This window comes from Chlorocebus sabaeus, chromosome 22 (assembly GCF_047675955.1).
Source record: "Chlorocebus sabaeus isolate Y175 chromosome 22, mChlSab1.0.hap1, whole genome shotgun sequence".
NCBI lineage: Eukaryota > Metazoa > Chordata > Mammalia > Primates > Cercopithecidae > Chlorocebus > Chlorocebus sabaeus.
The window spans coordinates 26,604,461-26,676,549 of NC_132925.1; positions in this window are offsets into that span (position 1 = coordinate 26,604,461).

Genomic DNA, 72,089 nt, shown 5'->3' on the forward strand with positions numbered 1-72,089 from the left:
TCAAAAATATCTAGAATAACATCTGGCCCAGAAAACTCTCAGTATGTATTCATTTACTTCTTTCCTCAATATTCAAAGAAAAACTGGAAGCATAAATTGGAATGTCCAGTCCTAATGGTCTTCCTTACAATTTCACACATCAACAACTGATCTAGCCATTATTTTATTTTCACCCACAGCCACCAGCTTCCTTCATGCGTAGACAATTCTCTTACTGTTTTAGCATATTGCACAGCTCTTTGCTATTTTACAAATCACTTAGGTTCACCTAGAACCAAATTTTTATCCACCTAAAGAATAAAAATCACTTTAAGCAAAAAAACATAAAACCGTATCTCCAGGGACAGAGAGCCCAGACTAGTTGTCCACATTAATGCAAAGAGAAATCATTAAAGCTCACTATAGGATAACATTGTAAGGAAGCACTGCATATGTTCTTTTGCTTTATTCTGTTCTTGAAAATGGAATAAAATGAGACTTGCATTTAAAAAATCTCTCCCAATTTTAAAGTACCTTTCTACATTGCTATGTAGGTTTTTATAATATTAAATATCCTACGTTTTTCCTTCCTTTTTTCTTATCTTTTCACCATGCATGCTGGCGCATGGGTTCCAGTGTTTAGTAGACCTGATTCAAATCCTGTCTACCCTGAGAGAGTTACCTCAGTTCTGTGAAGCTCAGTGTATTTATATGAAAATGGACAAAAATACGCTATGGCATAGTTGTGAAGATTAAGTGAGATAAAATATTAAAACATTTGCATATTTGTCTGACGTAGGTAAAAATGCTCAATAAATATTAGCAGTGATTCATAACTATTATTACCAGGCATAGGGAATGGATGTAGTAACACCTATGTAAATTCACACAAAGTTTGAACTCCCTGCAGTTCTTTAAGGCATTATATTGATAGAACTCTGAGAATCTCAAGGTTCAAGTCCACTCAGAGTCCCTGAATTTGTACCTAAAACTGAATATTTTACCTAAAATTGAATGAATATTTAGACAAAAGCTGAAAACCCAGAGACATTAGGATATATACATGGGAAAATACTGGTCAAGATAGTGTAAAGAAAAGAGATATGAAGGCATAATCTTTAGTGGAAATAAACTGATGTGTTTCGCGCACTCTTTAAAATATGTTATTCTGTGCTGAATATAAGCCATGTGATATCTGCTGTAAAATGCTCACAGATATTTGCAATCACACTTTCTAACTTATTGCAGAGTCAGCCAGCCTCAGGAAGGTGATAGGCCTGACACATACTGAGGTATGTCCTAAAAACCCCTCACAAAGAAAGATTTTTAAAATTGATACAGTTAAGGCTTTTTTATTAATAACAATTAAAGATAACTTTCTGTGGAAGAGAGGGGCTTATCACCAAAATGAAAACTCCAGACTGAGGAGCTGGTGCAAAATCAGAAGACTTGGGTTTTCGATTTTGTGTTTTTTGTTTATCTGGGCAATCTTAGACAAGTCACTCAACCTCTCTGAGCTTCAGTTGCTTCCCTGTCTTGACAGGTTACTGTGAGAAGCAGAATGAGATGATGAGGGTGAAAGGACTCTGTTAGTGTTTCTAACATCACTACTCCTTTGCATGCAATAGATAAATCCACCCAGTTGCCATAGACATACATAAAGTGGCTTCTGCCCTATTCTAAGATTCCTTCTGATCCTCTTATTTTTAAATTTCTAGTATCTGCCTTTATATATGGTCTTGCTTGACTTTGTACCTCTAATCCCCTATTGTTTACCATGCCCCCCTCTCGTTCAATAGCAGACATCAAAGGGCACACTACCAGGATCAGACCCACAATCCCCGAAGAGATTGTGTTTAGAGACTGACCTTTGGCTCCCTCAACACTCTGCTAGCCAACACTTTGGCTGCATGTTCACTCTGCTAGCCCCAGCTCTGGGGCACTTCTCTGGCTGTCGGTTAGTAACCACTAACCTAACTCAACCTCACTGGCCAGGGAAAAGCTATGGAAAATAAACTGAAAATTGCTATCTCTATATGTCCATGAGGTTTAATGCAGGAAAGCTGGTAGTCAAAAGTCACGTTCAAATGCATTGGTCTCCACAGTGAAGAATATCTTTAGCTGAATACATGACTGGAGTCAACAGCAACTGTCTCAGAGTCTTATCTCCCTTCCCTGCCTCAGTCTAAATCATTCCAGTTCACAGAACTCTCCACAGCACAGGGAATAGCATTTGAAATATATTTCTCGTGGGACTTAAGTGCTGACCTAACGATATGTGCTCAAAAGGCACAGGTAGGAGGAACGAGCAGCTTCCAGGTGGATTACTGATTCTTGAGAAGGAGCTCACATACTAGAAATGGTACAGATCATTCTGGGACAGAACACTTGGCCGGATAACAGTGATACTGTCTATGCCACTGCCTGTGGCTCATAAATTCCAGTAACATCAGGTTGGAAGGTAATGAAGAAAGCTCAGTTTAGCAAGAATGTTCCTTCCAAAAGTATGTTAAAAGTCTCCATTAAAAAAGAGGAATTTAAAGATACAACTACAAAAGAGCACTCTGCGTGCCTCCGGGCTCTTTTTCAGGCTTGGATTGGGCATCTTCTTCAGGCAAAAGCAATCTTTCTCACCTCTCTAGGAAGTCCTGGGAACCACTAGAGTTACATCATGGACCCCAGCTAACCATTAACTTGTGAGGTATTGATCAAGTCATTTTATCCTCTTGACTTCAGTTTGCCCTTTTGTAAAATGAAGAGTTTTCTTCGATGTAAACATCTGTGATGATATTCAGCCTTAACATAGCAATAAGAATTAAATTATTCTTTTCTTTCAAATTAATGATTTAATGTTTGGAGTGAATGAATCTATTCTGCCAAAGAGAACTGAGCATCTCAGACTTTGAGTGCTCTGCAAAAGCATTTTATGGATCAGTGACTCCCAAACTTTTCCCAAATCAGCATACTAAGGAATGAAAACCATTCCCGTTAGTAGCAGTGGCTCACCACAGTGTGCATTCATATGGGTTAGGTTGGTTAGGTATCAAATGTGTGTGTGTGCTGAAATTCCCCTGGTAATTCCTGCATGTTCTTCTCATGCCATATTGAGAATCACTCTTACAGACTGGCTGAGGCGGGAGAAAGGCGTAAACCCGGGAGGTGGAGCTTGCAGTGAGCTGAGATCCGGCCACTGCACTCCAGCCTGGGCGACAGAGCGAGACTCTGTCTCAAAAAAAAAAAAAAAAAAAAAAGGTTTCAAAAGAAAAGAACTTCCAAGTGGCCAGTCTTTGACTGAAAGAATTACAGATGAATCTATTCCAGGATGCTGACTGACAAAGTCATTAGACAGCATCTATGCAGCAGACTAAGGTACAAATATAAATCCAAAGAAAGGAAAACGTGAATGTAGAAGGCTTTAATTGTTAACCTTTGTTAGTTTTTAAATTAATTAGTAAATTAATCATACTTGATTTAACAAATTCATTAATACAGAAATGTGGGAGCAAAAATGTAGCAGCCTCCACCTATACTTCTCGTCAGTCCGCTCTACCGAAGCTAATATTTACAGTGTGGGATGTAAATGTCTACGTCATTCTCTATGTTTGCACAAGCATATGGATTTGGTTTCAACAAAAATGGGGTAATACCATTATATATTTACTACTACTTGTGTCTGTGCTTTTAAATATCATGGCTTCCCTTTCTGGTTATTATACAGATAGTGACAGAGGTAAAGATGTAGGTTCAGATAGAGAGGTAGAAAGAGATGAGAGAAACAGAGAGAGTATAGAATGTATTCATTAGTGAACCATTTCCTACTGATGGATATTCAGGCATTTTCAGCTTTATTTGTTAACATCAAAAATGACTGGCCAGGCATGGTAGCTCAGCTCTGTAATCCCAGCACTTTGGGAGGGTGAGGAAGGATAATCGCTCAAGCCCTGGAAACAGAGGTTGCAGTGAGCCATGAATGCACCACTGTACTCCAGCCTGGGTGACAAAGACACACTCTGTCTCAAAAAGAAATTACTTAAGTATCTTTATACATCTCCCTCACATCCTTATATAAAGAAGTTACTTAAATAAATATCTTTACATATCTCTCATATCCTTATATATCTCTCTTTTATTTCTTTAGGTTAGAGTTCCAAAAGTGGTATTGTTGGGTGAGGGGATATGATAGTATAAATTTTAAATAACTTAAATTAATTTATGTAATATATTAAAGAAAGCCAAATTTTTTTCCCAAAAAACCTTATGCTTACTCATAGTCTCACAAATAACATATGAGAGGAAATATTCTCCTACATGCCCCAGCAATGGATACAATAATTTCTATAATTTTTGCTTAACAGTGAAAATGGCAACAGCATTGTTGCCTACTTTTGATTTTTGACTAGTTTATTTGCAATTATTTTTCTCTAAATTACCAGTTTGTGCTTATTTTTACATTTAGTAGCTTATTCTTTCCTTTACAATTTGTGGGAAATTTTTGTATACTGAACACATTTCCCTTTGGTCTAAATTAGTAACAAAAATTTATTTTGAGAACAGATTTTTTAAAACTTAAAGTAACAAACTAACTTTGTATGTCTAATTGTAATTCAAAATCTTCATATATTAATTATATTAAGGATCATATTCATATGTAAATGAGCATTCACATAATTTGACTATTCACCACCTATAAATAAAGACCTTGTTAATTATTATGTGCTTGTAGAAATTAACAACACCAGTTAGAAAGAATATAATTTTTTCTTCTCAATCTGCAAATGTAACATACTGAAAATAGTTTCAAAGAGCTAATATGACTCTCAATTAAAAAAGTTAATGAATGATTCATCCTTGGGTAATCTTCCGTACCTATTCAATCAGGATGTTTAAAAAATGGTACTTTCCTTTTCTTTCCCATTAATATTGTATTTGAATGCTCTATTTCAATAAAGTTTTATTTCTCCTTCTCCCATTCTTCCTTCTTTCTCTCACTACTTTCTTCTTTCCTTAATTTAACAATGTTACTCTTTCGATGGAATATCTCAATTTCAGTTACTTTCTTCCCTTTATTTTTTCTTTCTTTTATTTTTTAAATCAAATAATAAACAGTCCTTCTAAAGGATGAGCAGCTAAGAATATATATACTATTCTATTAGAAAAAAGTATTCATATTGTCCACATTCAAAAGACGGGTAAGTGATAAAGACTTTCAAGTATCTTAAACACATTTGAGACACATAGATCAACTTGAGAGGATATCACTTCACTGCTTTCTAAATGTATGAATTAAAGCAGTAAGTATATTTCAGAGAAAAGAAAAGAGATTAAGGAGGACAACAGCAATGATGAATTGCATGTGCCTGTGATAAAGTCTGTTTGCAAAGAAGTCTAGATCCTATCAATCTAATGAAGATGCATTAAAACAGAATTCAAGGACTTGCTTTAAAAACATAAATTTTTCAAAGTTTTATTCCATTAGATTTATTTTATTTTAGATTCCTATCATTTTTAATATACCATAAGTTGAATTATGAAATATTGGATAATCTTTCTCATCACATTTTGATGACCTTGATATAAAAATGATATTTATTATTATTATATTACCCAAAGAAGGAGAGATTTTTCACAGAGAGACATCCACAAGATTCTTAGGTATTTATTATCATAGCAGATTGACCCTAAAAATGACATTATTCTGGAACAAGGCACTTAAGATGGGAGACCAAAATAAATAAAATGATACCTCAATTAAAGGTCAGGACATGAATCTACAGAAAAGTTGGTGCTTCATAAAATTGGCCATCATAGAAAGTACAACTAAAATATCAAGATACATCTCTACTGAGAAAGTAAATTGTCAAGTTCTGCACAGCCATATTTGCCATTCAACACATTTAAAGGAATTTAGTATCACTCATAAAATTTTGCAGACATATAGACAAGGATTGTGATCCTCCATTAACTGTAATGATACCTATTGGTTATTGCTGACAGTGATTGAGCACTTCCTATGTGCCTAGCACCTAAGAAATATATGAGATTTTCCAACCAGTACCCTAACAAGGCCACTTAAATGAATCTGACTCAGTTCATTTTATAGGGAGGAGAGGCATAGAGGAACTGACAGACCTTCATACAGCAACACTACCTTGGGCTCATAGGAGAACAACATCTACATCTTTGGGCTAGTCTGATGACAGAAAGCTATAATGCCTGATTAATTGTGCTTCGAGAGTGTATGGTGACTGGTACCATATGAAGGTAACGGATCCTCTCCATTCTAATAAAGATAGTAGTGATCTTCACGCTTTCTCCTCAGTAGCATCAGTGTTACATAACTTGGGCATCATGAAATGAGAATGAATAAAAAGAGAGAAGAGAGAAAGATAGGGAAGAAAAAAAGAAACCTATTTGAATTTTTCTGAAATTTTACCTGCTGTTATACTCAGTGTAAGTACAAATGTATCCCAAGCAATAGACATAGTCAAGTCTGAAACAGTCAATGCTTGATGGCAAAACCTATTGAAAGACTGGGGCAGTAGTTTCAAGGGCTTCCTGATCAATGATCAATAGCTAACAGCATTGTTTGGAAGGCCAGGAAAGGTGATAATTAATTTCTTGAAAACCTGAAGGAAAAAGTAGAAGAATTAATTAGGGTCACAGACACATTTACTAATGAAGGATTAGAGGACTGTATTGTCTATAAACAATACAATACAATATATATACATTTACATATACAATACCACACACACACACACACACATACACATGTAAAAAGTACATGCAGCTCTCTACTCTGGCCTCATATAGAAAGTGACAACATTGTGTATTTCTTCAATCAAGTCCAAATTCACTATCTTCATGAGGCTGCTAAGTTGCAACTTCTGAATATCATGAAGACAGATGACAAAGCTCCACCATAGGCTGTTTTGGAAAAAAATATAACCCAAAAGGCAATGCTATAGACATAGAATTATTATACTGTTCTCTCCAAGAGAGTCAGATTTCTTTCTATAATTCTAAAGTATATTTGAATTTATCACAGCTCAAGGGGCCATTTTCAGAATTAAAGCTACTTCTTTCTTCTTCATTTCAGATTGGCTTTTATCCTAGCTTCAGGGAGAATTATCACATAATTTTGATGAAATATTATTCACACAGTTGTAACTTATATAAATAACGTGTACAACTGCCTGTGCAAAATCTTTCCTATACTTGTGACAAGCTTAATGGCAAGAGTTATTTAGCTAAAGCTAAGCCCAATTTTCTATATATGGAAATATTTATGGTATGATAAGATGCAAACACCATTACAGAGTTGAAAATAAAACTTTTTTTTTTTTACTTTTTATTTTGAAACACTTTGAGCTTACAAGAGTTTCAAAAGTAGTATAGAGTAAAGCTGTATAGGTTTAACTCCACGTCTCCTAATGCTAACATCTTATATAGCCATAGTATAATCATCAAAAGCTGGAAACTAACATTGATGAAATAATATTAACTAATTACAGACTTTATTCAAATATCATCAATTTTTTACTAATGTCCTTTTTGTCTGTTGCAGTATCCAACCTGGGAACTCCACATTGTATTTAGTTGTTGTGATACTTCAGTCTCCCCCAGTGCAACAGTCTTTCCTGTCATTCATGAAGAGTACCAGTCAGTTATTTTATTTAATTTGTATTTGTTTGTTTTTCCTGTGATTAGATTGAGGTCATGTATGTTGACAAAAAATAGTACAGAAGTGATATGATATGCCCTTCTTAATTTATAGCAAGAGGTACATTATGTTGATATATCTCATGATATAGTGATTTTAGTCTTTGTCATGGATTAAGGTCATATCTGCCATATATGTCTACTGTAAAAGTCACATCACATATTATAAGTATGTTATAAATACTATCATCCTGGTTTTTTGTTGCACAAATTGTCACAGCCTTGACATTTGGTATTTCTTTACCACTTGCCCCATCTTTTATCTTTTCAACACTTCTTTATTTTCTGGCACCAAAAGATATTCCAGGATCCTCTTATTTTTTGCCAATCATATCCTTGCATGGGAACCAGGGGTTTCTATGTAAGTTTGTTCATTTTACCTTTGAAAAATTTTTATGGATTGTTTTCAAAGTTTCTTATTTTTGTAAAGCAATTTTTTATGGCTTGTTTTTAAAGTTTCTTAATTTAGTGAAGTCCAGATATTTTAGTAAGTTTTTATGTTTGTTTGATTTGTTATGTAGAAAGGCTGCTAAGTCTTCTTTTTCTCATAGAACCCTATATTGTCTTTCCCCCCTTTACCACCCAATTGCTAAAAAGTACTTCTGTCTAGCTTTCCTATTCTCCCCTAGAAGCTATGTCTGTTGAAGATACCCCTTTATTCATGCATATGTTGCCCATATCCTTTAGCTCACACTCTTTTTTTTTAAAAAAAAGGATTCTCACTCTATCACCCAGGCTGGAGTGCAGTGGCCCGATCTCAGCTCACTGCAACCTCCACCTCATGGGCTCAAGTGATTCTCCTGCCTCAGCCTCCTGAGTAGCTGGCATTACAGGCACCTACCACCATGCCCAGCTAATTTTTGTATTTTTAGTAGAGCCAGGGTTTCATCATGTTGGCCAGACTGCTTTCCCACTCCCGACCTCAAGTGATCCTCCCACCTTGGCCTCCTAAAGTACTGGGATTACAGGCATGAGCCAACACGCCCAGCCTGTAGCTCTTGATCTTAACTACACGGAAGCTTTTGTGTTATTTTTCAGACCTATGGTGGGAGTAGTTTTCATAAAACAATTTTAGGTTAACATTAAGTCCTTCCATTCTCTAGTTTCCCATTTGTCTTCCCCACAGATTTTTACGGTTTATCTTGGTGCCCTAAGAACCCTGGAGATACAGCAGGAATGGGGGCAGAAGTATGAAAGCTTATGCATGAGAATGTGGGAATTTTTTCTCTTTTCATTCATAATTATTTGAACGTTCCAGCATTCTCTTTCTTCAAGTTATTGTGAGGTGAAGATATCTGTGCAGCTTCATTTTTCCCTGCTTGTATTTTTTGTGTCATTAGTAAAAGACAGCAAGCTATAGGTGGCTGCCATTGCCTTCAGTCCTCAGTCACGCTTAACAAGATCTCTAAAGTTATACAATTTTCTATAATTAATGTTTGTGTGCTGACTATTTAATATCCCCACCCCTGTCTAAGTCATTAGGTAGGAGAGAATTCCTGCTACTAACAATTTTCCAGAAAAGTGGAACCAGAAACAGCTTAGTGTAGATATGCCGAAGAAAAAAAATAGTAGTGATATATTGAAGAGTTAATCTAACCAGTTCTCGGTGCAAAAGTTAAATATTAATCCTGCCTGACAGCATTTGGAGAAGAGAAAAAGGCTAAACAAGTAATGACTAAAAAGAATGTCGTCTCATGCATCCATTACTTCTACTTGTGTGCTTCTGAATATTCTGTTTCATGAAGCACACAGAAATGAATATTGAAGTAAGGATCCATTACAGCCACTGACGTGCCACAGAAGATGACTTGTTAACCCAAGTGAGCTTGCAGTAGGATTGTTTCAGGGCAGTAATTGTTCATTTCCTGAAATCAAAGAGTCTGATGATTTTGACAGATTTCCCATTTGTAGATATATTCAGCTCCCAGCTTACAGTAGTGCTAGTGAATAGCTATATCTTCTTAAATTCAGGTTTGTCAGTAACCAGGGCTGATAAGGCCTTTCTTCTCTTTGACCTTTGGCTATTGAAGGCAGCTGAAATGTCAGATTGCCCTGCACTCAGTGCACCAGTTAAACCAGGGTACAAATTTTAAAATAGGTGTTTCATCTTTCATCCATCAACCTTTGTGGAAATTCATTATGTATTCTCTACTGAAAATGATTTATAAAAATGATTTATGTGCTTCACGTGTTTGTAAGTCTGACATCATGCAGGGCAGAACATTTTACAGATATACAAACTGTTACACAGGCAGCCTAAAATGCTATTAGCAATCTGGTCGAATAGGAGCAAAGATGGGAGAAATTTATTACAACTCAAAATTGACAATAGAATCTAAGGATCAAGAACTCTCCATATTCTGTTATCAGCTTCTACTCACAAACAGCTAATGGGAAAGGGTAAAGGTGAATATCAGAAACATTTGGGTGTTGATATTAGGTGACCAAGAGAAAATGGAGTCTTTACTGTATATCTTAATTATTTTATCAAAATTATGTCTAATTTCTAGACTCCAACTAAATTAATGACATATTTGGAAAATTATTTCTGCAATATTTTAAGTAATACAGCTGTTCCTAGGTATCACACTTGAAGACACTAAAATGAAACTTGCAGACAGTTTAGTCAAAGACATCAGCCAGCCATTGTGAAATAGCAAAAAGAAAAGGTTTTCTTAACTGATTCAAAGAATTGTTCATGGATCAATTAAAAGATTTGACTTACAACCCACAGCATCCAAATGACCAGTGTACCTGTAACTTGAGACACTAAAGCCCCAAAAAGTGACATAATGAAAAATTTGTCATCTTAAGAATATTTTATGAGACAGTTGGATTATGGAGGAATTGCAAGAAGTTATAACACAGGCTAAGGAAATTGTCTTTTCTATTCATACATTAAGCTTTAGAGGCTAAATTGACATTACCTACTTGGGATAATGCTAAAATTTACAGTATATCCACACCCTTCAAGAAAAGTCCAGTAATACAAAAATTATCAGTTCACAGGAAAGAAGCTCGTGAATTCTTTTGCTAGTTTCCCTTGGTATTTCAATAGATTGTTTGGTTCTGTTTGGCTTTCTTTTTTCCTGGAACAATTTCTTTTCAGGGTAAGATGCCAGCTACTTACACGTAAAGAGGATGCATTGTAACTTTTTTGTCACCAGTCAAACTTATGGGAAAACAGATGACTAAAGTGAACACTTCTGTTTGCAAATTTCTTAGAAAGAAGTATATATTTCACCTGTCTCACAGCTTCCTCTATCACACTCTTACTGTTTTAAGTGTGTTTTTATCCAAATAAAACCTCGTTTCACTATTTTATATACCATAATTTTGAGTAATAATCTTCTTTAGCTCACCTGTGAATACCCAGTTGCTTACAAACTTCTGATGTCCAGAACTATGAGAGAATAAATTTCTGTTGTTTTTGACCACCAAGTTAATTAGTAACATGTTACAGCAGCCTTAAAAAACTAATAGAGTTTGAAACCATTTTGTCTTTCACTGTTAAGTGTGATATGAGCTATAGATTTTTTATAAATGTAGGGTCTGAATTTTAAAAGGAAATATGCTGGGGAAAAGGAAAGAAGTCTCAGGCCCGCTAGAGAGAGAGATACCCCCACATACAGTGGGTCTACCAAAGGCTGCTTTCAATTAGATTAACTAGGACAAAAACACAACCTGTAGAAAGCTAGTGAGAATATTTTTCAGTCTTAGCCTCAGATCCAGAAGGAGCAGAAAACTTTTTAGAAACATATGTCCCCAAAAACACAGTAGCCAAAACGTCCTTAAAAAAGAAAAAGTTGGAGGATTCACACTCTCAATTTCATAACTTACCACAACGTTATAGTAATCAAGACAGTGGTACTTGCCATGTAGAACAATGGAATAAAAACGAGAACTCAGAAATGAGTTTGTACAATATGTTCTATTAATTTTGAATGAGGGTAAAACCCTCATTGAAAACCATTCAATGGGTAAATAATCTTTTCAACAAATGGTGCTGGAACAATTGGTATAGACATGACAAAGAATGAAGCTGGACCCCAATCTCAAACCACATATAAAAGATAACTCAAAATGGATCAAAGATGTATATAGAGCTAACACTATAAAACTCTCAGCATAAAAAATAGGTGAAAATCTTTGACTCTGGGTTGGGCAACAGTTTTTTAGATATGACACAAAAACCACAAACAACAACAACAAAAAGAGATAAATTGGACTTTATCAAAATTAAAATCTTTCACGTATCAAAAGACACTATCAAGGAAGTGAAAAGACATAGACCGAGACAAAATATTTGTAAACCATATCTGATAAAAGTCTAATATCCAAAATATATAAATAGCTATCATAATGTAAAAACAAAAAGACACATAACCCAATTAAAAATAAGCAAAGTACTTGAATAAACATTTCTCCAAACACATTACAAGTGACCAAGAAGCACATAAAAAGAGTCTCACTGAAAACAGACAGAATTTATACAATTCACCATGAAGTAAGCCATAATCATGGCTTACTAAGCAAATCCCTAAGAAACTAAGAAACTAAGCAAATCCCACTGACTTCTTTTAAAAGTTAGTTGCATGCAGACCATTCTCTAACCAACATGCAATAAGAAATTGATAACAAAATGATAATTGGAATAAATACATAGTTGGGAAAATGAGATACTCCTAAATAGCTAACAAATCAAAGAATAAGTCATTGTAAAAGAGAAAATAGTATTAAAAAATTAAATATTACAGGTCATATCTTGTAGACAGCAGCTAAACCTAAAACGCTCATATTAGGAAAGAAAAGAGACTGAATATAAATGACTTAAACAGTCAACTTAAGAAACTGGAAAAGGAACCGAATACGTTCAGATATAACAACAAGAAGAAAAACTAGGAGCAAATATCAGTGAAATAAAGCACAACTGTGTCCATTAATAATAAGAGGTGTTAGAATTGGTTGCTCTGGATTGACAGTAAGGCTGGGACACAGTAACCCAAGGAAGTGCAAGCAGATCATGCTGAACACCATCTCTAGTCTCTCACCATATCCCCTGCACAGGTCATTGCTTTCTCATATCTGGAGCTGGTGGGGAATAAGTGTCCACAGACTGAATAAGAAAGAAGGTGGTGAGAGAACAGACGGAACCTAGAGTTGAGCTCAAGATGCTTCATTGTGCCTCTGTGACCAAAAATAAAGGAGCACTAGATGCCACCTGGGACTGTGCTTTTCCACCTGCCTAGGAAAACAAACAAACTACTCCACAGACCTTGCACCAGCTCTGACTACAGCATTGTGCACTGCCCATCTTTACCCAGGCTTTCAGCTGTGTGCTCTCAGCCATTGCTAACTGCTTGAATTATTTATAGCTTAACAGTGGTGTTTTATGATGTATATGCTCCCACAGGCCTGGTGAGTAGCATGGCTTATACATTGATTGAATTTCAAAATAGATTTATATATTTTCTTTTGGCTATGCTTTATTGGGTGCTTACTCCTAAACCGACACACAGAGGATGGTGCCCTGTCTGGAGGGTAACTTGCCAATCACTGCAGGCTAACGAGCTAAGTGAGAAACAGCAAAGCATTTCAAGCTAAATAGAAATTCATCTTCAGATAAGTACTTCTTTACAACTGAGAACAGAAATGTTGAATGCTTGCTTATGAGCAAAGTGTGCCTGTAAATGAGACACTTGCTTAATGTTACCTAGTAAATAGAGATGGTGATTCATAACTTATGACCAATATGTAGAGAAAGAACTCAAGCTGTGGAATATTATGCAAAATGTAAGTCTGATGATAGGTAGCAAACTATTATATTGTGTCATATCCTAGAAGATTGAAACAACATAGAAATTCGTAAAAGAGCTTTCAGGAACACTTGTCTGCACCCCTTAAACCACCAAAAATCTTGCAGGCTTATGCATGTATGTGTATATGAATATACATATGTGTATGTATGTATATATTCATAGATATATTCATACATATTATTTTCAAAGTAACAAGGAATGAAACAATCTTTGCCATTGTTATTAATAAAAACTCTTATGGTTGATGTCTATCTTTCATAATAGAAGTATTTCTATATCACTTGGAGTTTGAAAGTTATACTGTCTTCTAAATCTTAAATTATTGGAACAGGCAAATAGGGATTTTGTTGCTTGAGTCTTCTTTCAGTCAGGCATTTGGTTATTACTTCTTTCTAAGAAAGAATGTTTCAGAGAATAGAAAATAGTTACACATATGGGGTCCAAGGTCTTTGAAAGCATATCTGCCTTAGTCTCCTTTATACTCACAAATGCAGGCTGAATTCACTGCAATGGCAACCACATAGCAGAAGGGATATCCATAAAGAAGGAATCTCAGAAATAGTGTGTTTCAAAAATCCTTCTATTTTCTTTCTGATATCTCTTTTTTGAAAAAATAAGCATCAATATTTTTAGTAGTTTTAAATTTGATCAAAAAAATTTTTTAATGAATGAATCAAGTCATATTCAAAGGCCAATTATATATTCACAACAAGAAGACCTTAATAACTCAAATTCATTTCTGGGAATTATGACATATTTTCTAAACATGAGATAAATAATAGCTCAAGGGCAAATTTTTGTATGGATTTAAAGTTTTATAAATGTACATTTTTTTATCCTACAAAAGTACTGTAAGACTGTTTCAGAATTTCTTTACTGTCATAGAATCATAAAACTAATTTGAAAAGTCATCAGCCGGCCAGGTGCGGTGGCTCACGCCTGTAATCCCAACACTTTGGGAGTCCGAGGTGGGCAAATCACAAGGTCAGGAGTTCAAGACCATCCTGACCAATATGGTGAAACCCCATCTCTACCAAAAATACAAAAATTAGCCTAGCATGGTGGCACGCACCTGTAATCCCAGCTACTCAGGAGGCTGAAGCAGAAGAATTGCTTGACCCCGGGAGGCAGGGGTTGCAGTGAGCCAAGATCACGCCACTGCACTCCAGCCTGGGCGACAGAGCAAGACTCCATCTCAAAAAACAAAAAAGAAATGAAAGAAAACTCGTCGGCTATTTGTTTCATTAGTGTGTGTATCATTTCTTCTCAGTAGTCACCTGAGAGGGATGTAATAGGTAAATGCCTCTGGGCACTGTATGTTATCTATAATTCCTTTATGTGCATCTCTGGGCTTTGGACTCTAACAGACCTCACTGTTCTTTTTTCACTAATTTAATAGATTTCTTTTGTTACCTGACTCTGAATTCCATTAGATCTCCACTCCTCCATTCTACAATTCAGAGACAAAGGAGAAGAGTGTATTTTCACCCTCCCAGCATATTTTGGCAGCTCTTTCAACTAATATCTAGAGCATACCAGATAATAGTCAACCAGCACATCATATTAGTTTTCTATTGCTGTGTAACAAATTACCACACACTCAGTGACTTAAATAATACCCATTTGTTAGTTCACAGTTCTGGAGGTCAGAAATCTGTTATGGAGTGACTGGGATGTCAGCTCAGGGAATCACGAGACTGAAGTCAAAGTATTAGCCAGTCTGAGTTCTCATTTGGGTACTGGGGGAACATCTGCTTTGAAGCTCATTCTCCTTGTGAGCCGAATTCAGTTCAGTGTAGCTGGAGGACTGAGCATCTAATTTTGTGTTTTTTGGTTTTTTGCTATGCATCTGCAGGGTCTTCTCTTAGTTCCTAGAGGCTATCTGCATTTCTTCCCATACGGCCCTCTCTAACTCCAAGTCAGAAATGGTGTGTCAAATCCCCCTAGTGCTTTGAATGTCTCCCCTCCAAGGAGAACCCAGTCTCCTTAAAAATCTCTTTTAAGATAAGAGCTCATCTGATTAGGTTAGGCTCACCCAAGGTAAATTTCCTTAAAGTCAACTGATACACCTCCTTAATTACATATGCAAAATATCTTTACATGGGGTCCTAGATTAGTGCTTGATTAAACAACCAATATGCTCAGGATCATCTTAGTATTAGTAGTTGGGATCCTGGGGTCTGTTTTAGAATTCTCTCTGCCACACATCTATTTTAACAGTTTCTGAACAGCTACGTTATTACCTCCAGAAGAAACTTGTGCCATCTTTGGATAAATATAAAACTAGTTTTCTCCTTGATTATTATGATTGAAGGCAGCAAGCATGTTTCACTTAGACTGGTATGCCAGGAACTCACACCAATCTTTGCATGATAAATGACAGTTTGATAGATACATAAAAATTCACATTGTTTAAAAACAATGTTTGTTGATTTAGATAAAGTTTCCATTTTTGTGACTGAAAACCATTTCATTTTTGTGACTTAAAACCATTTTGTGACTTAAAATCATTTGGAGTCACATAGAGCAAAGCTAATTTCTACTTTAAATATTTGAAATCATCTGATATTCATCTGTCTTTGAGATTTTTGACATTTCCAGACCACACATTTCTAATGTCATCGGTTTTTCATTACACATATTGCCCAATAACTATTGCCATCATGATGATTTAATTTAATTTTACTGCTTTCAACTGGACACAATGCGCTAGATGATTTTTCCAATGTTGTTGTGATTGTTTTATTTGTGTATTTGTTTCATTCGCACAAATTATAATAGAGCTATCATCAACTGGGCTTGAACTCCACAGCTCTATAAAGTAGTACAAGATGGTAATATCATTTCTAGAAATCACATACAAGGTTGACTTATTGAGCCTATAATCTATTAAATTTCTTAACTTTTTAAAAACATGTACTGCTATGAATCATGGCCTGTCAAAAGTAAGGATTTTTAGATACAAAGTGTACTGATTCATACTAAATGTCATCATTAAATGTAACCTTTCATTTCAAACCCTTTAAGAGTGCTTGAGATCCTGATTGTGTCATTGAATGTATCATTGGGACATCAGCTCTTTTGTTCCTTTTGCCTCATGGCCCCATTGGCTGCATGTCATGTTGCATCTACAGCTTCCACTTACTCACATATGTCATAAACTAAAATGTGAACTCAAACAGAACCAAGGAGAACAGTTCTCTGGACTTTATGTTGACATTAACTCAAGAAGCATCACTCAGCCAGTTACTAACATACTTGATTATATTATGTCCCAACAGACCTTTCCATATTTTAGCTACTTTAACTTTTTTTTTTTTTTTTTTGAGATGGAGTCTCGCTCTGTTGCCCAGGCTGGAGCGCAGTGGTGCGATCTCAGCTCACTGCAAGCTCTGCCTCCTGGGTTCATGCCATTCTCCTGCCTCAGCCTCCTGAGTAGCTGGGACTACAGGTGCCCGCCACCACGCCTGGCTAATTTTTTATATTTTCAATAGAGATGGGGTTTCACCATGTTAGCCAGGATGGTCTCGATCTCCTGACCTCGTGAGCCTCCCACCTCGGCCTCCCAAAGTGCTGGGATTACAGGCGTGAGCCACTGCACCCGGCCACCACTTTAACTTTTAAATACTTACCCAATTCAGATAAATTCAGATAGCAGTTCTCTAGCCAGTCAATTAAGTCATTTCAACACACTTCATCAAAGACAAAATTATTATAAAACATATATTAAGGAATTTATTTATTTAACTTCAGTTCTGAACTGATCATTGAATTAGTTTATTATGTCTTTGTTCTTCCACTTTTAAACAGATAAGACCTGCTCATAAAAGGTGTATTTGAGATATAACTTTAAAATGTGAATTTGACCATAAGATGAGATAGGAAGAGCTAATTCATTTGATTAAAATTATATAACAAATGTAGAAAAATACATTGTACAGGTCTTTTCTAAAGCATCCATATGTAATTTTTACTGAAATTTATATACCCGTTATTTACCAATTAATCAGAATTTATATTTCATTCTTACTAGTATTCTATTATTATGTATATTTAATTGATTGGTTTAATAACTCATTCAGTCGTCAATTATTTAAAAGGCCCTAGTATAAGTAGTTCAGTATGCTAAGAAATTTATAGTTAATTTGATGAAAATTAACTATAATTTATAATTATTAAAATATGTAACTATAACTTATAATTGATGTCCAGGCTGGGCATCAGAGCAAGACCCCAACTAAAAAAAGTATTTGTAGAACTGGTGACTTTTGAGTTATAATTTAGGTGGTGGTGTGTGTGATAAATATGGAACAGAGAAATAATGAAGGTGAAGAGACCATTTAGAAGCAGACAGAATTGTCCAGACAAGAGACAATGAGAGTATGAATGTATCTGTGTGCTAGAGAATCCATCTTTAGAAGCCAGATGTGAGAGGTTAGATTGGACTAAATATTCACAGAATCTTTTCTCACAGAAACTAAAAATGTGTCATGCAACACTATGAAATGTCATAAAAGTAACAATTCATAGTTTACTGTTGATTAGTATCATCAGAAAGATAACAAATACTCAGAACTTCCTGCTGGGAGAGAGAGAGAAAACATCCACTTGCCCACTTATTCAATAAGATCTTAGCATTTACTATGTGCCAACTACTGTGATAAACATTAGAGATAAAGAAGTTTTTCAGTCCTTCTCTTTAAGGCCTTTATAATCTACACATAGCATAAAATTCTCTGTGGCATGATAGCTCATACCTGTAATCCCAGTACTTTGGGAGGTTGAGGCAGTAAGATCACTGGAGGCCAGGAGTTTGAGATCAGCCTGGGAAACATAGTGAGACTCTATCTCTGCAAAAGAAAAAAAATTTAGCCAGTTATGCACCTGTGGTCCCAGCTACTCAGGAGGCTGAGGCAGGAAGATCGCTTGAACCCAGGAGTTCGAGGCTGTAATGAGCTATGATCAATTCGTGGCACTCCAGCCTGCGCATCAGAGAGAGACCCCATCCAAAAACAAGTCTGTGGAACTGGTGACTTTTGAGTTATAATTGAGACCACAGTATGTGTGATAAATATGGAACAGAGAAATAATGAAGGTGAAGAGACAATTTAAAGGCAGACAGAATTTTCCAGGCAAGAGACAATGAGAGCATGAAGTGTGTGCTAGAGAATCCATCTTTAGAAGCCAGATGTGAGATGTTTGATTGGACTAAATACTCACTGAATATAGGGGAGAAGGAAATGGAATAAATCAAATATGCCCCAAGTTAAGCAGCATGTCTAGGAGAATGAGTCCGTTGATAGAAACACTGGGTTTAGGAAGAGAAACTTAAATGGAAAAGACAAGTATTTTTAATTATTTGGATGGAAATGATAGAATGTATATGTTGCCACTAAATTTTTAATTTCCAGGATGCTTCTTTCCATGTATAAGAGATTCTGACATTGGAGAAACAGTACTGTATGGTATTTAAAATCATGGGCTCTGAAATCAAACTGCCTGTACTCGAATTCTGACTCTGCTCCTTACTAGCTAAGGAATGTTGAGCTAGTTGCTTAATAACATGTACCTGTTTCCTCATCTGTAAAATGGAGGTGATCTCAAAAGTGTATATCTCTTATTATTCTCATGAAGAATACATGAATTTATGCAATTTAAAACAATGTTTGGTGCATAACAGGCACTTAATACATAGACTCAGTTTATAGCTCCATCTTGACTAGACTCTTGAATGCCAAACTTAGATGTCCAACTGACTATTTGACTTCTAGCATGAACTCAACAGGAACAAAAATGAATGCATTAATACAATTCTTCTTTATTTACCTAAAAAAACCTTGCTCCTTCTCCTGCATTGCCTATTGGAAAAGGAAACCTGAAAGTCTTCTCCCCATATATCCAATCAATTAGCATATCCTGAAGTCTTGATCTGCTTAATCAATCTCTTATCTGTCCTGGCAATCTTTATCCAAGGTCACTTTTTTGTTCAGGCCACATTAACTCCCCTATGAGCACTACAGTAAGCTCCCAATTTGTCTATGGCTTTCACATCCACTAGACATTTGGTATCTCTAAAATCCAAACCTTATCATAACATTTATCTGAATAGAACTTCTCAAAAACTTGCCATTGGCCACACAATACAGAATAAACTCAGAGAAACATGCTCCGCTTGTTTTGTGTGCTTGGACCCCTGTGTGTCGTAATGCTACCACTCCAATCACCAACTCCTGTCACAGCACAGCTGGTAGTTCTTAGACCAAAACAAGTTGTTGTCCACCTGTCATAGTTGACACCATTTCCATTGCTAGTAATATCCCTTGCTTTTTTCTCCTCAGTCCTTTTACCTAGGAATTCATGGGCATTTGTCAAAACTCATATCAAGGGTCACCTTTTATCTGAAACCTTACCAATTAATCCTCCTATTCACTGTCCAGCACTTTCTATGATCTGTCTTCTCTGAAGCCTTCATTACGTCCTTCACATCTGCCTACTGGAGCACGTTACCCTAATTAAATTAACATATTTAAATGTCTATTTCACTTAGACACTAAACTTCTCAGATATACTTACGTTAACTTGTAACACAGCCTGGCACATGGGACACCCAAAACATGTTCATTGAAGAAATGTTTGATACTTAGAGGGGCTTCATAACTGATTTAAGATGAAGTACAGTAAGGATCGCAGCTATAGTTTTCATAAAAGAAAAAATTAAACTAGAAAGAAGATTGGAAATGGGTTTGGGTTTCCAGTTACTTCACAGATTACTAAGATTAAAGTTATACAGCACACTGCTAGAGAGAAAACATTTTAATGCAGAAACACAAATGGGTTAATTTTTAAGTTAAAATAATTTGGGGATTGTTATAAATTCCCACCAAATGGTTTTGCACCAATTATTTCTTCAAATTTTTACCACTTGTTTTCAAAGTAAAAATGTCAACAATAGAATTTCACATGCTCTTCTGTTTCTCCTAAATGTAAATTTCTACTGGTAAATTCTGTCCAATTAAAACACCTTATACCTTCCCATTAAGTAAATTTTCAAGGAGAAAAAAAATTGGTAATAAAGATTTTCCTCCCTCAGTTATGTTCTTGTTTCCATAACACTTGAAAAAACAACAATTGTAATGAACTTTGAGATCTTATATGAAAATGTATGCACTATAGTTACTGCCTATATAGTTTCAGCTCAGCCAAAATATTTCCTCCTCTACTCGCTTTCATGTTGAAAAATCAGGCAATATTTTAATCAGAGAAAATGTAGATGTACTGACTTTCTCTAAAAATAAAAGCAAAATTTAAAAATTATTATGATAGTACTACAACACCAACATCATGTAACAATGCAAATACCTCTACACAAGAATGTTCACAGCCGGGCGTGGTGGCTCATGTCTGTAATTCCAGCACTTTGGGAGGCCCAAGGTGGGTAGATCGCCTGAGGTCAGGAGTTTGAGACCAGTCTGGTGAACATGGTGAAACCCTGTCTCTACTAAAAATACAAAAACAATAAAATAAAAAATAGCTGGCCATGGTGGCGGGCGCCTATAATCCCAGCTGCGCAGGAGTCTGAGACAAGAGAATCGCTTGAACCCTGGGAGTGGGAGTTTGCAGTGAGCCGAGATGGTGCCACTACACTCCAGCCTGAGCAACAGAGTGGGACTCTGCCTCAAAAAAAAAAAGAAAAGAAAAGAAAAAAAAAGCCAGGCACGGTGGCTCAGCACCTGTAATTCCAGCACTTTGAGAGACCGAAGCAGAAAGATCACTAAGTCAGGAGTTCGAGACCAGCCTGGCCAACATGGTGAAACCCTGTCTCTACTAAAAATATGAAAATTAGCCAGGCTTGGTGGTACATGCCTGTAATCCCAGCTACTCAAGAGACTGAGGCAGGAAAGTCGCTTGAATCTGGGAGGCGGAGGCTGCAGTGAGCTGAGATGATGCCACTGCACTCCAGCCTGGGCAACAGAGCAAGACTCTGTCAAAAAAAAAAAAAAAAATTCACTAATTAGGCCAGTAACATAAAAGAGTCTTTCAGAACTATTAAAATCTTTCTAATATAGATTCTTGATTATTCTGTGGCTCTGAGTCATAATGATCCAAATTAATTTGTAGGTAAACACAATCAGTATCTTGGTCCATTTTTAAAGGTCAAATAAGTTATTGGCAATTTTGTACATTTCTTAGTTAATTGCATAGAATTAAATTAAAATGCATTACATTAATGGTATTAACATACTCTGATTGAATCACTATAAAAAATGGTATTGTTAATTACAGTTATGCACTACTGGTTATGAAAATGCCCAAACTAACATAGAAAGCTCAGGAAATCATTTTTTTTCTCTCCACAAATTAGATTGGGAGTTAGTATTCAAGAGATTTAAAAAGGAATTCTACAAGATGAGTACCTTACTGGTTTGCAAAACTGCTACATCAGATAACAAGAAACAGGTTTACAATAAAGAGTGAGGCTGTATCCCATATCCTAAATATTGCCCTCGTTTCTGCCTTATTTTCAATGTTGAACATCTCAAAAGAGTTCTCTAAATTTATTTACTTCACTTAGTATCCACTCAGCCCTCTCCAATCTGGATTTTCTCTCTTATGTAATGAAAGACTACTGGTTAAAGTCATCGATAATCTTCATGTTATGAATCCAATGGACCTTCTGTTGAACACGTTCTTTCCTGAGCTTCTGAGTCACTACATTTCCCAAAGTTTCTTACCCAATGTGGGCTACTCCATTTGAGTGTCTTCGGCAGACTTTATCTTCACTGCTTGGACACTCCGTGTTAAAATTCTTGACATGTGGTCACAGAGCACTCTCTTTTGTCTGTTCTTTGCCTGTGAAATTTAACTATAACTACGGACTCATTAATAACTGGTCCTAATCCAGTGTTTTTGTCTCAATCATGCTACCACCAACCATCCTGTCAATTTTAACCACTACCTTTTTCTAAGATCTGCCCCTTATTTTCCATTGTAACCACCATCACCAGAGTACAAGCCTCCAGTGTATATCTTAACCTTAGTAATGCAATATACATTCTAATTGGCCTCCCTGCCTTCTAGTTTTCCCCTAATGAGTTTTCTACACCACATCTAGGTGATCTTTTCAAAATGTAAACTAATACCATCACCACCACACCTTAACACTTAGAAAAAACTCTCCACTGATTTTAGGATTACAATAGTATTTTACCTTGCCCTTCAAGCTATAAAATCTTGCTCTTACACACCTCTAATTTCATCCCACACCAAGACCCCACCTCAGTCTCTGTGTTTCATTCATACTTTCCATCACGTCCTTAAAATTTCCCCTCTCATGAGCTGAGATCACGCCACTGCACTCCAGCCTAGCGACAAAGCGAGACTCCCTCTCAAAAAAAAAAAGAAAAAAGTCTCCCTGCTCCAGCTCCCACAGATCATTCCGGGGCTTTCCTCCCTACTCATTGGCCCAGTTAATTCTTCCTCATCCTTTAGATGTCAGCTCACTAATCACTTAATAGGAAACTCCTTCTATAACTGCTCAGATATCCCTACATGTTTTTGTGGCAAGTTGCAAACTTATTTAAAAGAATTTTAGAAAATAAAACTTACAAAACGTAAACGAATGTGCCAATTTACCAAATCAGTTTTGTTTTATCACCTCTCTCATGATCCTGGTTTTTTTTTTTTTTTTGTCAGTATTTGGCTATTTTAAGTATCTAACAATTGCTAGGCTTAATTCATTTATTGAAGAACCAACTTAATAATTTAAATCTCAATTATAGCATATTATGTTGCAAAGTTATCTATTTTATATGAAACACTGAATTTGGAAGGAAATTCTCATAGTAATCTTTTGATACAAATAGTATTTTTCTGCTGCCAATTAGTCCACTCTTGTTTTGAGTGCTTTAATCTTTTTCCTCCTACTTGGTTAAGTCCACCAAAGAGGAAAACCTAGTAAATGACCAAGCTAGGGCAGTGGTTAGCAAGAACACACTTTCAATTTTTTTTTAATCATAATTATGTATTACATAATTTTAATCTTCACAATATTACATTGTCCCCCAGATGCCATATCAACTTGAGAAAAAAAAAAGTTTTTAAAAATAAAATATTTGAGTCTTATCACCAGAAAAATGTTTACTAGTATAATCCAAAAGATTTTGTCTTACACAGACAAGAAAGTTTTTTCAGTTTCACCTTGTATTCACAATGCCTAGCTGAGTGGTAATGTGGCAGGCCAATTCTCCCTGACAATCACACAGACACGTCTGCAGGACAGTCACACAGAAAGGCCTGCATTGCACCCATTACGCGGACAAATTTCTACAGCGCTGCCTTAACATTGAGCAAATAGTTAAACCTGGGGATATCAGTGCCCAGACATCAAAGCTAGAAATGAAACATATGGTCAGTACGAGCCTTGAATGGGCTTCTCCCTTGCTGGAGCAAGCCAAAATAATAAAAACAGTTTTACATTCCTACTGCCAGGACTCATCTCGTTGACAAAAGTCTGAGACATTTCAAGGTAACAGAGGCAGTTGTTTGAATAGATTCACTGGAGAGTCTAAGGCAGCTCTCCGGACGAAGCTGTAAAGGAGATGAGATAGAAATCATCACTCTGGTACCACAGTAGACAGGCATTGAAGGTATGAAGGCCCTTTAAATCAGACTTGGCAAGCATTTTTTTGCCTCTGACTTCTAGTTGAAACAAAATTAGTTACCATTAGACTTAGGCAAATGCCATACTGCAGGTAGGCACATAACCCAACCTATAGAAGCACTAACAAAATTGTAACACTTGGAGTTGGTCTGGGGGAACTATCTCCGGCCTTCTCCCTGTATCCGGTTACAGTAATAAACTCTCCTCTTTCCTAGTTTGTCTGCTTCTTACTTCTCTGGGCCTCAAGAAAATGCAGCCAGACCCGGCTTGGTTCCAGGAACAACAAGGATAGTATTCAACTTTAAAACATTTTTATCATGATGTTATCAAAACATTAGGGCTTCAGTGTAGGCCCTGCTGCTCCCCACACAGAAAGCCAATTACTGAGACAAGCATTGCCAGTGAAGAAGGCTTTAATCAGGCACTTCAGCCAAGAGATAGGAAAACAATCTTGAATCCATCTCGCTGACTAAAACAAGGGGTTTATACACAGCAGGGAAAAAATGTAACCACGTGTGGCAGAACAGGAATTGGGGGTGGTAAGAGAGAGGAGTTGGTCAACAGGAAGTAGATGGTCACTTAAGCAATCATGATGGGTGAGGGTCTGACATGTCATTGTTCACATGGGATGATCTAGTAAGCTTCAGTTCCTTGAGTCAATCTGGGAGTCCTGATGGATTGGCTCCCTGAGAAAGGAACTCAAATAAAACTAATGCAACCTTCTCAGGTTTCAAAACTGGGAGTGTTAGTTTCTATGTTAATTCAAGAGAAATCATAACATCAGTTCTTTGGGAAAATTGGATGTTTTATTAATGCATGTGTATTATTTTCTGAGACTAATGTTCTATGGAATATACTCCAGGGAGGTTTGTTCAAAACATATTAGAAGAATATAAAGATCCTTGGCATGTTATATGGTATAAAGACTTAGCACATAGTAAATCATTTTAAGAAGCAACTAAGACTTTTTCATAAAGAGGTCCTTGAAAAATAACAAATAAAAATATTACAATCAAATCAAACAATAAAATATCGGAACAAAACAAGAAAGGGCGCTGTGCTTTGGAGTGTTTACAAAGTATAAGAGCCTGAATAATGCAGGGAAGATAAATCCAGTCTGGATCAGAGATAGGTTCACAACAATCTAAAGGTTTTCATCAGTTTCTTAGCCATGAAGAAATTGAAAATTATTATAAGAATTATATGTATATTTGTCTCAATTTTCCCTTACAATAACATACAAGGAACTATATTGAAAATCAGTGTTCATTATTCGCATTCCAGAGTGTTGCTTCACTGATCATCAACTAATCATTTCATTGTCTTTTCACAAAGTTTCACATCATGAAAACATCCAGACGTTTCAGATAAACATCTGGTTTTAGTGGACCCTACTGACTATTGTAGTAAAAATGCCTAGTCATGTTGCAAGAATTCATATATGATAATTTTCCAGTTCTCAATAGGTATTTTTAAAGTAATTCAAACTATTAGCAGCTTATTATTATATATTATATAGTCATGTTCAGAAGTAGGCTCACTACACACACACACACACACACACACACACATTCTGACTACTGCAGAGATGAGCATTCAGAAATTTACACAGGAATGTTACTTTATTTATTGCAAGAGACTAGGAGAGGACTCACTTCCAAAAATTAGAAGAAAGACTTCTCAATCGATTTTATTGAGTTGGTATTGCCCTCATACCAAAAGCAAGGCCCATATAATTTTTTAAACGAGATATCAATATCCATCGTGAATACAAATGCAAACACCTTTACAAAATATTAGCTAATATAATTCAGCAATATAAAAAAGAATCAGACAGGGCGCGGTGGCTCACACCTGTAATCCCAGCACTTTGGGAGGCTGAGGTGGGCAGATCATGAAGTCAGGAGACAGAGACCATCCTGGCTAACATGGTCAAACCCTGTCTCTACTAAAAATACAAAAAATTAGCCAGGCGTGGCGGCTCGTGACTGTAGTCCCAGCTACTCAGGAGGCTGAGGCAGGAGAATGGTGTGAACCTGGGAGGTGGAGCTTGCAGCGAGCGGAGATCCTGCCACTGTACTCCAGCCTGGGCGACAAAGCGAGACTCTGTCTCAAAAAAAAAAAAAAAAAAAAAGAGTGATACACCAATACCAAGTGAGTCTATTTTTATTTTTATTTTTTTTGAAACAGAGTCTTCCTTTGTCACCCAGGCTGGAGTGCAGTGGTGCAATCTCTGCTGACAGCAACCTCCGCCTCTCAGGTTCAAGGGATTCTCCTGCCTCAGCCTCCTCAAGTAGCTGGGACTACAGGTGCATGCCACCATGCTTGGCTAATTTTTTTTTTTTTTTTTTTTTTTTTTTTTCAGTAGAAATGAGGTTTCGCCATGTTGGCCAGGATGGTCTTGAACTCCTGAACTCAGGTCATCAGCCCGCCTCAGCCTCCCAAAGTGCTGGGATTACAGGGGTGAGCCACCCTGCCCAGACCAAGTGGGTTTATTCTAAGGATGCAAAGTTCATTCAATATTTGAAAATTAATCAGTGTAATTCATAATAGTTCTGTGAATCTATGTAGAGAAAGCATTTGACAAAAACCAAAAACCCTAGAAAAATAGCATGACTAAAAACCCTAGAAAAACAGCAGTTGAGGAAAACTTACTCAAGTTTATGAAGAGCATCTGCAAAAAGCTACAGCTAATACTATAATTAATGGTGAACTACTACAAAGTTTCCTCTTAGGATCAGAAACAAAATATGATGTGTACTCTGTTATTCTTTTTGTATGTTTGTTTTGTTTTGCAGGTTGCCTTTTTGTTTACAAAAAGTTTTTGCTGAGGTAAAATATATGGACATAGTTACCATCTTTACCACTTTAAGTGTACAGTTCAGCGGTAATAAATACATTCATATTCTCCCCCTTCATCCCTCCCTTTCTGGCCTCTGGTAACCATCAGTTTAGTCTCTATCTTCAGGAGAACCACCATTTAGCTCCTGCATGTGAGTGAGAACATACAATATTTGTCTTAATGTGCTTGGCTTTTATTCAATATATTACTGGAAGGAAGTCCTAGCCAGAGCAATCAGACAAAAGAAATAAACAAAGGGCATCCAAATTGGTAAAGAGGAAGTCAAACTGTCACTTTTTGCTTATGATATGATTGTATATCTAGAAAACCCCAAAGATTCATTCCAAAAACTCTGAGACCAGGTAAAAGAACTCACCAAAGTTTCAGGATACAAAATTAATGTACACAAATCAGTAGCTCTGCTATAGACCAATAGTGACCAAGGTGAGAATCAAATCAGAAACTCAACCCCTTTCACAACAGCTGCAAAAAAATAAAATACTTAGGAATATGTCTAACCAAGGATGTTAAACACCTGTACAAGGAAACTATAAAACACTGCTGAAAGAAATTATAGACAACACAAACAAATGGAAATACATCCCATCCTCATGGATGGGTGGAATCAATATTGTGAAAATGACCATACTACCAAAAGCAATCGATAAATTCAATGCAATTCCCATCAAAATGTCATCATTATTCTTCACAGAACTATTTTAAAAAATCCTAAAATTCATATGGAACCAAAAAAGGCCACATAGCCAAAGCAAGACTAAGCAAAAAGAACAAATCTGTAGACTTGACATTACTGGAACTGAAACATACTATAAGACCATAGTCACCAAAACAGCATGGTAGTGCTGTAAAAACAGGCACACAGACCAACGGAATGGAATAAACAACCCAGAAAAAAAGCCAAATACTTATAGCCAACTGACCTTTGACAAAGTAAACAAAAACATAAAGTGGGGGAAAGAACTCCCTGTTCAACAAATGGTACTGGGATAATTGGCAAGCCACATGTTGGAGAATGAAACTGGATCCTCATCTCACCTTATACAAAAATCACCTCAAGATGGATCAAAGACTTAAATCTAAGACCTGAAATCATAAAGATTCTAGAAGATAACTTTGGAAAAACCCTTCTAGACATTAGCACAGGCAAAGTCTTCATGACTAAGAGCCCAAAAGCAAATGCAACAAAAACAAAGAGAAATAGATGGGACTTAATTAAACTAAAAAACTTCTGGCCGGGCGCTGTGGCTCACACCTGTAATCCCAGCACTTTGGGAGGCCAAGGCAGGCAGATCACGAGGTCAGGAGTTGGAGACCAGCCTGATCAACATGGTGAAACACCATCTCTACTAAAAATACAAAAATTAGCCGGGCGTGATGGTGTGCATCTGTAATCCTAGCTGCTCAGGAGGCTAAGGAAGGAGAATCGCTTGAACCCAGGAAGCGGAGGTTGTAGTGAGCCAAGATTGTGCCACTGCACTCCAGCCTAGGTAACAGAGACTGCATCTCAAACAAACAAACAAACAAAACCTTCTGTACAGCAAAAGAAATAATCAGCAGAGTTAACAGACAACCCACAGAGTTAGAGAAAATCCTCACAATCTATATATCTGACCAAGGACTAATATCCATAATCTACAAAAGACAAATACAAAGCTGACTGTTATTCAACATAATCCTGGAAGTTCTAACCAGAGCAATAAGGCAGGAAAAGAAAATGAAAAGCACACAGACTGGAAAGGAATAAATAAACAATTCCTATTTGTAGGTAACATCATTGTCTACGTAAAAAATTACAATGAATTTATTAAAAAAATCTTGTAAATTAATGAGTTAAACATGAATGCAGAAGAGAAGCTAAGCATACAGAAATTAATTGTATCTCGATATACTAGCAATGAACACTTGGACATCAAAATTTAAAATACCTTACCACTTACTAGCAGTCTGAACAAATGGACTACTTAGGGGTAAATCTAACAAAACATACACAAGATTTCTATGGTGAAAACTACAAAATGCTGATGAAAAAAATTAAAGAAGACCTAACTATATTGAGAGACATACAAAGTTCATAGATTGAAAGATTCAGCATAATGAAGATGTCAATTCTCCCCAAATTTAACATACAATTTTAATACAAGTTCTATCAGAACTCCAACGTTGTTTAATAAATATAGACATGCTCACTCTAAAATTTATATGGAATGGCAAAAGAAGTAGGATAACTAAAAAGAATTTTGTAAAAGAAGAATAAATTGGGAGGAATCAGTATACCCAATTTCAAGACTTACGATAAAACCTGTAGATAATAATTAAGTCAAAACTCAAAAGATGCTTAAATGAAAAATGCATAACTATAAAACTTTTAGGTAAGATCACAGCAGAAAAGCTTCAGTATCTAGGGCTAAGCACAAAGTTCTCGGGCTAGATACCAAAAGCATAATCCACAAAAGGAAAAGTTGATAAACTGCAGTTCATCAAAATTCAAATATTTGCTCTGTCAAAGGTCCTATGAAGAGGCAGAGAAAACAGCCACAGACTGGGAGAAGTATTTGCAAACCAATTAAAGGTTATTATCTAGGCTGTATAAATAACTCTCAAAACTTAGTAAAACAAAATAAATAATTGAATTAGAATGTGGGGCTTAAGATATAATAAATTTCACCAAAGATAATATGTAAATTGAAAATGAGTACATGGAACAATATTAGACAATTTATAAATCATGAAAATATGATTAAAACTCTAATGAGCTATCACTATACACCTATCAGAATGGCTAAGATAAACTGTGACCAAATGCAAAAATATAGAGAAATTGGATCTCTCAGACATGCTGGTAAAAATGCAAACAGCCACTCTGGAAGACAGCTCTCTAGTTTCTTAAAAACTAAACAAACCACTACCATATAACTGGTAATTGCCTGATATCCCATATTCCAGAGAAATGAAGACTTGTATCCATGCAAAAACATGTACGTGAATGTTTATAGCAGTTTTATTTGTAATAGTTAAAACTGAAAACAGTTCAGATGACCTGCAACGAGTGAATGGTTAAACAAACTGTGATGCATTCATACCATGGAATACCACTGAGCAATAAAAAGCAACAAACTACAGATACATCCAATACTCTGAATAAATCACCAGACAATTATGCTAAAGGAAGAAAGCAATCCCAAAAGTTTGCATACCGTATGATTTCATTTACATGACATTCTTGAAATGACAAACTATAAAAAGGAGCAGATTAATGGTTGCCAGGAATTAAAAGGAAACAATGGGGACAAAAGACAAATGAATGTGGCTATAAGAAAATGATATGAGGGATGGTTGTGGTGATAACGGTGTTCTGTATCTTGACTGTATTGATGTCAATAGTCTGGTTGTGGTATCATATCACGGTTTTTCATTGTTTCCACTGGAAGAACCTGATTAAAGAGTATATGACATTATATTTTTCAACTCTATGTGTATCTATAATTATCTAAAAATAAAAAGTAATTTGGATGGGCCCGGTGGCTCACGCCTGTAATCCCAATATTTTGGGAGGCCGAGGTGGGCGGATCACAAGGTCAAGAAATCGACACCACCCTGGCCAACATGGTGAAACCCCCATCTTTACTAAAAATACAAAAATTAGCCAGACATGCTGGCCTGCACCTGTAGTCTCAACTACTTGGGAGGCTGAGGCAGGAGAATCACTTGAACCCGGGAGGCGGGGGTTGCAGTCACTCGAGATGACGCCATTGCACTTCAGCCTGGGTGACAGAGCAAGACTCTGTCTCAAAAAAAAAAAAAAAAAAAAAAAAAAGTAATTAAAAAAAAATACTGTAAAAGAGTAGGCAAATAAGAATGATATGCCCGAGAAACAAGAAAATATTTTTGAATGCTATTAGTAATAAAAATGCTGCAAATTCAAATGACAATGAGCCACTATTTTTTTCCTATTAATTTTGAAAAAGTTTTTAAAGGTGGTGAGACCTGCGCTTTTTGCAAAACCAGTGACATATAATTTAATTGACTGTGTTTTCTCTTTAGCAATGCATTCATTAATAGCACGATGCATGGCCTTTTAGAATCACTAAAACATGGTAAATATGATTATTGACAATTTATACATTTACACATTTATTCATTCTTCCATTTAATAGACATTTATCTAGAACATACTATGATCCACATACTTGGCCTTGGAAACTCAGGAAAACTTTTTATCCAAAAGTTTAAAATCATTTAAAAATGGGGGAGTAACACTATGTACCTATTTTCTCATCAATAAATTAATGAGTTCAAACAGACAGCTTCTAACATTGGCTTTAACATTTTGTAGTCTTTAGAAATTAAATCACATGAAAGGATTTTTTTGTTCCTAAAAAGGTGAGACCTGAACTTTTATACACTGTTGGTAGCAATGAAAAATCATGGCAGACCTTCTGGAAAGCAATTTGTCAAGAATATTAAATGTGATATTTTTTCTTTTGATCCATTAATTTGATCCAAAGCTCAAAACTTTTTCTCTTAGTTCTATTCTAAGAGTCTATATGAATGAAATTATAACACGCATATACACAAGTAAATTTGACATGTATCAGTTAATAACTGGAAAAACAAAAGAATGGTTAAACTCCTGCACATTCATATAATGACAAACTATGTAGCCAATAATATGTTCTTTCAAGAATCAATAATGATGAGAAAATGTTCATCCCATAATTGTATAATGAGAATATTCGTATTGATTTTTCTGACAAATTTTGTTAAAAAGTTAAAACCAATAAATGATCATGCCTCCAAAATATTAGGTAAACCAAGCTTATCAACAGCTTCTATAGCCCTAAAGGTCATTATAGAAACAGATTCACTACACACGCCCACATATACACACACACACACATATTCTGACTCACCCAGAGTATTCTCACATTATTTTTTTTTCCATTTTATTGCAAGAGGGCCAAGAGGGAATATTTGGAGAGTAGAATGATACATATCAATATTCCTTTGATGGTTTCTTATTTCTCCTCTTCAATCCTTTCTTCCACAACAGACAGTCGACCCTTGGAGTCTACCTTCTAGGGACTATTAGGACCTTTCCATAGAAGACTGTCACTCAACGTCTTTTAAATTAAAATATTAATGAGCGGGAACTTAAGTTATTATGCCTCCCAGATATATATTATTTTTAAAAGGCATGTTAAATTTGGATAATACCTAAGAACCAAAAGAATTTATCACTGTTGGCAGAATTGCTGGCACCCTGATAGATAACATTATTTGGGGCATATAGCTGTATAGGATTTCTTTAAAATTACACCACATAGACCACTCCATTCTGAAAAATGTGTAGATGTTTCACATACTGGAAAACAATGTGTGGCTAGATCAGCACAATCAATTCCCATTACCAAGAAAGTAATTCAAATTCATATCAATGTGACAGTGAGTCAGGATTATTATTAAGGTATATAAAGGGATGTGCAAAAAGTAACATCTATAAGGCCAACAAAATGTATTTTAATACAACCTGATAATAAAGGCACTATAAAGCAACTGATTCACCTTGAAAAGATTTTTATGGAGAATATATTAAAGAAAAAAATAAGGCCGAGTTCATCAGTAAACCTCATCTTAATGTCAACCAAAGAGTAAGATAAGGTCCCAGATGGACCTGGACAAATTCAGAACCTTTTTAAAAAAATCATTTATTTAAGCAGTCAATTTTAATAGCTACATCTGTACTGGCCTCATAAGGTTCTCATTTATCAAACAAAATTAAAACTTTGTTTGATCAGCATTATGAAACCAGTCAAACTCCACAGTGGTTTGAGAACTATTCAAATCCACTTGGGTAAAAAGGGAATTTGCCAGGGAACTCTGTGGGCTTTCTTCATTTCCTTAACTCCTTCATTCCAAATGAAACGCTACTCTTTCGTTAATTTGAGAAAATTATGAGACTAGAATGAAAATAGCATCAGATGAATCCTGGCTATTTTCCCATTTCTCCAAGTCCTGTAACTCATCACAACTTTCCTTGTCTATTACAGAGGTTCAGAAAGGGGTTTTGTAAGCTGTTATCCTAGGGGACCAAGCATTATTTAATATGCAGGTGCTTAAACCTGATCCCTGCTGAACAGGAAGAGACAGATTCTGAGACTCTGTAGTGGCTGGGATTTGTTTTGCTTAAAATGCTTCAAGCGTTGAGTCTCTGGAAAAACACAGGAGAAAAGATCATTTTCAACGTTTTCTCTTTTCTTTCTGACAATGCCATTCTTAACTCAGTGACTTAGAGATGGGCAAGCACAAATAACACCTTCTCAGCTTTCTCAAAATGCTAACAGAAGATAAAAATGTTACGCAGTGATGCTTAAAATTTAATGTCATTTTACAAAATAAAACCCATGAGTTCCTAAGTAGAAAAAACTGCTCTGCAAGAAAATGCTATAAATGCAATGCAGATAAGGGAGACATTGAAATGTAAGTAATCCACTCCCTAACAGACTCCCCTCATCAACTTATCCCTCCTCCCCACCTGTTTTACACAGAGAAACAATAGAGATTTGTTTAAGATGCTTATATCATTTTCCTTCTAGAGTCTTCTTTAGGTACAGTGCTTAAGCAAGAATATGCATAAGGATAAGCAATAAATAGGATGAAGGTTAGAAGTAGAATAACAAGATAAATAGCATGCAGGAAAATATTAACTTTAAGAAAAAGAAAATAAAAACATTTTCTAAATGACTTTAACTCATTCTGAAACCTATACACTACCATTCATCCATAAAATAGAAAGGGAATGTACTTAGAGATTTCTAGTAAAAATATATTGTATGCCCCATTTGTGATACTGCTTTGTGTTATTTTAAACATCAAATTTTAAAGCAAAACTGAAAAAACCCCAATCCCAGAAGAGTAATCTTCCCTCAAGATACAAATTATCTTTGAAGAGGTGCACAAACTTTTTGTAGTAAGTTGCCTCCATTTTAAATTCAAATCACCAAATTTGTGATTTGCTGCTCTCAGTCTCTGCAGTTTCATCATGTTTATCTTTTAATTGTTCTTTAAGCAGACTGAAACCAGTGACTAGTGCTTATTAGCATAATTTGAAGACTCTCGATAGATACTTTTGAAGAACTGGCCCGACATTAAATCCACCTTCTTCCTCCTCCTTGGCCTCCCCGCTACCCACAATTAGGACAGATAATGTAACGATAAACTTTACCTGGGGAAAAATTAAAAAGTGCTTTTTTAATCACAAGTATAATTTGCCAACTCTTTCTCATGAGAAAATAGTCATGGTGCTATTAGATTATTTTTTACTGCTTGAAAAGTCTGTTTTCTCTAGTTTGCTTTCAGTTCTAAAGAGAGGGCCCAAATTATTACATGACTATAATTTTGATGATTTAATAAAGAAAATTAGTGTAGATCTTTTCATTTGTTTCTTCTTCCTGTAAATATAAACTATTTCTATCAAGATTAATTGCAAAAGAACTCGGGAGCTGATAAACAGAAGGATTTTTGCTCCTTTAGATGAAGTAACAGTATGTTAGAAGGGGGATTATTTTTAAAGTTTGATGTGTTTTTTGTAGATATTCTTTAACAGTTACAATTTAGAGACTATTTTCATCTAAAATAAATCCTATTTGTGAAATCCTAAATCACAATAATCAGTTCCAAAGTAAGTAAGTAATTAAGGCACAAATAATTATTTTTTCAAAGTATAATCTGTTGAGTTGGCACCTGAGCTCAAATAATAATTTCAAACAATTTGAAAGCAGCTTTTATATCATTTCATGCTCTATGAAACATCCATTTGGAAAATCATGTGTAGCCTTTGTTATAAAAGTAGTGCATTCATATGTACATCCCTCTGTTTTTTTTCCATTTTTCATCTGCTGCCTAACATAGGTCTAGGAGAGGCAAAAAAACTGTCATCACTGTAACAACTAGGATGTGGTTTCAATGGGAAATCATCATTCAGGCTTCTATAACTATGTTTTGCCAGAGAATCTAAAGAATATCCTGAAAAAACCTACTGGAAATCAGCAGATGTGCTTCATTATGGTACAAACTTCATATGAAGATCTGGCTTTCTCTGTACTTCTTTCAGAAGATATTCACACATGCATTGAATAGGAAATGTGCTAAATGCCAGGAACATATCTTAGCCTTTGGTCAGGTTACCACACTGTTTTATTTGCTCTTTAACTCAGATATATTAATGATAAAATTTGAAGAGAAAAATATATTAACCAACTACGGAGGTTAATTGTTCTTTAAGCAAAACTGAAAGAAAATTAGAAGTTGAATATTTTTCTTCTAATTCTTGTTAATTGTATAATTTTAAATACTTATTGCTACACCACTATAAGATTGTCCTATACTCTTTATGGTTGTAAACGTTAGCATAAACATGTAAGAATGAGTAATTTATTAATTTTTCTTGAAGGATAGCTATCACTACAATAAGAGCTATTTAGTTTCCCTGGTTAGTGTACCCTGCTAAATAAGCCCCATCCAGATTATAACCTCTATAGCTCATGGGTTACACACGTTGGTTTGTTCTTGGGTTTCATAGTTTACATGGAAAGGCACTGTGAATATATGTTTGTACATGTTAACATGCTGCTGACCAAGATCAGTAAAAATACATCAGTGGAAATAGAAAAGTCAATTATAATTACTAATTGTGAGTCAAAAGCCTTCACCTTTGTATGTAATCAAAATTACTGAAATTGACAAAAGCAAGAAAAAATATGATCTGCCTTTCTCTAAGAATTTAAAATTTGATGTAGGATAAGAAGTGTGAGGATCACAAACCTATACAGACATAACAATAGCAGAAATAAGGAATACATAGTCAATATTGACTCTCTTGTACAGAGCTGTGAGTGGGAGCCAAGGCCATTGCTCTCTGGATATTCTGGCCTTCCTCTACATTTTTTGGTGACTACATATCAGCACTTTATCATCAGGAACACATGTATTACACATTATATCCATTATGTAGCATATATGAGGAGAAGAGAGTTTCAAGTATTAACATAGGACAATAAATCCTTTTCAACACATATAGATTATCCAAAAACTAATTTATTTGTATGTTTCTGACATCATAATGATTTTATTTTTGTCTTTAACCTTACAGACATGGATGTGGTTTTTAGAGATTAGACTGTAAGAATATGGTTAGGAAGGGGATGATATTCCTTAATTAATTATACTGAGATTATTGGCCATGAATCTCTTTGTTTAACAAAGGAGGAGTTTAGAATTATCCATGCATTTCTCTTTGATATTATATCCAAAGCAGCTGGCTCCTTGCCTGGCACATAGCTGCATTATATCCTTTTATTTCTATCTCCATATATATATTTGTAGGATTGAAATATCTTAGTGGACTTAAAAAAAATAAAGAAGTTCTGCAACATTCTGAAACATTTATTTCCCATTGGAAGTCATTCTACAAGTATTTCTGGAGTTATCATTATATGCCAGTTCTTATTACATTGGTGTAATCGATACAGCTCAGTCTAGAAGTTAAACAGAAATAAATAAGGCATTGCAATGTGGCATTGATGGTAAAGGGATACTACAATTACTTTAAAACAGTCTAAGAAGATTGAGCCAGGGGAGATTCAAGTCAAGAGACAACAGTAACATAAAGTTCCCACAGAAAGGGTCAGAAAGCATGAACATTCAGAAAACAGCAAGTAGTCAGGGGATTCCAGGAACTAAATGAATTATGAAAAAGCTACATTTCAATGATATATATGTGAAGATCAACCAAGACTCAAAATCACTGAAATCTGAAAATCTAGATTAGCTATAGAAATATAATTTTCTACATGACAAAGAAGCTATATGGTTTAAACTTGAATACATTTGTGCCACCGAAATATTTGGTTGTTAACTGATCTTCAACAAAGCTGTTCAAAGCAAACAATGGGGAAAGGACTTCTTATTCAACAAATGGTGCTGGAATAATTAGCTAGCCACATGCAGAAAACGGAAACTAGACTCCTTCCTTACACCATATACAAAATATATACATAAACAAAAATCAGCTCAAGATAGATTAAAGACTTCAATGTAAAACTCAAAACTACAAAAACACTAAAAGATAACCAGGGCTGACCAGGTGCGGTGGCTCATACCTGTGGTTCCAGCACTTTGGGAGGCCAAGGCAGGCAGATCACGATGTCAGGAGTTTGATACCAGCCTGGCCAACATGGTGAAAAACCATCTCTACTAAAAATATAAAAAGTATCCGGGCATGGTGGCTGGCGCCTGTATTCCCAGCTACTTGGGAAGTTGAGGTAGGGAATCGCTTGAAACCGGAAGGCGGAGGTTGCAGTGAGCCAAGATCATGCCACTGCACTCTGGCCTAGGCAACAAAAGCAAAACTGTCCCCCCCCCCCAAAAAAAAAAAGATAATTCAGGACATACCATTCTGGACATAGGAACAGGCAAAGATTTCATGATGAACATGCCAAAAGCAATTGCAACAAAAACAAAAATTGGCAAATGGGATCTAATTAAACTAAAGAGCTTCTGCACAGAAAAAATACGTATATATATTGACATACTAAACAGACAACCTACAGAATAGGAGAAAAATTTACAAATTATGCATGTGACAAAAGTCTAATATCCAGCGTCTTGAATTAAGTTAAATGAATTTACGAAATAACCCCATTAAACAACCCCATTAAAACGTGGACAAAGGACAAGAACAGATATTTTTCAAAAGAAGGCATACATGCAGCCAACAAGCATATGAAAAAAAGCTCAAATCACTGATCATTAGAGAAATGCAAATCAAAACCACAATGAGATACCATTTCACACCAATCAGAATGGCTATCTTTAAAAACTCAGAAAAACAACAGATGGGGCGAGGTTGCAGAGCAAAGGGAACACTTATATACTGCTGATTGGAGTGTAAATTAGTTCAACCATTGTGAAAGGCAGTGTGGAAATTCCTCCAGTAACTAAAACAAAACTACCATTTGACCCAGCAATCCCATTACTGGGTATCTGCCCAAAGGAATATAAATCATTCTTCTATAAATACACATGCACACATATGTTCATTGCAGCACTATTCACAATAGCAAAGACATGGAATCAACCTAAATGCCCATCCATGGTAGACAGTATAAAGAAAATGTGGTACATATACACCATGGAATACTATGCAGCCACAAAAAAAGAATGAGATTACATCCTTTGCAGGGGCATGGATGGAGCTGGAGGTCATTATCTTCAGGAAACTAATGAAGGAACAGAAAACTAAATACTGCGTGTTCTCATTTATAAGTGGAAGCTAAATTAAGAGAACACATGGAAACAAAGAGGGGAACAACAGACAACGGGGCCTACTTGAGGGTGAAGGATGGCAGACGGGAGAAGGTCAGAAAAAATAACTATTGGTTATTAGGCTTAGCACCTAGATAATGAAATAATCTGCACACCAAACCCCTGTGACATGAGTTTACCCACATAACAGACCTGCACATATATCCCTGAACCTAAAAGTTAAAAACTAGCAAACAAACAAATAAATATCTAGTTGTGATAAAACTAAATAAATGGCTTATGAAGTAAATTTAAAACTGCACAATGTATTTTTTATATCGTGCTTCTTATGTCATTACTTTTCTTATGTCATTATGATTGAATCATCATTTGTTTTATTGTTTCATAATTTTTCTTAATGAAAATAAACTTTTAATAAAAAAATTTTCAAACTGATATGATTACATTAATTCATCATTATGTAGTATTTATTCACTAATACAATTTATTCTTCACTAAACTTGTAATACCCTTCATATTAAATTATTCTTGGTATGATTTAATTTGTCATTCTAATGCTAAATAATAATTGTTAGTGGCTGAAACTGCAGATTGGATACTACCACTCTGCTTATTGCCGAGTGGGACAATGTCATTTTCTACAATGCACATAAACAAAGTGTGTATAGGTGAAGAATACTTATGTTTGTACATAGAAACAAATATTCTCCTTAAAAGCATTTTTGCTTAGATCTAATACAACTTGATGATGTTTAATTTGTACTGACAACACTGCCATGCAGAATATCACAAAGTTATTTTTAGCACAATTTCTTTGAAATCTTTTCCTTTGTGTTTCTAATATTTCCTGAAGACAAAAGGCACATTAACTATCTTTATAACTGGGAAAAATATCTTAAAAGTAATCTGTTTTCATATTAATTTGAGAGATTACATTTTGGTCCATTGAACAACACTGAGGTCATGAGAGTGTCTGTCACAGCCAAAACAATTCTCTTTTTTATCCTTTAATTTTTATACCTTGATGGAGAATTGTTAAACTTCAAATTATTTTTCTCGTTGGCATTTTTTCTTATTTTTATTATTTTGCTTACAGGAAGTTCTAACCTCTTGCTATAGTTAGCAAAATTGGACAAGTAGGATTAACAAAGAAAATCATTCTGCTTTGAAAGTTACTCTTATTTCAATAAATGGATTTTACCTCCAACATACTAAAATGAAGAATGATGATTTTCTGGAACATTTAAAAGACTAAGTATCCACAGAGTAAATTTAAAACCAGCAAAGTGGAGGATGGCTGATATAATTTATGACACATATCTTAAAACATAGAAGACTTGCGATACAAAGAGAGCGAGTTAACAAATCTAATAAAAAAGATTTCTAGCCTAATGGTTGACTTGCGAAGATACCAAAATATGCCACAGAACAATGCAAACAGTTTTTTAGAATTTCTCATGACTTGTCTTATAAATTAATTGTATTCAGTGAGAATAACATATTAATTCAGTAACGCTGACAGGTAAAATTAAGTGTAGCAATATGCAAGTTGCCCTGGTCTTAAAAACCGACTAGTGGCTGGTGGAATTGGATGACGGAGAGTAAGATAATAGTTGCACTAACATCAAAAATATTTTCCTTTCTTTTTAACTCAATCTTTTAGTTCATGGAATGAAGATACCAGATTTTGCATTCAAATACCCTGCTAAACTTTGAAAGGAGGTAGTGGAGTGATATCCAAGAGCACCATTGGACCAGAGGAACTTTATGGCTATCTAACATGATTGTGAGTAGGAAAAGAGCGGCATAGAGACAAAGGGAGACTACAACTAGCTCTCCCTCAACATAAGATGTGCATATATCCAGACAGAATGTTTACTGCCTAATACGCTATGCCTGAAGACTAGTCCTTGTTCTCCAGAAATAGGACTAGTCTGCAGTAACTGTGCATGTAAAGAAAGAAAATATAAATAGTCTACAACCCATATTTTTCCCTTATTTATAGATGTGCAAAAGAAGACTCATATGATAATGCCTTCTATAAACATTTTTACCAAAACAATTCAATTATTAGTGTAAAAGTAACCATGACTTTTTTTTTTTTTTTTTTGAGATGGTGTCTCACTCTGTTGCCAGGCTAGTGTGCAGTGGCCCAATCTTGGCTCACCACAGCCTCTGCCTCCCAGGTTCAAGGAATTCTCCTGCCTCAGCCTCCCAAGTAGCTGGGACTACAGGCATGCGCCACCATGACCAGATAATTTTTGTATATTCATTAGAGACAGGGTTTCACCATGTTGGCCAGGATGGTCTTGATCTCCTGATCTTGTGATCTGCCCACCTTGGCCTCCCAAAGTGCTAGGATTATAGGCGTGAGCCACCGTGCCTGGCCTATTACTCTTTTATGTGGAAACATATAAATAAAACTTTTTAATTTGGGCTTTGATTTGGAATTTGGAATAACTGCAACAATTTGAATTAGTTTAATTTTTAAATAAGTGTTAGAAACAGTTCTGAAGACTAGTGCAGTATGGTGGAAATAATAGTATAACAGGAGCCTAAACTTTTAGTCCTAACTCTATTGTATGAACATAATCTAGTGATTTCAACTTTTTGCACAGTAAGTCCATTATCTTCATTAACTCTAGAGCTTAAAATATATTAGGCCATCAATAAATGGTTAAATAAAAACCCTTTCTAAACAACTCTATTTAACAAATTTAAACAAATTAATACTTTAAAAAGGTAAATATCAGCAAACTTAAAAGAAAAAGTTTTCAAATAATGCCCTAGAAACACTTTGCTTTTAAACAATGAATCTCCCAATGGATAATTATGTAAATATACAAATGATGTTTTATATTATATTTCATATAAACTGCCCCGTAAGCATTTGCATATGAAGAACAAAATTGAAGTTATTTGAAAATGTTTTTATATACTCACTAAATTATACTCTAATTATTGAAAGCAGGTTTCTAGGTTGGGTAGTAGCTATAATGATGTGTATTTGTCTTTTAGTTTTTTGTTTGTTTGTTTGTTTTTGGAGACAGAGACTCACTCTGTTGCCCAGGCTGGAGTACAGTGGTGCGATATCGGCTCACTGCCACCTCTGCCTCTGGGTTTCAAGCGATTCTTCTACCTCAGCCTCCCAAGTAGCTGGGAATACAGGTGCACGCCACCATGCCTGGCTAATTTTTGTAATTTTAGTAAGGAAAGGGTTTCACCACATTGGCCAGGTTGGTCTCAAACTCCTGACCTCAGGTGATCCACCTGCCTTGGCTTCCCAAAGTGCTGAGATTACAGGCATGAGCCGCCATACCTGGCCAATGATGTATATTTGTTTTAATCAACATTGGTAATGACATAGATCGAAATAGCTTGGAAATACTATTATGTATTTCTGATGATGACCATTGGTAGGCTCAAAACATCTGTTCAAAATGAAAGAACGTATATTTAATTACTGTAGAGAAAGCATGAATTAAAAGGGAAGTGAATTACAATATTTCATTTAATTGAATATAATTAAAATCTTGTCTATTTGAATTCAAACTTCACTCTCTTCTAGAAGCACTCTGGATACAAAAATAAGCAAAATAAGGAATGAGGGGTGAGGAAACTTTTGCAATAACAGAAAAATACTTCCTAACCATCTAACAATAGGAAACCTTGTTGAAAGCATACCACCCAGAGTAGTTCAGCAATCTGAGGGAAGGGAATATTTACAGAAATCTATGTAAGAAAACTTCACTAGCTAAACCATAAGTTTAGCACATCATTCAATTGTAATATCAAAGTGTTAGGTGATGATTCACCCACTGAAGAACATCTGGGCTGTTTCCAGGTTTGGCTATTATGAATAAAACTGTTATGCACAATTATGTACATGTTTTTCTGCAAGCATAACTTTTCATTTCTCTGGAATAAATGTCCAGCCGCGCAACTGCTAGGTCATGTGGTACCTGCATGTTTAGTTCTTAAAGAAAGTATAAGTTGTCTTGGAGTTTGTCTTTCATGTTCTTCATTTGGGCTTTCTCAGGGTAATTTTTAATTTTGATGTGATCCAATTTATTGATTTATTTATGTATCATGTTTTTATGTCACATCTAAGAACTTGTCTAGCCCAAGATCCTGGATATTTTTCTCTTACTTTTTTTTTTTTTTTTTTTAGGTTTTATAGTTTTACATGATCTTGGCAGTTTATGATCCATTTTGAATTAATTTTTATATAAGGTATGAGGTTAAAGGCAACACTCGTGAATGCATATTGATACTGAATTGCTCCAGAACCATTTGTTGAAAAAGATTTTTTAAAAATTGAATTGCTTTTACATTTTGTCAAAAATGAGAATTTTGTGAGGGTCTGTTTCTGGGTCCTGCATTCTGTTCTGTTGATATATGCTTCTATCCTTCCACGTCACACATACTGGAAGGATATCCTTCCAATGTCACACTATATAGCCCTTAATATGCAGTCTTAAGCCTGGTAGGGAAGGATTGTGCCTCCACCTGGTTGTTTTTTGTGGTAGAAGTCCCAGTCAATTCTCCTTGTTAGTAGTGACAGGTTCCCCTAGTGTGGTCAGAGGGACTCCCATTAGATCCAAGGACAGGTAAATGGGGTCGCCTGGGCTGTCTTCAGTTTTTATTTTGAGTGCCCAGAAATGGCAGATCTGAGTGAGCTTTCTCTGGTAGGTGGAAGTATTCAGGATGCTCTGGTGCTGTGCCACTTCTTTATCTCGGGGGTCCCAAACCAGCTCACTTTCCTCTAGCATCTTTTAGAGTAATCCTTTGGTTGTTTCTTCTGCTTTATAGTTGTGCTTACCAGGGAAGAACAGGGAAAAATGGGTACACTATTTCGTTCTGACTGAAAGTTATGACCCTATATATTTCATGAAGTTTATCTATATTGCGATGCAGGCAAAGGCTAGACGCAGCTCTGAATGATAGCAGCTGCTTTCCCCGAGAGGAACCGGAACTAGCGAGCTAGCAGGACTCTTCCCTGTTCATATGCCCACTGCCTAACACTAGGCTTCCCCAGAGCTCTCCTTCCTCAGAAGAGTGGAGCATGACGAACTCTGATCACATCATTTCCTCCATATTTCCATTCCATTTCAGAACACATAGCCCACTCTAGTGTTTGAAAAATGGATATCTTTTTTTTTTTTTTTTTTTTTTGAGACGGAGTCTCGCTCTGTCGCCCAGGCTGGAGTGCAGTGGCGCGATCTCTGCTCACTGCAAGCTCTGCCTCTCGGGTTTGCGCCATTCTCCTGCCTCAGCCTCCGTAGTAGCTGTGACTACAGTCATGAGCCACCACGCCCGGCTATTTTTTTGTATTTTCAGTAGAGATGGGGTTTCACCGTACTAGCCAGCATGGTCTCGATCTCCTGATCTTGTGATCCGCCCACCTCAGCCTTCCAAAGTGCTGGGATTACAAGCATAAGCCACCGCGCCGGCCATGGAAATCTACTTCTAATCAACTACACATGCTGAGAATTATTTTAAAATCATTTTTTCTCTTCCTAATATGACATCACTGACTTAATATATGGATAAGAATGCAAGCCATCATAATAGAAGTTATCCCACATTGATTTATTATTCAACCATTTATCATAGTTTTTAATACTATCAAAAAAGACACAATTTTTACTATTGTTTATGCCTGGACTTTGCTCAATCAACTGGCAATGGATCTCATGCCACATCTGATAAATTGTAAAAAGTTATTTTGATTCAGACCAATGTGTGTGATTTGAAATAAGCTACTTCCAAGTTGTTCATGTACATGTTCTTGAAATAGCAAGGACTAACTTCCTTGCCCTCCATTAGCCTTGCATACAAGATAAATAAATGTGCTCAAGTAAATATGCAAGTCTGTGGCCTGCTGGGTCACTAGCACATAAATTAGAACTAATGTTCTGAATGGTGTCCAGCCAGAGAACACTGATCACAGTAGGAGAGAATATGGTTTTCTTTGGACCAAGCCTCACCAGAAAGAAAAATGCTAGATCCACAGACTTTCAAATTAACTTTACAGAAAAGCAGATATGTTATTGTGTTCTGCTGTGGAGTTACATATGCTTCCTTTAATAGTCAAAGAAAAAATGTGACTTCTAGGGCCATTTTAAATAAAATAAGTTGCAGGACAAGCCCTACAGGGCTTCAGCATATAGTCATTCTTATGCCCCAGATTATCAACTCTACGTCTGTATCTTTGTCCCAGTCTGCCATAACAAAAGACCATCGACTTGGTAGCTTAAACAACAGAAGTTTATGTTCTCACGGTTCTGGAGGTTGGAAGTCAAAGGATGAGGGTGCCAGGCTGGTCAGTTTCTGGTGAGGTCCCTCTTCCTGACTTGCAGATAGTCGCCTTCTTTCTATGTTCACACACAGTAGAGAGAGTGAGGGAGAGACCAATTTCCCTTCTTGTAAGGGTAATGATGCCATCATGAGGCTCCCACCCTCATGAGCTTATCTAAACCTAACTACTTCCCAAAGGCTCCATCTTCAAATACCAACACATTAGGGGTTAGCCCTCGAATATATTAATCTTGGGAGACAAAAGTCAGTCTATAGTATTCTGCAGATGTACTGGTGCCTTCATCAAAACAATCTGAGTCATCAACACTAGATGGATTAGTATTACTAGTCCTACACTGAGGAGTCTGTAAATTGAAAGGTATTATATAGAATAAATAATAGTATATGGATAGTAAAACATTATAGGAAAACTCTACACACTACCAAAAAAGTAATGATAAATTATTTGCTATATAAAGAGGAACTTTCATTATTGAATAAACTCAAAGTACATGTTTTAATAATGTCAGTATATATAAAGCAAATTTTCTCTCTGACTATAAGCATATCCAATATAGCCCTTTCATGTCAAATCTCTTCTCAACCCCGCTATCTCTTTTAACTACTAATTTCTCCATTACTGGAGCTCTCATCTGCAGGGATGGTCCTCCTTCCACTTTTCTCCCTTAAAACCCAAGTAACAAGACAACCTGATTCCTTGTAAAACTTGGCTTTTCAGATTTCCATATACATGTCATTGATTTTTTTGTGTGTAAATTTTCTTGAGCAAATCCGGGACTAAACAGCCTAAGCCCTAAGAACATAAGCAAATAGCTGATTAGACTTCGTTCCCCTTCATTCTCTGATAACCTCCAGACTCACACAGGACCAGTTCCAGATTAATGTGTATTATGAACAAGCATGGTCAGGCTGTCCTAACATTTTCCAGGCCTGGGCAAGAGTACAGATGGACATCCTGCTTAAATCTAGAGGACCATGCATGGGTATAATTGAAAGGATGGATATGGGGAAGAGGTTCATGTAGGCACTGGGCATGAAGTGATGGGTTCTGGAATTGCTGGGGCATAGTTTAGAAGGAGGGTTCTGGGTGGAAACATCCCCTCAGACGCAGAAGATCCTTCTACCTAGAAGAGGAGCGCAGTCAGAAGACAGAAGAGTAGGACTCTCCACCACGTGGAGACCCAGTGCAGGAGTCCTGGTTTCCTGGGTTTCTGGTAGCACTCGCCAAGGTTGTCTCTTCATTACTCTACCTTCTTAACCTACTGCATTAAATGTCTTGGTACATAGTCTTAGCCTTAGCCTGTAATATTATCACCCTTCTTGTAATTTAGGGGCCATTTAATTTCCCTTCCTTATATCTTTCATCTTTCATTTATAGCATCCTCATTCCCTGCCTGAAGCAGCTAACAGCTAAGCATGGAAACTAAAGTGTCTCATGCAATGCTGCACAATGAAGTCCAGGATAACCTGTGGATACCTGATAATATAAAGGTATTAAGTGAAACCTAACAATATAAAGGTATTGAGAAACCCTGGAGAGCCTCTTCCCTCTTTGAGAGAATAAAGTTGCTACTTTCAGTTCTTCAGCATGTCCTCCTTAATTCACAAAGGAAATGCGTCTCTAAGCGGGGAGTGCCCGTTCTCACGGAAGGGCAAGACACTGTTCTTGGAAAGATGAACCTGGTGCATGCTCCTCAAATCTCACACCACAAATAATCTTCTATTTTTACCTATAAAGACACCTTTGATCCTATAAAAACAACAGAAAATTTTTGGAATCATAAAAATGTTGGAAAGGAAAAAAGGAATCATTGGCTACTACTATTTTCTGTTTTATCTTTAAAGAAATATAAGTTGTTCTACCAATATTTTTTTAAAACACTACATTAGTAGTCAAGTATATTATAGATTATCTAAGAAACATGTAACTTATATCTGGAAAAATCAGGGTTTTAAGAAGGCTTTTATGCAACAAAAGGAGGACAAGTGGAGTTCTCTCCCTCACAACTCTTCATTTAGTGTGGAAGAGGCTGCATCACTGATTTTGATGGCAGGAAACAGTGATAGAACTTGATTTTTGGATCATAGGTTAATTTGGAAATCTGTCCATTTATAAAGCTATCTGTTAATAGATCAATTCTCCATACTAATCTTATTTATAAAGGGCACTTTTTTTTAATCCACCAGATAGAAGAACAGCTGAAAACTTCAGATGTAAGTAAGCTTGACATGATACTGGAAGAGAGCAAAAACCTAAGCTAATAATTTCATTTTTACCCTCTCTCACAAAAGGAAAACTACCTTCTCAAACAAATGAAACAGGAAAGTGAGAAATCATAACTTGTTGCTTAATGCCTCCCAGGGGTATTATTCTGAATTCCACAGACCTGCTGCTGCACAAGGAATGCAGAAACCCTTTTCAGTTTTCAATCAAATTCTCTACAGCAATTCTAATGAAGTCCCACTGAGTCCTAGTCCAAGCTAAGATTTTGAATTTGGATCTGAAAATAGCTGTAAATATTTTCTTTCTGTTACTTTTTTTCCTTGCAGAAAAAGCCAGTGTTGGGGTTCCTAGTGCAGCAGATGTTTGCTAGAAGATAGGAATACATTATGTACAAACCAACTTGTTTTATTATAAATACTGAATTTAAGCTGTGTTTTTTTCTATGTCCTAAATAATATTAATCGATGAAATTCATCTTACTTAAAAATTTAATACAGAAAACTCTTTGTATTTATAAGCATGAAGTGATGGAAATCACGGGAAATAAGTAGAAACTACTAGCTGTATATCATAGGAGTCTACAAATAAACCATGGTGGCCAGGTGCGGTGGCTCACGCCTGTAATCCCAACACTTTGGGAGGCTGAGGTGGGTGGATTACCTGTGGTCAAGAGTTTGAGACCAGCTTGGCCAACATGGTGAAACCCTGTCTCTACTAAAAATACAAAAAGTAGTCGGGCATGGTGGCACATGCCTGTAATCCAGCTACTTGGGAAGCTGAGGCAGGAGAACTGCTTGAGCCCAGGAGACAGAGGTTGCAGTGAACCAAGATAGTGCCACTGCACTCCAGCCTGGCCGACAGAGCGAGACTCTGTCTCAATAAATAAATAAATAAAATCATGGCATGAAAACAGTTTAATGGGCTATTAAAAAGAAATTGAAAGGAGATTTGTAAATTTCTTTGTCTGGCATTCAAACATCTACACATTTCCTTACTGAGCAGCAACCTTTCACAGCATATGGGAACTCTAGTGTTTCTTATAAAATAAGCTTGTATACATCTCTGTGCCTTTCTCAAAATTGTTGCCACTCTTTAGCTTTGTAAAAAACCTATTTTAGAATGAAAAAGAATGGTTAAAAATGTATCAACTCCTAATTAATTTTTTTCATTAAGGACTTTTGGTTCTGGAATTCAAAACATTTAGTTCTGGACCTACCTCTTACACATAGGTTCCACCTTGATCTACCACCACTAGGACTCAGAAAAAGCAAAGAACCTGTTTGCAAAAGGAACCGGAAAAACCATTCCTAGGGAAAGAGAGTCTAGCAGGAGTTGGACTGAATAACAAAGTCTTAATAATAAGAATAAAGGAGGCAAAGCTAAGTACTAGTGTTTTTTCTTGCCTAAGCTCCTGGTGAACCCACATCTTAAATCTTGAAATTGGCATGTGACAACCTAGATGACAGGTTGATAGGTGCAGCAAACCACCATGGCACATGTATACCTACATAACAAACTTGCACATTCAGCACATGTATCTCAGAACTTAAAGTAAATAATAAATAAATTAATTAAATTTAAAATAAAAGAAATTGGCATGTGACTAAAAACTGAAGACATAGTGTGCTAGTGGTATGAGATCAGTGAAAGTGACAGCAAAGGCATTCTTGAGTGGTAGTACCTAGTAAATGTGACATGGCAAATGAAGTACTGGCCAGAAGAAACCCTGCTAGAACCTGGAAAACCAGCTAGCTCCAGACTGGTTTATAAACACATATAAGATACTGCTTAGGGACTTCAGCAGCTCTTGACGGAACTTATGTTACTACACCAGGTTGAGGTCCTATATTACTATGTAGGGCAAAAACTTGGAAAACAGTGTTTACAGATTTTCTCATCAGAAAGAGAAAGTAACACGTCTGTACTTAACCTAAAAGATTGTTACAAGGATAACATGAGATAGTATAGATGAAAGCGATTTACACTTGAAAATGTCATCAACTACTCTATGACACATAGTCGTTATGCAGCAAATAGAAGCTAGAAAGGAAGAAAAGGAGAGGGAGCGGAGAAAGAAAGAAGTAACAGCAAAGATATTTATTTATATGGTTGTTATTATTAAACTTTTAAGAAATTAGTCAATTTCCCCATGAAATCTTCCTTCTGATGCTAATCCATATTAACCAAACCCTCTCTAACCTTTTCCTTACTTGGTGTTGCATTCCTCAATTAGCATTTAAGTAGAACAGTCCTAGACTCTAATCATAAAAACAATAGAATTTATGATATCTGCATAAGCAGTATCCATGTCTCTCTGTTTTTTATTTTAGAGCTTTAAGCATTGGCAATGCCTAGTAAAGAGCTTTAATCAATCCTCAATAACTTACCACACAATCATTGGACGAAGGTTAAAGGATTTTATCTTAGTTTGTTTGGGCTGATACAACAAAATTCCTAAGACTGGGTTATCTATAAACAGAAATGTATTGCCCACACTTCTGGAAGCTGGGAAGTCCAAGATCAAGTCCCCATCAGATTCAATCTCTGGTGAGGGCCTGTTCCTCATGTATGGCACCTTCTATGTGTCCTCAGATGGAAGAAGGGGTAAACAAGCTCCCTCATGCCTCTTTTATAATGGCAATAATCCCACTCATGAGAGCTCCACCCTCCTGATCTAATCCCCTCCTAACCTCACCTCTTAGCATCATTGCACTGGGGATTGTGTCTCAACATACAAATTCGGCTGGGACACAAACATTCACATAGACAGTAAGGAGACTACTAAAGTTTGAATGAGAAAAACTGACTTTCAAATCTCAGCATTGACACTTAGTAGATGTGTAAATTTGGTCGTATTACCTAACTTCTCTGAGCCATTTCTTATCTAAAAAATAAGGAACATGGACAGTGCTGAAATTGTAGTTTGTGACAATATATAAAAAAGAATGCATAACAGATAATATATGTTAAGTTAATTTGAATTTAACGATTTTTTAAACTAGTATTCTTTCACTTGTATGTAAGCCAAATATGCCCCAAAAGACAAAGATAATAGTGTCAGAATACAACATACTCCCACGTGAGAATTTATCTTAAAATAATATATTTTAGGCTGGGCGCGGTGGCTCACGCCTGTAATCCCAGCACTTTGGGAAGTCGAGATGGGCGGATCATGAGGTCAGGAGATCGAGACCATCCTGCCTAACATGGTGAAACCCCGTCTCTACTAAAACTACAAAAAAAATTAGCCAGGTGTGGTAGTGGACGCCTGTAGTCCCAGCTATTCGGGAGGCTGAGGCAGGAGAATGGCGTGAACCAGGAGGCGGAACTTGCAGTGAGCCGAGATCGCGCCACTACACTCCAGCCCAAGGGACAGAGCAAGACTCTGTCTCAAAAAAAAAAAAAAAAAAAAAGATAAATAAAAAATAAAATAATAATAATATATTTTAAAATTGGATCTCCACAAGCACAGTAAAAGCAGGACCTGCCTGCATATAATATGTGAATATGTCTCATTCATGAATTATTTTATGTATATGAGTTTTGTGTCCTCAAATAAATTATGAGTTTTTGTGGGCAGCAGTTATATCTTATACTCACACATATTATTTGATAAATTACATAGTACTGGGAGCAGGTTTTCAATACTATGAATTCATTCATTCATGGATACAAAGCAACTATCTAGGAAGAGACAAATTGGAAACCACAGCACTAAACTCTGTAATTAGATGGATCAGCAAGTTTATATGCAATTTCTTGATTACATTGTCATTTATCATTTTTTCTCCTTTAACATGGACATAGAACAAAACTTTAAACTAGGGTCACCATGTGGCAAAATAATGATCAATGACATGTGTTATGTCTTTCTAAATGGAGGGGGAAAATAATATAATCACATAACCATTTCAAGAGAAAAGCCACAAGACAGCCACAGCATGCATGTGTGCATGTGTGTGTGCAACATTTTTGACTTAACTCAAAATAACGTTGTCTCTCTAAAGACTAGGATTTTAGAAAAGTTTAACTTTGCAATTCTTCCAGAATAAAGATACATTTTAAATGTGATCTCTTTTTGAATTAGAATTAGGGTTAGAGTTAGGGTCAGGCCGAAATGTAAATATCTCTGTCTATACTTACAATGGCACTTTTTCTATTTCCCGGCTTATCACATCTAGCTCCTCCAGTGTTATGTATTTTTCTAAGTGAAAGGAATATAATCTTTTCCTGTAGTCAAACATATCCTGAGTTTCTCTTTAAAAAATTCCCTTACGGATCAAAATGAAAGGTATTTTTTAATTGCTTTTTTAAAAAATGATTTTAAAACCCCTATCCAGTTATTTAATTGGCACATGGGACAACTATATTCCCTTAACTATTGTTTGTTAAGTTATGGACTCAAGAACAATCAGTCTAAAGTCTTGGCTTGCTTTGGTAAGCTTCTATTTCCTGTTCTCACCCTACCTAACGGGAAGTGTTTCCACTACTGCTCTGAGCATGCTTTCTCCCTAAAGTACATCTCTCCGAGCCCTATCCTCACTGTATTCATCAGCATATCTGGGTTTTATCCAAATGTTTCTTCAATCCTTACCTTTTTCTTTTCAATTTTTCAAATTCCATACTTTCTTCAAAATTTAACAGCACATTATGATACTTGCTATGTCTTATCTCATTCCAAAGGAAACTGCCAGGACCAGAGTTCCTGTTGTAGGAGAAGCCAAATAAGTAAGTCTAAATTGGATGCATATTGGCTTCTGACCCAAGCATTGGCTTGGGACCTATGACATAATACGGTGTGAAGATGAGTGGGGATAATCAGAAGTTCCTTCTCTGGAATTTAAATTGAGAAATTTTATAAGACAGTGGCTCATAAAAGCAGGAAATAGAAGAATGCAATTAGCAGAAATGAGATAAAATTGAGGCTTTGACAGGTGAAAAGTTGTACAAAATTATAAGTAAGGAGAAACTCAGATATAAAAACAAAGCAAAAACTAACCCAACAAAAAGAGAAAGAAAGAATAGTCTGATGAAAATATGTCAGGGGTGGAGTTTGAGAGTAGAGGTGGGCACTAAAAGGAACTGAGCTATGTTATTGTGAAACATGAGTGTTAAAAACAAGAAATCCTATTTAGACATCTATCTCTGTGTTCTTGCCAACCAGGATTTGTGTTTCCCTTGAGGTACTACGCATGTATATGATTAGGTGTTGCTTACCAACCTCTAATTCATTAAATTATCTTTACCACCAGATTATAAGCATCTTGAGCTCCGATATCCTGTCTTACTCTTTCTCTTTTTTTCTCTTTTACCCAAAAACCTAGCACTAAATAATACTTCTACATAGAAAATGTTCATTAAGAGATTCAAAACAAGTTAAAGGTCCTAAATATTAATTTTATCCAGAAATCTACAAGATAATGATTCCAAGTCTTGTTATTTCAGTTTATAAAGTAACAAGGAATGCAATTTAACTTCTAACATGTTTATTTCCCCCTTTTTGTCATTATTATTAAGGGTTTGCAATAATAACTCACAACATAGCTGGAGCTAAGTAACAGAAGACTTCAATCCACAGATTTTTGAGTCTGATAAATGGCAAGAACAAGTAAAAGATTTTTTATGCCAAGAAAAACAATACCATCTTTTCAGATAAAAGAAGAAGAAAAACAGAGTAATACTATTTATTATCTCTTCCTAACACTTATTCTTTCAAATGGAAGAATGTCAAATACAAGTTCAGATTTTTTAAATGGAAAAAAAATTATAATAATTAGTATAAAATGAGTCAAATATGCTAGTTACAGAAAGATTTCAGAATAATTCCTTAGTAGTTTCAAACTCTATAGAAATGGATAAAACAGAAGTAGTAGTCCTGTTGAAATCTGAAGATAGTTATTAAGTTACCATTCAGCTTCCTCTTCTTTCAAGTAATACTGGGTTCTTTAGAGTTTTCAAGCAGGTCATCTTTTTCATCCCTTTAATCACTGTGGTTGGTCTTTTTGGAAAAAAAAAAACAATTTTTCCACATCCTTCTCAGGTAATTTTCATGACTTTAAAATGGCTTGTGTTTAATGGCAGAGTGAGCCAAAGGATCAAAGATTTATTTGGCTCTTATTAGCTTGTATCACAATAGTGAGAGAATGTTCTGGCTTGTAGACAAGGAGAAAGCAATAAATATAGCATGTCTGACCTTCAGGAAAGGTTTTGATTCTATTATGAATGCCATTTTACTCAGCAAGCCAGAAAGTTAATCATCTTCATTACATAACAAACGGGGGCTCATGGAACCTCACCCTTCTAATTCTTATAATGCTGAACCAAATAAAGTGGTCCTTGTACTCACTTGTATATCTTTAAGGGGACGGGGGCAATCTAATTGATGTCCTATTTTGATGCTCTCCTGAAAAGCCTGTTAGGTCCTGAGCTCGTCAGGCTTATCAGTCAATGAACCAGGGTGTACTTTCCCAAACTGAACCTTTCTACTACTCCTCCTTATACTAGTATAACATTTTTATAGGGTTGATATAAGCTTTGCTCATAAAAATACAGGAAGAAAAATTAGAGAATGTAACAAACGGAGACATGTTAAAATCACAGAGACTTAGTGTTTTCAGTGTCCCTGGAAATTCACTCACTGATTTAAGTTCCTAAGTTAATTATCATAAGTTTTAGTTGCTATCTTGATCTGCATCTAAACCACTCCCTGTTGGTATCATTCATGTTCCAAGATCAACTACTGAGAAGCAACATAGGTGAGGTATTGAATAGCAAACGAGGCTGGGAGGATCTTTTTTCTCTTGGGAATGCTGAATAAACTGTGGGTTCTCTGCCTGCATTTTGACTGAGACTCATTACATAAGGTCACATGTGGAATTTTCCATTTTTATCATGTCGATGCTCAAACACTTTCAGATTTTGGAGGATTTCTGATTTTAGATTTTCAGATTAGGGATGCTCAACCTGTGCTTCTAAAAGCTTAGCTAATTACATGGATCCTCTTCAATTTAAAACATGGATTTTGTGCCCTTGAGCATGTTTCATTCCACCTCACATAAGTTATGCTCTGGGAGGTGTGTAAGTTTATATTTCACACTCTTAAGATCTACTGATCAAAAATCTAGCCCGAAAGTTCATGAGGGCAAGGATTAGGTCTTATACCTCTTTATAGCCCTCTTTGTGCTTGGCATTGTTCATTTTACCCTGACCTTACTCAATAATTCAGGAACAGAGCAGGATTTATACTCAGGATGCTGGACCCAGAGTTTATACCTGGGTCACTGCCCCTGTACTGGGATGGAGCCAGGTTTTCACCAGCCAGTCTAGACAATGAATGTGTCTCATCTGTAGATATACTGAAACCCCTTTGCCCTACCATAAGCTAATTAATGAAACTTTTTGAAAATTAATAGAATTTAGACTCTAGATGCAATATCAAATTTATAGTATAAATAATTAGGATAAAAACACAACTTTTTAACTCACAAAGTGCATATGGTGTGGCAGAGATGGTTCGGCAAGTTTGGATTAGAGACTATTTGCTATTTCACTTGTCTTTGTTTCCTAAAGGTAAATTTAGTACCATGCAAGAAATGCACATTATACCCTTTCAGTGCAATAATATTTCACATAAATTTGATTTGCATGAAGCCAATACTGTAAATAAAGCACACATATTCTGTGTTTCATTTTTTAAAAGGAGTGATGAATGCAGTTCCTGGGCTTATTTAAGCTTCCTACATTTTATAACTTTTTCAGTGGGATGAATTAGCATGATGTGGTGAAACAGGCTGGCAGATGCCAGAAGAAATTAAGACTTCCTGGGCATACAAGTAAGAGAACTCCACATATAGCAGAGAAATAAGAACAATGTGATTTTCAAAGCAGTTGCTAATCTTATTTTCTGCTCATATCTACTCTACATGTTTCTACTGGTGTGAAACTTTTATGAAGTTGCAGTTTTAGGGTTCACTAAAGAAAAGACTGCCAATAATCCTGAACTCTGACATATTTTATCAAAGCTTAGACAGACAAATGGTCATAAGGAACTGAAATAAAAGGAACTCACTATCTCAGTGAATTGCTGTAAGTAGGATTCCTAACCCAAAGACCAAATACTGAGAAGTCAAACCTAAATATGTATGTGTTTGCATGTATGCACATAGGCATATATGTGCATACACATATATGTGTATGCGGAGAGAGGAAGAAAGGAAGAAGAAAGAATGAGAGAGGGGTGGGGGAGATTCAGAGACAAAATTGGGAGGAGTAAAAGTGGAAGAGTAGCTTCAAATAGATTTGGTCTGAGGGCTAATTTGTGAAAGTACAATTAGAGAAAGACAATGACTGCAATTATAAACCTCATTATCTTTACAGTTAAGCAATTGTTAAAAGACACATAAAGTAATTTAAGCTTTATGTGCTATAAATCATGCAAAAGTTATTAAATTCACAATTTGTGTATATGTGGAAATATAGTCATATATTAACCCCTTATATTTAAGAATATGTTGAGCAGGTATGTATTATATGGCAAAGAAAAACATAATGAAAAATAGATACAGAAACCAGTGATTGAATAACATGACTTTGTAAACCAAGCAAAAGGAAAAAAACACCTCTCTTTCTGTAGCTGATATTCTCATCACTGACAGGTTAGTATTATAGTAAAAATGTAAGCAATTATTTTAAACCAAGAAGCAATACAATTTGATTTATTCTAGCCAAGAAAATAAATCACTATATTTAAACATATAATGCAGGAATGATTAAAATTGATAGCTGGTAATGCTTTTTATTCATTAAACCATTAAATTCTCACCGTAACCCCATTTGATTGGAAAGGAAAGTAAGGCTTCAAGATGCTGAGTAACTTAGCCAGTGACAAAGTAAATTATAGACATGAGATGTGAATTCAGTTTCCTGTTGTTCCAGAGCAGGAGTAGCAAACCCTACGGTTACCCTACAGCAAATTCATTGGGAAAATAGGCTCTCATTGGCCAGTCAAATGTTTTAAAAGAATAAAGCCTTTTAGCAGGGTAGGTATGTATGCTCTGTTGACCCTATTCTGATTCTTGATTACTACATTTAAAACTACCTCAAAATGTCATGGTATAAAATCACTACTCTTTTATTGGGCTCACATTTTTATATGTTAGGGAGTACTGAGGTGGGTGGTTCATTTGTAATCCATCTGCTATTAACTGGGGTCAGCTGGTGCTGAAGGATCAGCTTCCAACTTGGCTTCTTCATTTGCAGGTCTGGCACTTTCCTTTTCCCTGGCCTTTCTGTTTCTAGCACAGCCTCTCATCCTCCAAGCCCTCTCCACATGGGCTTGGGTGGGAGTAGTCACACTTATTAAATGGTGGTTAGCGTCCAACAGGGAGGAAGCACAAGTTTCCAGCCCAATTAAGGGCTGTGCCTATTACTGGCAGTGTCAGTTCTGCATATTGTATCGGTCAAAGCAGTCTGGGGCTGTCTCAGATTCAAATAGGTGGCAAAGTAAACTCTACCTCTTAATGGAAGAGTTATAACAGCTCAATGCAGATGAGAGATATTGTTCTCGTCTTTGGAAAAGACAATCTGTCACAAGCCCTGTAACTCCAAATTGCTTTAAATCTAGTACCTTCAGATATTGAAAATACTTGCCAACCACAAAAAGACTAGAGTTTATGTCTATACAGTAGAGCTTATTTTTATAACTACTATTAAATCATCTTCTCCTAATCTTGTTTATTTTTTATTTTTTATTTTTTGAGACGGAGTCTCGCTCTGTCACCCAGGCTGGAGTGCAGTGGTCGGATCTCGGCTCACTGCAAGCTCCGCCTCCCGGGTTCACGCCATTCTCCTGCCTAGCCTCCCGAGTAGCTGGGACTACAGGCGCCCACCACCTCGCCCGGCTAGTTTTTTTGTATTTTTTAGTAGAGACGGGGTTTCACCGTGTTAGCCAGGATGGTCTCGATCTCCTGACCTTGTGATCCGCCCGTCCCGGCCTCCCAAAGTGCTGGGATTACAGGCTTGAGCCACCGCGCCCGGCATCTTCTCCTAATCTTAGATACTAATTATATACAGATAAGAAAAGAAAGTCAACACTGAAAATAAATATAAAACACATACGCACAAAATTACAAGAAGAATTGAAAATATTTTTATGGAAAATAATATTAAAGGTTATAATATAAAAATTAATGGGTGGGGCATGGTAGCTCATACCTGTATTCCCATTACTTTGGGAAGCTGAGGCAGGTGGATCACCAGAGCCCAGCAGTTCAAGACCAGTGTGCAGCAGCATGGTGAAACCCCATCTCTACAAAAAATACAAAAATTAGCCAGCTGTGGTGTTATGTGCCTATAGTCCCAGCTACTCGATGGGGTAGGGGCAGGAGGTGGGGGTGGGGGAATCCATTGAGCCTGGGAAGTCGAGGCTGCAATGAGCTGTGATTGCACCACTGCACCCCAGCCTGCATGATACAGTGAGACCCTGTCTCAAAAACAAAAACAAAACAAAACAAAACAAACTAACAAAAGCTATTAAAAGTCATTTTTTAAATTGTGGACACAGCAATGCCTACAAATTAAAAATAAATAAATACTAATTAAAAATTTTTAAAAAACAATTCAGAAAGATCAGGAATTTTGTATTCTAATTTGACACTATTAAGTGTCTATTAAGTCTATTTAGAGGCATGCACTTGAATATATTAATTTACCACACTGAGACTCCATAGAGGAGATAGTACACATAACATTCTTAGTATAGTACCTGCATAAATTGAATTAGGACCCAACAAACTTTAGTTATATTTACTTGGAGGATGGAATTTTGTGTTTTTACAAAATTCTTTATATTTATGTATACAAACTGGTATCACCTAATACTGACTTGATGATCACAGGCTTATTTTAAAGAGTTTTCTATCCAAGCAAAAGATGGACATCATTTCATTAATTCAGTGTTTTATCTCTGTGTAGATATTTTATGAAACACTCAGGAAAGTGCCTGAACACTCAAAACAGTGAAGTCAATCCTCATTATTTTCAGACTGCATATATTTTGTCTACTTCTAAAATGTATTGGTAACCCCCCAATTAGTACACCATTTATGTGGTCATTCCTGGACATGTGCAAAGCAGCAAAAAACTTGAGCACCTGGCATGCACATTCCCAGCTGAAGGCAACCTCTACCTTCTTATTTCAGGTCTCATAGTGTAAACAAGTTTCCTTCTGAGGGCATATTTAATGCCATGCTTTTGGAATTTTTGTGCTGTTTATTGGTGTTTTGCTATTTAAAATGGTTCTCAGATGTAGTGCCAAAGTACTGCCTAGTGTTACTAAACACAAGAAGGCTGTAATGTGCTTTATAGAAAAGTATCTCTGCTAGGTCAGTTTAGCTCAGGCATGTGTTTTCATGCTATTGGCTGTGAATTCAATGTTAATGAATCAACAATATATATCAATCATATATATTAAGTAAGGCATATTTAAACAGAAAGACACATAAAATAAGGTTATGTATTGATTGGTTGAGGAAAATATGAACATAAGCTCCCAGGAACCTAACCCTAGATTTCCTCTAGAAGTAATGCTTTAGCACTCACTAATTCAGCATTTGTGGTAACTTTATAGAACATGAGCACTGCAAATAATGAGAACTGACTGTATTTGATATTTCAATATACACAATTTATCTGGGGTGGTATATGTAATATAATGTAAACAAGAGCACTGGAAAGAATAACTGATAGCTATAGGTACAAAACAATATAAAATAAGTCAATTATCCAGAACTCAGATTTATGGTAGTTATTTGGAACATGGCCTGGAGGCTGAAATTCAGAAAGGAGGCCCTATTCAATAAATGGTGCTGGGAAAACTCAATAGCCATATGTAACTATACGTAAAGAATGAAACTGAACTCCTATCTCTCAAAATAGAGAAAAATTTAACTCAAGATGGATTAAAGATTTAAATGTAAGATCTGAAACTATGGAAAGAAAATCTAGAAAAAATTATTTAGGACATTGGCCTAGGCAAAGAATTTATAACTTAGATCTCAAAAGCAACTGCACAAAAATAGAACTGGACAAATGAGACTTGATTAAACTAAAGGGTTTCTGAACAGCAAAATAATTAATAAACAGACAACTGACAGAATGGGAGAAAACATTGGCAAATTATACATCTGAGAAAGGACTAATATCCAGAATCTACAACAAACTTAAACAACTCAACAAGAAAAAAACAAATAACACAAATAGAAAGTGGGCAAAGAACATGAGCAGACATTTCTCAAAAGAAGACATACATTTTTGCAGCCAATGTTAAGTTGGTATCAGTTTAAAGTAATGGATTATAAAATGTTATTTGCAAACCTCATGGTAACCTCAAATAAGAAAACTTACAACAGATACACAAAAAATAAAAAGCCAGGAATTAAAACATACCACCAGAGAAAATCACCATTTTAAAAAGAAAGACAGAAAAAAGGAAGGAAGGAAGAGAAGATCACAAAACAACCAGAAGACAAAAACCAAAATGTTAGGAGTAAGTCATTGCTTATCCATAATAACATTGAATGTAAATGGACTAAACTCTGCAATCAAAAGTAATAGAGAACCTGGATTAAAAATAGCAACAACAATGATCTGTTATCTACAAGAAACACACTTCAGCTATAAAGACACGCATAGACTGAAACAAAAGGATACAAAGATATTCCATGCAAACAGAAAACAAAAAAGAGCAAGAGTAGCTATACCTATATCAGACAAAATAGATTTCAAAACAAAAACTATAAAAAAAGAAGAAATAGACTATAGACTATTGGTTATAGTCTATTTCCTATTAGTCAATAGATTAAAGGCACTATAGAGCAAATGACCCTAATAGATACTTACAGAACATTTCATTCAGTGATTGCAGAATACACTTTCTTCTCCTTAGCACATGGGTAATTTTCAAGGATAGACCATATGTTAGACCTCAAAACAAGTCTTTTAAAATACAAAATAATTTACATTAGATCAAGTATCTTCTCTAACCACAATGGAATAAAACTAGATATCAGTGGCAAGAGGAACTTTGCAAACTATACAAATGGATGAAAATTGAACAAGTGCTCCTACATGATAAGGGGTCAATAAATAAATTAGGAGGAAAATTTTAAATTTTCTTAAAACAAATGATAATGGAAACACAACATTCTAAAACCTATGGGATACAGTGAAAAAGCACTACTAAGAGGCAAGTTTATAGCAATAATTGCCTACACAGAAAAAGCAGAAAAACTTCAAATAACTTCCGAATGCACCTTAAAGAACTAGAAAATGAAGAGCAAATCAAACCCCGAATTATTACAGGAAAAGAAATAATAAAGATCAGAGCAGAAATGAATGAAATTGAAGCAAAAAAATATATAAAAGATCAAAAAATGCAACAAGTTCATTTTTTGAAAAGATAAACAATATTGACCAAATTTATCCAGACTAAGAAAAAGAGAGAAGGCCCAGATACAAAAAAACAGAGACAAAAAAAAGGAGACATTACAACTGACACCACAGTAATTCCAAGTATCATCAGAGACTACTCTGAGAAACTATATGCCAATAAATTGGAAAACCTAGAATAAATGAATAAATTCCTAGACGCATACAACTTACCAAGAGTGAAATATAAAGAAATCCAAAACCTGAACAAAACAATAACAAGTAATGAGATGAAAGGCATAACAAAAATTAAAAAGTCTCCCAGCAAAGAAAAGCCTTGAACCTGATGGTTTCATTGCTAAATTTTACCAGTTAAAGAACTAATACCAATACTACTCAAACTATTCTGCAAAATAGAGGAGTAGGAAATATTTCTAAATTCATTTATGAAAAGAAGTATTACCCTGGTATTTAACCCTGGTATTTTCAAAACCAGACAAAAACATATCAAAAAATGTAACTATAGGCCAATATCTTTGATAGATATCAATGCAAAAATTTTGACAAAATACTAGCAAACAAAATTCAATAGCACATTAAAAAGATCATTCATCATGTCCCATTGGGATTCATCCCAGGGATGCAAGCATGGTTCAACCTATGCAAATCAATCAATGTGATATATCATATCACAGACTGAAGGACAAAAACCATGTAATATTTCAATTGATGCTGAAAAAGCGTTTGATACAATTCAACATCCCTTCTTGACAAAAACTCTCAAAAAAAAAAAAAAACTGTATAGAAGGAACATTCCTCAACACAATAAAAGCCATATACAAAAGACTCATAGCTAGTATCATACTGAATCAGGAAAAACTGAAAGCCTTTTCTCTAAGTTACGGAACATGACAAGGATGCCCACTTTTACCACTGTTATTCAACATAGTACTGGAAGTCCTAGCTGGAGTAATCACACAAGATAAAAAAATAAAGGGCATTCAAACTGGAAAGGAAGTAGTCAAGGCATCCCTGTTTGTGGATTACATAATCTTATATTTGGAGAAACCTAAAGACTTCACCAAAAAAACTATTTGAACTAATAAAGAAATTCAGTAAAGTTGTGGGATAAAACAATATCAACATATAAAAATCAGTAGCATTTCTATATGCCAACAGCAAACAATCTAAAAAAGAAGTCAAGAAAGCAATCCCATTTACAACAACTATGAATAAAATTAAATATCTAGGAAGACAATCAAATAAGTGAAAGATCTCTACAATGAAAATTGTAAAACACTGATGTAAAAAATGTAAGAGGACACAACAAAGGAAAAGATATTCCATTTTCATGGGTTGGTAGGATCAATATTGTTAAAATAACCCATACTATGCAAAGCAATCTGGAGATTAAATGTAATCACTACCAAAATACTGATAATATTCTTCACATGAATGGAAAAAAGGATTCTAAAATTTATAAAGACCCAGAATAGCCTAAACCATCCTGAGAAAAAAGAAGAAAACTGGAGGAATCACATTACCTGACTCCAAAGTATACTACTGAGCTATAGTAATCAAAACAGCATGGCACTGGCATAAAAACAGACCAGTGAAACAGAATACAGAACTCAGAAATGGGTCCATACATCTACAGTGAGCTCATTTTTAACAAAGGTGCTAAGAACATTCACTGGGGAAAGGACAGTCTCTTCAACAAATGATCCAAGGAAACCTGGATACCTATATACAGAAGAATGACTCTAGACTCCTATTTCTCACCATACACAATAATATATACAAAAATCAAATAAAAATAGATTAAATACTGAAATCTAAGACCTCAAACTATGAAATTAATAAAATAAAACATTGGGGAAATTCTCCAAGACATCTTAGCAAAGGTTTCTTGATTAATACCCCACAAGCTTATGCAACCAAAGCAAAAATGGACATATGGGATCACATCAAGCTAAAAAGCTTCTTGCATAGAAAAGGAAACAATCAGCAAAGAGACAACCCACAGAATGGGAGAAAATCTTTGCAAACTATCAATGTAATATATAAGAAGTTCAAAAAACTCTATAGGAAACATCTAATCTGACTTTGAAATGGCAAGAACTGAATAGATATTTCTCAAAAGACGACATTCAAATGGCAAATAGGTAAATGATAAGGTACTCATCATTAATCATCAGAGAGGTGCAAATCAAAACTGCAATGAGATATTATCTCATACTAGTTAAGAGGGCTTTTATTCAAGACAGGAAATAACTAATGCTGGTGAAGATTTGGAGAAAAGGAAACCCTTATACACTGTTGGTGGGAATGCAAATTAGTACAGCCTTCATGAAGAACAGTATGGTGGTTCCTCAATTAACTAAAAACAGAACTATCACATGATCTATTGATCCCGCTGCTAGGTATATACCCTAAAGAAAGAAAATAAGTATGTTAAAGAAGTCTCTACACTTCCATGTTTATTTTAGTACTATTCACAATAGCCAAGATTTGAAAGCAATCTCTGTCTATCAACAGATGAATGGATAAAGAAAATATGGTACATATATACAATGGAGTACCATCCACCCATAAGAAAGAATGAGATCCTTTCATTTGCAGCAACATGTATGGAACTGGAGGACATTAAGTGAAATAAGCCAGACACCTCAAGGCAAATTTTGCATGTTTTCACTCATGTGTGGGAGCTAAAAGCTATTGTTTCTATTGAACAATAGAAATACATACAAAAATATAGTTAGATAGAATAAATACAATAGTATTTGATAACACAGCATGAAGATTACAGTCAATAATTTATTGTATATTTTAAATAACTAAAGAGTATAATTGTGTAACACAAAGTAATGATAAATGTTTGAGGTGATGAATACCCCATTAACCCTGTTGTGATTATTACACATTGTATGCCTGTATCAAAACGTCTCATGTATTCCATAAATATATTCATCTACTATGTACATACAAACATTTAGAAATAAAAAGAACACATACAAGTGGCCAAGAAGCATCTGAAAAACTGCTCAACATCATGAATTAGAGCAATACAAATTTAAACCACAATGAGATACCGTCTCACACCAACCAGAATGGGTACCATTAAAAAGTCAAAACAACTGATGTTGGCAAATGTGTCAGTCTGTTTGCATTGCTATAAAGGAATATGTGAAGCTGAGTAATTTATAGAGAAAAGAGTTTTATTTGGGCTCACAGTTCTTCAGTCTGTAAAAGAAGCATGGTGCCAACATCTGCTTCTGGTGAGGACCTCAAGAAGCTTCTAATCATGGCAGAAGGCAAAGGGGAGCTAGCAAGTCCCATGGCCAGAGAGGGAGCAAGAGGCAAAAAAGGAAGTTCAGGTTCTTTTATACAGCCACGTTTTGAGTGAATTCATAGAGTGAGAACTCAGTCATTACCATGAGGACAACATCAAGCCATTCATGAGTGATCCACCTCCATGACCCAAACACCTTCCACCAGGCCGCACCTCCAATCACTGGGGATTGCATTTCAGCATGATTTGAAGGAGACATACATCCAAACCACATCATCAATGATGTGGAGAAAAGGGAATACTTACACACTGTTGGTGGGAATGTAAATTAGCACAACCTCTGCGGAAAACAGTATGGAGATTTCTTAAAGAACTAAAAATAGAACTACCATTCAGTACAGCAATCTCCACTACTGAGTATCTACCCAAAGGAAAAGAAATCATTATGTCAAAAAGATACCTACATTTATATGTGTATTGCAGCACTATTCCCAACAGCAGAGTCGTGGAATCAATGTAAGTGTCCATGAAAAGATGACTGAATAAAGAAAATGTCATATATATATACACACACACACACACACACACACACACACATACACACACACACACATATAATGGAATATACAGCCATAAAAAAGAATGAAATCGTGTTTTTTTGAAGCAGCACAGAGGAGCTGGAGGCCATTATTCCAAGCAAATTAATGCAGGAACAGAAAACCAAATACTGCATCTTCTCACGTGTAAGTGGCTGCTAAACAGTGGGTACACATGAACATACAGAAGGAAATAATAGACACTGGGGTCTCCCAGTGTCTTAAGTCTATCAAAAAAATTAGAGAGAGAAGGCCTCTAAATAGCAGAGCTTTGTTGATCCTATGCTTCCCCAACCTGTGCCTGCTTACCACCTTGAGCTCTGCCTCACATATTCATGGTTACTGAGACATTAGAATTATGGCTATTGAAATAAGGGGCTGAGGATTGTGATTTGTGAGGCACAGAAAAGCAAGAACTAGCTAAATGTAATGGTAAGTTACCTCTGTGAGGTTGGAAATCAGTCAGAGCTAATTTGTGATATCTGAACCTGGAAAAGTTGACGGTTAGTAATGTGGTTAAGCCATTTTATCATACAGTCACAAAAACCATTGTTACTTGTCCATTATAGCCAATTTATGCATCAACAGGAAACAAGGCAAAAATCAGAATTGCAGCTATTAACTCGTTAAACATATTCCTACTTTTCTCCCTATTTTGACATGTGTGTCTCCCCTAATCTGAGAGTGGTTTTCAGTTATTCATTCAACATTAATTAAGTACTTTGTAAGTATTAAATGTTGGAGGTAAAAAGATGAAAAGATTCTGTTGTTGTTGACTTGGAATCCACAGTCTAGTGAGAAAGACAGTTCTAGTATAATCTCATAACATGCTTATGAGAGCTGGTGTGAAAAATAAGAACTTTTTCACCATTTCAGCAGAAAATAGCAGAGTGAAAGTGTGTCATAATAATAGAAACTGACAAATGGATCTTTGCATACATCAGTCAATTTATAATTTAAGATGGTATGATAGTTCTGAAACATCAATGCAATGATTTTCAAATTCTAAAGTGCATTTAAATCCCCTGGGATCTTGTCAAAATACAGATTCCGATTCAGTAGCTCTGGAGTAGGACCTAACACTGTGCATTTTCAGCAAGGTTCTAGGTATTGTTAATGCTGCTTATCTGCATACCACACCTTGAAAAGCCATTGGTTCATGAGCCCTATCTTTATATATTCTAATTCAATAGTCCCAGAGTGGGCCGAAGTATCTTCATTTTAACCAGCAACACAAGTTATTCCAGTGCAGATGGTGCTCAAATAACATTTTCATAAAGCATTGATTTATGAGCTCATAAGATTTCTCCATTAGCAGTCTCTCCTTCTAAGATTAACACATGTTTTTTAATTCCTGCCACCTGGACATTTTTAAACACACCTTGTTAATTTACAGAGATGCAAAATACGCTGAAAAATAACACACGATGCTCAAAATTAAAGTGGAATTTAGAAGACCTGGTCAGCTTTACCTCTTCCAAAATAAATATTTAGTCAGGATTCATTATTAGTGAATGCCTCGAGTGTTGTATTAGGTGCTAGGGTCACAAAGATTGAGAAGAAAAGATCCATGCTCTGTTATATAAGCTTGTTTCAAATGAACAAATATGTAGTGAATGCCATGCTAGACATCATGCTAGGCACAGAGGCATTGCACAATCTTGCAGGAACTAGTCTTACTTGTTTGGAAAATATTGCTTAAATAACTGAAATTTTTTCTTGGGTTTCCTATGATTAGTTCCAAAATTATTCTGAAAACTTTAAATATGTGTGCCATATATAACTTCTTATATGCCCATTTGCACTATCATCACCTAGTACACAAAGAAAGAAGCATGTATTCAACAAAGCTTGGTTGCACTTAATATAACTAAATTTCTAAATTCCAAAAATTATTACTGAGTTGCTTATCAAAGATAATATAGCAATTCAAGTTTGATACTGTATTACAAGACTTGTCTGTAATTACAAGCCTTGTCTGCAAGCAGCCAACAAACACATGAAAAATGCTCAGCATCACTAATCATCAGAGAAATGCAAATCAAAACCACATGAGATACCATCTCATACCAGTCAAAATGGCTAATTAAAAAATTCAAAAATAATAGATGCTGGCAAAGTTACAGAGAAAAAGGAATGCTTATACGCTGTTGGTGGTAATGTAAATTAGTTCAGTCACTGTGGAGAGCAAGTTGGAGGTTTCTCAAAGAACTAAGAATTGAACTAACATTTCACCCAGTGATCTAATTACAGGGTATACACCCAAAGGAAAATAAATCATTCTACACAAAAGACACATGCACTTGTATGTTCATCACAGCGCTACTCACACTAGCAAAAATGTGGAATCAACCCAGGTGCCCATCAACAGTGGATTAGATAAAGAGAATGTAATAGATATACACCATGGGATACTACACAGCCATAAAAAAGAATACATTATGTCCTTTCCAGCAACATAGATACAGCTGGAGCCCATTATCCTAAGTCAATTAATATAGAAACAGAAAACCAAATACTGTATGTTCTCATTTATAAGTGGGAGCTAAACACTGAGCACACATGGACATAAAGATGGGAATGATAGACACTGTAACTACCAGAGGGAACAGAGAGTGATGAGAGCCATGAGGGCAAGAGCTGAAAAACTATCTACTGGGTGTTATGCTCACTACCCAGATGACAGGACCATTCCCATTCTAAACCTCAGCATCACACAATATTCCCATGTAACAAATCTGAACATGTATTTCCTGAATATAAACTGAAAGCTGAAATTATTTTTTTAAAAAAGAAATGTCTTTATGTGGACTGTTTTACTCCTGATATGCAAATTTCTACAATAGTCTGCATTTTTTTCTCTTCCACATTAATAGAAGAATAATTAATTAAGAGAGGAATGCAAAATACACAAAGCCATGCTTTTCTTCCCCTCCCTGGTTTTATTTCTACATTATCTCTATTAAATTAGAGCAAAAGAGATTCTACAGTTAAAATTGCTTTATATTTTGTGACGGTGCTATACCCAAACAGTAAGTTTTTTGTCAGATGGCAGTGTCAAATATTGGAAATAGAGCAAAAAATCCCAATAAAAATCATTTTGGTTGCAAATAAAGAACGTGGTTTCTTCTGGGCAAAGTCTATGATGTGTGACATTACTAGCTCAAGAAAGGCAGAATATTCTGTTTTCATTTATGTTCCAAACGTGATCAGTTAACCTTAAAAATACCAAATAAATGCCACTGAAAATAGCTCAACCTAAAATTCCTAGAGGAAAATAATTTCAGGTCTATTTCTGTAGTCATTACCAAAATAAGAAATGTGGTTGGTTATGGGGAAAAAAGTCACTGCAGAGAGGCTGAACTGATGATAATGGAAAAGCGACATGCAGGAAGAAAGCCGCAGCCATGCTCAGAAGTGTAACTTGTAAATGCTGCCCAAGGCAGCAAACTAACTTCTATTTTTACCCTGACTTCTGCCTTACAGGTCTATAAATTCTTCCAGCCCCAGGATCTCTGATCTTAAAATGATTTCCTAGTTATGAGTAGAAAATACAGTTTTCTCTTCAAACAAGGTTAGATATAGCACAATTTCTCATTTTTGTTCAAACTGATATATTAGCAGATTCAGCCTTGACCTAGGAAATAACAAGAGGGCTGGAGGGGCGTAATGCTTCTGTGTTCTTAACCTACTTCAGCCAATAATTATTTCCATTTCAGGGCCAATTACTTAGGTAATGAAGGACCTGTTTACTTACTCCCATCCCATCAAAAAAATTAAAGTTTTATTTACATTCAGTTTTTAAAGATCACATTAGAAGGGGATCACTTTTATCATAAGTAAACAAAAGAGAGACTATCTCAATACATGTATACAACTCTATAAAATAATGGAAAGTAACGTTTTAAATGATGGTGATTAAGGCCGGCCGCAGTGGCTCACACCTGTAATCCCAGCACTTTGGGAGGCCAAAGCAGGTGGATCACTTGAGGTCAGGAATTCAAGACGAGCCTGGCCAACATGGCGAAACCCCATCTCTATTATCAAAAACTACAAAAATTAGCTGGGCATCGTGGTGCATCCCGGTAATCTCAGTTACTTGGGAGGCTGAGGCAGGAAAATTGCATGAACCCGGGAGGTGGAGGTTGGAGTGAGCCAAGATCTTGCCACTGCACTCCAGCCTGGGTGACAGAGCAAGACTCCGTCGCAAAACAATAAATAAATAAAAAGCAAACAAACAAACAAAGATGGTGATTAGTTTTCAAATAAGTATGCCAATCTGTCCATTTGAATTTTCAAAATTATCTTCTGTATTCTACTCAGAATAATTATGTGTCCTTCTGTGCAACTCCTCACCTTAATTTGTAGTAACAGTTAATTGTAGCTCAGATATTTTTACCATTATGTTCATTGCATATTAGGATGAGGAAGGGCTAATCAAATCCCCAAGATTTATTTAACCTTGTGCATTTTGTTTTTAACATAAAAATTATTCTAGAGAATGTTAGTTGATTATTTCCCACATTTTAAGGGGGATAAACAAAACAACCTTGTATTTTAACATTGAAATATGCTTGAAAGTAAAATTTGAAATATGCTAATATAATTATACTGACATCTTCTGTAAGTGATAACACATAATTGAATGGCTCCTGTACCAGAAGAATCACAACTATGGAAAAAGACAAAGAGCCTAATTTATTCTGACTAATCAGGATTGATGTTAATTAAAGAAGAGTGCAAGATAATGACTTCTCATTACTACCTGATAGATGGAAATAGATTGTTCTTCTAGGTAAAATAGCAATTAAATAACTTTTTAAAAAGGATTTATTTTCTGAAGACTTTCTTCTATAAATGGTGAAGTATTCACATAAAGGCCTTTTTGAGAAATCAACTAGAAAAAATAGATTTCATCAAAGGCTGTTTATTCTTTAGTATTTTGTCACATTTCTTGGATATGCACAAGAAAAAGACAGTATCTGAACAGGTGGCAATCAGAACAAAATTGACCTGCATTATTCTGTGGAATGTTTAGAATTAAGAACATAGTGTAGTGAAGTGATTAAAGCACAAGTTCAAATCCTAATTCCTTCATCAATCAGCTCTGTGACCTGCAACAAAGTGTTTTAACCTCACTAAGGTTTAATGTTCTCACCTGTAAAATTTTTAAAATAATAGAACCTGCTTCATAGAGCTGTTTGAGTATTAAATAAAATGATCTGTGTAACATTCATAGCACAGAATGTGGCATTTAGAAAGAGCTAAATAAATATTAGCTAATGTATTCGTTGTCTCTTGGCATGTAACAAATCACCACAGATTTAGTGGCTGAAAACAACACAGTGCTATTACACCAGAGGTTCCATGGGTCAGTACTCCGGGCTTGGGTTTGCTGGGTCCTTTGCTCAGGGTCTTCCTAGAGGAAATGAAGGTATTAGCTGGGGCTGCAATCTCATCTGGGGCTCACGGTTTCTTCCCGGTTTACCCATTGTTGCCAGAATTCAGTTCCTTGCACTGGGGAGACTGAAGTCCCTAGCAACTGCAGGTGTTCCTCCATTCTCTGCCAAATGTCTTTTCCGTGGCTTGGAGGCTTGTTCTTCAAAGCCAGCAAGAGTGCATCGAGTGCTGCTTTCTTCTGCCTACCTTCCTCCATCTCTGACTTCTACATTTTTCTTTTATCTTTTATTATTATTTTTTTTTTGGTGGGGAGGGGTTGGAGTCTTGCTTTGTCACTCAGACTGGAGTGCAGTCGTTTGATCTCAGCTCATTGCAACCTCTGCCTCCAGGGTTCAAGTGATTCTCCTGCCTTAGCCTCCCAAGTAGCTGGGATTACACGCTTACCACCATGCCCAGCCAATTTTTGTATTTTTAGTAGAGACAGGGTTTTGCCATCTTGGCCAGGCTGCTCATGAGCTCCTGACCTCAGGTGATCTGCCCACCTCGGCCTCCCAAAATACTAAGATTACAGGTGTGAGCCACCGTGCCCAGCCCTAAATTATTTTTTATTATTATTATTTTTGAGACGGAGTCTCACTCTGTTGCCCAGGCCGGAGTGCAGTGGCACAATCTCTGCTCGCTGCAACCTCTGCCTCTTGGGTTCAAGCGATTCTCCTGCCTCAGCCTCCCAAGTGGATGGGATTACAGGTGCGTGCCACCATTCCCGGCTAATTTTTTTTTGTATTTTTTGTATTTTTAGTAGAGACGGGGATTCACCGTGTTAGCCAGGAGGGTCTCAATCTCCTGACCTCGTGATCAGCTTCCCAAAGTGCTGGGATTACAGTCGTGAGCCACCGCCCCGGCCAAATTGTTTTTTGAAAGAGCTCACCTCATTGTGTCAGGCCGTCACAGGATCTTTTGATCAATTAAAACTAGCTGGTTAGGGACCTTACTTATATCTGCTAAATGCCTTCACCTTTGCCATTCAAGGTAACTTAATCATGGGGGTGATATTCCATTATAGTCAGAGTTCTCCCCTGCACTCAATGGACGGGGATTCCTATCAGGGAGTATGAACTGTGAGGCTCATCTTAGAATTCTGCCTACCAAAGCTATAATTTTATTATAATTTTATAATTATTACTAAATATTAACTGGAGTGTTTATTTAAAACGAGTCTGAGCCAGGTAAGGTGGCCCCTGTTTGTAATCCCACCACTGTGGGAAGCAGAAGCAGGTGGGTCACTGGAACCCAGGAATTCAAGAACAGCCTGGGCAACATGATAAAACCCCATCTCTTCAAAAAATACAAAAGTTAGCTGAGCATGGTGACGTGCACCTGTACTCCCAACTCCGTAGGAGGCTGAGGTGGAAGGGTCATTCAAGCCTGGGAGGTTGAGGCTGCAGTGAGCTGAGATGACACCACTGTACTCCAGCCTGAGTGACAGAGTGAGGACCCTGTCTCAAAATAAAATGACATAAAGTAAGTGTCTGAGATTATGATTAGATGTACCTTAACATTTCTTCAAGCACCTGCATTTTAAACTCTCATTGAATAACCATTGAGAAAACAATATTTTAATTTATTGAGGATTTAGCACATCATCTCAACACTTTATTCAAGGTTGCTTTTCCCAGGTGTTTACATCATGGTGAAAAATAATAGCAGCAGTGAAAATACAAATAACCACAAAATTATAAAATATCCAAATACAGGCCTAAAAGGCATTGCTTGTCATACAGTTATAAGCTAAGCTGCAGAAGCATCTCCGAAAACTATTAACTGAAAAGTTACGAAGAAATTTAAGAAAAATAATTATTACCAGCACTCCGAGATGATGAATAACACACGTAGATTGCCAAAGGAGATTATTACCTACAAAATGATAAGATTTTTCATATGTACATACATACACAAACTGCTCTGCAAAAAACACTATTTGTAAAACAAAAGAAAAAAATGCAAAAGAATGTTTGTAACGGGTAGCTTTGATTTTGAAAGAAGCAAAAAGCCTTTACATGATTAATAAGATTACCTTAATCAAAATTAAAATAAGAAATGACATAATGGTTAACTTACGGCTCGATGAAGGTATAGTAAGGGAACAAACTATAGTAATATTTTGAGAGAATGTAATTGTAACGGAAATGGCTGTGCTTTAGTCAGGAGTAGACCGAAGTGGCCTCCTGGTGTAGCATGACTCAGCGGGTTTCGAGCACGGGCACACCACCCCCACACATTATGTAATCACTCCATGTGAAGCACATTAGGAAACCACTCACACGAGCTCATACTTGGCTCAGAGTGACTATTGTCTGTAAAGGGTATAATTACCTGCTGCCACTGTACCTATGGCTCGCACCCAGGCTTGCACCCACAGAGAGAATAAACCATGTCAAAACTGCCTACGATTCCTCTAGTGTTTTT